The following is a 60,948-nucleotide window of genomic DNA, read 5'->3' as shown; positions in this document are numbered from 1 at the left end:
TTTTCAGTTAGAAAAAGGTGTAAGTATACAGAAAGATTGTGAAGAAAATACAGAATTCCCAAATACTCACTGCCCCATTTTAAACAATTACATTAATGTGCTACTTTATTTTACAATTGATGAGGAAATATTATTATAATTGTACTACTACCCAGGATTCATAGTCTACATTAGTTTTCATTGTTTGTGTTATATAGTCTGATGGTTGTTTTTGTTATTGTCATTAATTGTCAAGCTCCAGGGCTCCTGGCGTTGGGGGTTGGTTGGGGGGCAAGGGAAATTTAGACCATATCTAAAGAAGTGCCTGAGGCTAAGTGACATAGTCAAGTTTATTCCACTTGATGGACAGCAGTAATTTTGGTAGTGACTGTAGAAAATTCTCTCTTCAGTCTTGTCACAAAGTCCAAATAAGATCCATTTCATTCTCATGCAGTTGAGATAAGGGATCCCTGTCCAAGATTTATTGCAGAACAGCAAGAAACTCTTTTCTACCTCAACTTGATATGAACACTTTGACTGCAAGCATTCTCAGCCACCCTTTCAATAATCTTATCAAAAGGAGGGTAATAATAAGGTTGTTTTTCATTATCTGGGAATTTAATATGCAAAGATTTTGCATTTTCAATATTTGGATTTGTTTGAACAGCTCTGATTGGATTCAACATTTCTTCAAGTTTGTCAGAAGATTAAGAGTAGCTGTACAATATTATACTCCAGATCTCAGCTGTCTTTAAGGTAGAAAGTCATCATATTTATCCATCTACAGGATAATGTATTTTTCCGGCTTTCATTATGTTCTGATATTAAATGGATTAATAGTTCTGTTGAATTTTTTGTTTACACTTTATCCAAAACTACATAGACAGCAAAACACAATTGCACCATCCTTATGAGGTCACAAATATTAATATCAAATTCTAGTGATTCATTCCAAATATGATCATTTTCCTGATATTTCTGAGCTTAAGATGGTTTTACAAAGGAGTTTTGTACTATGAAAGAGACCAACCCACAGCTGCTTCTGTGTTGTTTATTTCCCTTAATTTAGACAATTTGGAAAGATTAATTATTTTCTCAGACATGAGAAATAATATCTGTTTTCTTGGGTGGTAAAGGAAAAAGAAGATTAAATGTATTTGACTTATGGCAGCATTTATACCAATCATTTCTTGTTTGTACATTTCTTGATCTTGCAATATTCCACAAGTGTGAAATCATGCAGTGTCCTGTTTCTTACACAGTCTCAGATATACTGGAAATGAATTAGTGGATGATCACTGAACACATATTCTATTCTCTCACTGACTTACAGCACACAGTCATAGGAGCCAACCTCACCTTCTTTCCCACGAATAGTCAATCGTTTTTGAATTGCCAATTCACTTATTTTGATAGGATTCATACCGAGGGAAACTTGAGAGCTAAACACATCCTGACAGTTTTAAAAATGAGCAGTCATATGTGCCTTCCTCCATAAATTTATCTGCTAAATTTTCAAGAATGGATGGCCCATGTCTAGTTTGCTTTAACCAGACCATCCAAGACAATCCCACAAGTAACTGAACCTTTTCCTCACTGAATCTGTACATTTTTCTTTGAAATGCATTCACTTTAGTGTCCTACATGGCATCAAATTCACGCGGACCTTCTCCTATAAGAGCTCCAATTTTAGGTCTAATTTTTCCTCTGGGTCACAACTTCTTGTCACTAGTTTGAGAACTGGAAGAAAAAGCCCAGGATAAGAGTCCTATTGTTTCATCTTCTAGTGCCTCATATAGAGCAGTTTGACCCACACATGCAAATACGTGAGTTGATTTCCCCAAGGAGGTTGAATATTCGATAATTGTGAACTTGTTTCCATACATCTGCTTAATATGAGAAATGGTAGCTTTCTGGCGACCTCTAACTGACTTATATCCCAGTGGGCAAAAAGGAATCCACAGGTAAGGAACATCAGATGTGATCTATGAATCCACTGTCTAGCTGTTGTACACATGCTACTGCAATAATGACTTATCTAAAATAAAAATCTTTACATGATTCTCCTTAAAATTTTCACTGTCACCCTGATAACATTTTGGTTTGGGGATTATATTCAAACCCAACAGCCTGTGAACACCAGGTTATTGGTCCATGCTCTATTTTACCTTCTACAACACTGTCGCTTTGCAGCCAACCAACTACAGTTCCCAAACATGAGATGCTGTTTTTCACATCCTATTTATTTTCCTGGAATCTAACCCACCCACACACTCATTCTTTGAATGACTAGTTCTTCCGCCATTTTCAATACCTCTAAAGCTTCCTTTCTTTTGAAAACGTCCTGATTTGTCCAATGATGGTATTCTATGTCAATGTCAAAAATGGTATTCTCATCATTCTTGTAATTACCCTTCTACTAGAGAAGAGTGTCCACCATTTTGGTTTGCTTGTTAGAGTCTCAGTAGGAGTAGGGAAATCATTCTGGGCTAGATGTCCAACAATTGACACATAATTTTAATACAAGGGAAAGCAAACACCTATGGGACTGGCATTTTAATGTGAATAATAAGCATAAAGAAGGGGAGGATGTCAGAGCTCCACAGTGGATATGGGAATCCATAGACACGATACCCAGAAGATTCCTGTGAATTTACAGGTATCTGATATGTGGATTGACTAGAGAAGTTCCAATGGGGTTTAAACAGAAAAATTATATGATTTTACAGTTTAGGAAGCCAATAAGATGAGATGTATTTGAATTTGAATAGTAATAGTGGAACTTGCTAAGCTCACAAGGAAATTAATGTGGCAGTAGCAGTGGGGCCAACATGACAGGACATATTTGAATGGACGTGATAGCATTGAAGTTGGCCCTAGGAGGTGTGGCAGAGGGAGGAAGTGATAATGATTGTCACTGATTGTAGGATAGGCTGATGAAATAGAAAATGGGTCATGTACCAAGATAGAGAATAAAAGAAAATAAGATGATTGGGAGAGAAGTATGAAGACCTGATAAGGAGAAAGGCAGATAGGTAATATTTACTGAGCATCAAGTATATAATAGATATTATGCCAAATACCTTCACACTCCATTTTATTAAATATCCGTAATAACTCTGTGAAATGTTTGACATTGTCCTCATTTTAAGTAAAAGATCCGTTGAGATTAGGTGGTGTGCTTAAGATCCCACATCTTGTAAATAGCTGTAATAGATTTTAAACTACCTGCTGTCTAACTTAAATTTCTGAGTGTTTTTTTCACAGTATCAGTAGTGCCTTCATTAGAGATATTAAAATCTCAATAAATTAATTTATGTATTTTTATCTCAGGTTTTTAGGATTAGAGATAAATGCATAGAGTCCTTAGTTTCAATGCATTTTTTCAATGTACATCTCTACAGCATAGGAGGGTTGAGTTGCTAAATATCATTTGGTTATAGTGTCAGCTGTATAACACACAGGTCTCCTTTCTCTCAGGAAAATATTCACTCCATCGAACAACAAATGTTAAGTACAGGTAGGAAAGTTGTCACCATAGGTCTTAAGAAAATTGATTTGAAATTAATAATATTCAGCACTTGTCCTTTATTTATCCCATAACATAATGTAGCTAAAGCAATGCTTGAGAACTGTTGAATGGGTTTCTTTCTCAAATAAGATAAATAGTGAATGATTTATCTATTCTATTGTCCAGCTCAAAGATATTATTATGTACTCGGCCAAAGCTCATTTTCAGGCAGAGCTACCAATATGTTACATATTGTACTCTCAGAAAATGCAATTTAATTTATCTTGATGCTTTTAGAATTACAAATTATATTCTTGTTTTCATTAATGAACTGGAAATATAAATAATTCTTATTCTTACAGGAGGTTGGCTTTTAACAATTTAGAAAAGCCATGAAGACAGACCAGGCCATTGGATAGCTCTTCATTAAAAAGCTACTCAATCTCATGTTCTTAGTTGCCTAGATTTATGTGAGTATATGTTGCTTAATTTATTTCCATAATAAAAAGGAATTATAATTTCACAATTAGTATTTTATAAAAAATTCTCTGATTCCTTCCTATTCTTCATGATCACCACTCAATACTTTATTTTTCCCTGAATTTAGCTACACACCTGGTGGAATCTTAATTAATCCTATAAAGGGTCCATGTTACACATGAATATACAAATATTGGTGTTAAAGACAGGTGCATTAGCTAGGGTTCTCTAGAGAAACAGAATCAGCAGGAAATATCCATAGATATAAAATTTATAACAGTGTCTTATGTAACCGTGGAAATGTAGAATCCAAAATCCGTAGGGCAGGCTATAAAGCTGACGACTCTGACAAAGGATCTGGAGGAACTCCACAGGAGAGGCTGGCTGGCTGAAGCAGGAAAAGAGCCTGTCTCTTCTGAATCCTCCTTAAAAGTGATTAGATTAAGCATCACTGATTGCAGAAGATACTCCACTTGGCTGTTTACAAATGAATCAGCTATGGATGCAGCTCATGTGATCATGACTTAATTCTATGAAATGTCTTCATAGCAACAGACAGGCCAACACTTGCCCAACCAGACGAATGGGTACCACCACCTGACCAAGTTGACACATGGAACTGACCATGACAGTGCATCCCTTGTCAACTTGGCAGCTATACACATCACCTTAAACTATACTTAATTTCTAAATAGGAAACAATAAAGACGCATTTTTTTACTCACCTAACAATATTCAACATCCCATGTACAACTGGTAAATCTCCCCAGAATAGGGTGCAAGTCCTTGGGTAATATACATTCTTAAACTAACTTGATATCTTAGAGCTTATATACTACAACATGAACAAAACAGCATTACAGTTCTTGTTTCTGTAACTGATCACATGGTGGTAGTTCATATTTATCACTACCTTCTTCCACTACCCATTCCATGCTCCCTTTACTCTCAGCAAGCACTTCAGCTGGCCATGGTTCTTTGCCTGGTGGGGTGACCCAAACCTTCATTCCTGAAGTTTCAGAGCCACTGGTAGTCCTACTTGGATTGGGTTGTTGTAGTTTTCCATTGATTTCAATCACAGGGCATGGTAGTACTAAAAGACGCCCTAAGAGATCTTCTATATTCCAGGAAAACTCTTCTTTATTTCCATTGTGTACTTCTAGTCCTATGTCCCCCTGATAGCCAGTGTCAATCACCCCAGACAATAATGTAATCCTCTTCTTGGCTTGTTGGTCCAGGGGCATGAGTAGCCCAAAGTGACCAGGTGGCAGCCTTAGATTCCAGTTCAATGGAATCGTTGTTGTTTCTCCTGGTGGAATCATTCCCCCTCTGGAACTAAAACCTGTAGACCAGCAGAGCTCAGGGTCACAGGGACAGAAAGTAAAAATTTTCCTAGTGGATCACTAGGGGTAATAGTGAGTGGTGCCACTCCCATTTCCACCCCTTGGTTCCTGGACCCAGGGATCCTGGCTATGGGAGAAACAGCACCATACAGGGGATGCTGATTCAGAGCATACACAGCTTCCTGGAGAACATTACCCCAGCCCTTCAAGGTATTGCCACCTAGTTGGCACCGTAATTTAGCTTTCAAAAGGCTATTCCACTGTTCTATCAATCCAGCTGCTTCTGTATGATGGGGAGCATGGTAAGACCAGAGAATTCCATGAGCATGTGCCCATTCCTGCACTTCATTTTCTGTAAAGTGTGTTCCTTGATCAGAAGCAATGCTGTGTGGAATACCATGATGATGGATAAGGCATTCTGAAAGCCCACAGATGGTAGTTTTGGCAGAAGCATTATGTGCAAGGAAAGCAAACCCCATATCCAGAGTACATGTTTCTTCCAGTTGAAGCAAATTGCTGTCCCTTCCATGAAAAATGGTCCAGTGTAATCAACCTGCCACCATGTAGCCAGCTGGTCACCTCAAGAAATGGTGCCATATCAGAATCTGAGTGTGGGTCTCTGCTGCTTGCAGATTGGGCACTCATCAATGGCTATAACCAGGTCAGCCTTGGTGAGGAGAACTCCATGTTCCTGAGCCCATGCATGATCTTCACAAGCCCCCACTCTGACTGGTGGACCAGAGTGATGTTTTCGGTCCCCTGAAATTAAAGTCATGTCTGAACCAGTGTCTAATAATCCCTGAGGTATCTGATCATTTTCTTTTCCCCAATGCACAGTTCCCCTAGTAAAAGGCTGTTGGTCTCCTTGGGGAAGGCTTGGAGGAAGATTAACAGTATAAATTTGTGGCAGTGTAACAGGGTTCTCCCCCAAAGGAACCTGGCCTCCCCTTCATTCAAGGGGCTCTTGGTCTGTAAACTGTCTCATGTCTGGAAATTGATTAAAGGGCCGTGACTCTCTGTTTTGTAATTCATGTTCGACTTCTGTTCACTTGACCTAGAACTCTTGTTTATACAGCTCAAACGAATTTAGTAGACTGCCCTTCTATTGTATTTCTAGGAACCCCATGATCTATTAGCCAATGCCACAAGTCTCTGCGAGTCAGATTATTTTGATTCCTGCTTTGTGTCTGCTGTCTATTATGATAGCCACTTCCACCTTGTCTTTGGCTGTTAAGTGCTGCCACCTGGCTTCTGCCAACTCAGTATCCAGTCATCCTCATTGTGTTTAAGGATTCCAGCTCAGTGACAGCTGTTTCCACAGTAATATCTGATCTACAGAGAAGTGCAACCACAGAGCTCTTCAGGGATATGGCGCTAGTCTCACAAATTTATTTCTCACAGTTTTGGTAAAAGGTGAATCCTCCAGACATTCCTGGGGTGTAAGAGCAGGCTTTGCATGATAAATCCACTCTAACATTCCAATCTCTCTAAGCCTCTGGATCCCCTCATCTACATTATACCAGGGCAGTTCTAGCACTTCAACCTCAGGTAATGTTGGCCACCTTTTGATCCATATTTCAGCCAACCATCCAAACAAACTCTTAATGACATTTCTAACCCCTTGAGCTATAACATTGAATGCAGAATCTCTGCTTTTTGGGCCCATAAATAAATTCAGCCTGATCCAGCATATATTTTTCCCACCATTATCTCACACCTTTAAAACCCATTGCCACACATATTCCCCTGATTTTTGTCTACATAAATTTGGAAACACACAGTTCTTTTGGAGTATAACATACCTCCTCATGGGTGATACTTTGTACCTCACCTTTGGGGCTTATTGTTATTTTAGTCTAGTTATAGGTCTGGAAGAAATGAGGGGTGGAGGTGTGGGGTCATGAAAATAATTAGAAGTTATCTTCCACACCATTTGCTTCGGGGCATTCATTTGCAGTTTCATCTGGTGAAACATGATTAATCATTCTATGGCTAATCCCTTCAGGTGGAGGTTGGGTGGCCAACTTCTCAGGGTAGACTGGAAGTGGGGTGGCTATGTCCTCAGGGCAGACTATTACAGGGTTATCTAGAGAAGACTCAGCATGACCTAGGGTTTCAACTTCTCCACCGACATTATGAATCCATATGTCGCCATCCCATTTTTCAGGGTCCATTCCTTTCCAATCACTGCCCTCACTTTAATGGCAGACACCATACAAGATTGAGATTTCAGTTTACACTGTAAAGTTATTACTCTAACAATAAGATTCTGAGTCTGATTTTAAGAGATCTCAAGTCTACAGCTACAGGAAATAAGATTTTCCTTCAGGATACTCACAGAAATGTCTACGTCTGTCAGATGGTGCATAAGCTTCTCATTTGAATCCTCAAGCCCATCCCTCGTTAATGTATACAGTGTGTCTAACAACAATCAGTCAACATCTCTATGTCTCCTATTCCCACAAAACTCCATAAAGGAATCAGAGCCTGGCTTCGTACAAGTGAAACATTAGAAGAATCAAATGGTGATATTTTGACTATCTCTTTTGCCAACTCACTCCATGGATTGACAGCATCATTCTGTTTATGGAAATTAGGGTCCTTAGTACCTTTGAGTCTAATCAGAGTAGAAAACCAATTGTAAAAACCAGTTTTTAATATTCAGTTTCTTAAGAACCACCCCACTTCTAGTACCAAGTTGTATTAATTAGGGTTCTCTAGAGAAACAGAATCAGCAGGAAATATCCATAGATATAAAATTTATGAAAGTTTCTCATGTAACTGTGGGAACATAGAGTTTAAAATCTGCAGGGCAGGCCGTGAAGCTGATGATTCCAATGGAGGGTCTGGACGAACTCCACAGGAGAGGCTCACCAGCAGAAGCAGGAAGAGCCTGTCTCTTCTGAATCCTCCTTAAAAGCCTTCCAGTGATTAGATTGAGCATCACTTATTGCAGAAGACACTCCCCTTGACTGATTACAAATGCAATCAGCTGTGAATGTAGCTGGTATGATCATGATTTAATTCTATGAAAGGTCCTCATTGCAACAGGCAGGCCGGCACTTGCCCAACCAGACATATGGGTACCACCACCTGGCCAAGTTGACACATGAAGTTGACCATGACAACAGGTTATACTACTTTAAGTTTTGATCACTTTATATTCAATGATTTTATACTTATACCGCCTGGCAAGCAGGCAAATATTTCCCTCACAGATTGTTCTTGCAAGATACCACTTTCAGCATCTAAGGTAAAAATCTTTAGTAAATTATATTGTGGAATGAGCTCGGAATGTCTGGTAACACATTGAGTGGTGAAAAAGGTCATTTCCTTAAAGTAGGACCACTAGAAGAATCATTTTCACCATCTACTAGGGATTCTCCACTGAAACCTATAATCTTCCTTTTTCTATTTTTTTTTTTGCTGATTTTGAAGCTCACACATGAAAAGGCAGATATTAAAAATAAAAAGTAGTGGGACAGGCAATGGTGGCCCAGTGGCAGAATTCTTGCCTGCCATGCTGGAGACCTGGGTTCAATTCCCAGAGCCTGCCCATCAGGGAAAAAAAATTAAATAAGTAAATAAAAAGTAATGAATCGTCTGAAACTTTTCATCTTCAAAGTTTGTTGATGACATTAATCAAAACATAGCATCAGTGTACCTTTTCTCTATAGGGTGTCACACCTCTAGTCCCCTTGGTCTCAGTTTTAGCTATCTTAAAACTAAAATAGTGTTTTAAGAAAAAGTTTTACATACACTTATCAGTATTTCATAAAAAGAGACATTTCTAGGCAAGATCCAATATTCAAAAGCCAAATAACAGGTTGGTCAATATATGTACACAAGAGAGATATATTTACAAAAAGAAATAAAATAAGTTAAGTGAATAGAGGAATATAAAATGGAAAACAGTATGCAGTGTATATGTCAATTTATATATGAAAAAACAGTTTGCTCTTATATAGAGAGAAATCTTACAAATCAATAAGTAAAATAGCAATAATACAGTAGAAAACTGGAAAAAGATGTGAAAAGGCAATTCATGGGAAAAAGTACACATAGATCTTTGTTTTTTAAAATGGATATGAGGAAAAAATTTGACTCCAAATGATTGACAAATTTGTGAGAACATTTACACTTTCTCTCACTGTTGGAAACAGAAGTCATGCTTGCCAATATTTTAAAATTTAAAAATTGAATAAATAACATATTACCATTTAGATATTATTATATTTATGGGAAAACGAACTCTACAAAGTTATCCATTGATGCAAGATTCTTTATTTTGAAAGGAATTAATGGATCAAACCATTATTGAAAAGGTCTTGAGAGGCATATTATCACAATCTAATAAAAGATAATCCTATGCAATCCACAGAAAAGAACGGACAGACTACTATCTACTGATGCATTAATATAAAAGTTAAGCAGCCAGGATCCCTCCCATTGCAGACACAGAATGTAAACTCTTTCCCAGTGGTAAGACAGACCCCACTATTTGGAGACCCAGGGGACAGAGAAGATATTTTATTTCAAGGCCCAGGTCACTGAGGGACAAGATGAGAAAATGTGGACAGATACTGTTTTTCCAGCCCTGAAGCTGAGGGTGTCCTCTGCCACAAATAAAGTGGGGGACACAGACCCAAACTGAGCCAGAGTGTGGTGAACCATGTGAGGGCAAAGGAACCCTGCAAATTCAGCCCGCGCAGCCACAGGCAGCCTGGAATCAGAGGCAAACGGCTTCTGAGTGTGATAAAGTTACCAAACAGTGCCACCTGCTGGGCAGACTGGAAAGTGCAACGGCACAAAGGACTCTACACATTATCCAGACATCATTTCAGTGTCCCTGGAGGTGGGCTAGGCCCCCGGCATGAGAACCTGCCCCTGTTTGGGCTTGGAAATATGGATGACCCAACTATGAGAGCAGCGCCTTAGAGAAAAGCTGGGTCTGGCCGGCCAGTGAAAAATGGCACCATTGGGAGAGAGCAGACTTTGCATATCACACGCAAAGACCTTGCTGTGACACCCAGTGATCCCTCCTACCCTAAGGCAGGCTGCCATGGGCACCTGATTTTGGGGGTGTGTAGGAGGCACTGATCAGGCAACAGACCAGGAGAGAAATGAACAGGTAGAGAACAAAGACAACCAACAAGAAGGCACTAGGTAAAAGAGTGAAAACGGCCTTCAGAATAAACTTATCAAAAAAAATCAGATGCCTAAACAACAACAAAAAACCACGACTCATACTAGGAAACACAGAGATATGGCCCAGCCGAAGGAACAGACTAACCCCTCAGCTGAGAGACATGCTCAAACAAGTCTCAATCAAAGCAACAAATTGAAGGAAAATGTGGCATGGCAAAAGAGAGGAAAGAAATAAGGAAGACACACAGGGTATCCTTACAGAAGGACGTGAAAGCTTGAAAAAATAACTGGCAGAATTTGTGGGAATGAAAGGCACAGTAGAAGAAATTTAAAAATCAGTGGAGACAGAACTCTCGGAGAGTTCTTACATACAATTGACTGAGGAAGAGAAAACTCAGGCCTGGTTCACAGATGGTTCTGCATGATATGCAGGGACTACCTAGAAGTGGACAGCTGCAGCACTACAGCCACTTTCTGGGATGTCCTTAAAGGACAAAAGGACAGTGATGAGGAGAAATCCTGCCAGTTGGCAGAACTTCTAGCAGTTCACCTGGTTGCTCATTTTGCTTGGAAGGAGAGCTGGCCAGAGGGGCGTTTGCATGTTGAGTCATGGACTGTTGATAATGGTTTGGCTGGTTGGTCAGGGAGTTAGAAGGAGCCCAATTGGAACACTGGTGACAAAGATTCTGTGTAAGAAGCATGTGTATAGAGCTTTGGGACTGGGCAAAAAACATGATGTTTGTGTCCCATGTGAATGTTCCCCAGAGGTGAATTCCGCAGAGCAAGATTTTAACAGTCAAATGGATAAGATGACCCATTCTGTGGATAAAAGTCTTCCTCTTTTCCCAGCCACTCCCATCATTGTCCCATGGGCTCATGAGCAAAGTGGGGTTGGTGTAGAGAAGGGGATTACGCATGGGTTCAGCATCATCGACTTTCACCCACCAAGGCCCACCGGGCAATGGTCACTGCTGAGCACCAAATCTGCCAGCAGCAGAGACCCACATTCATTCCCCATTATGGCATCATTCCCTGAGGTGATCAGCCTGCCACCTGGTGGCAAGATTATTACATTGGACCACTTCCATTATGGAAAGGGCAGTGATTTGTTCTAACTAAAATAGACAAATACTCCAAATACAGTTTTCCCTTCCCTGTGTGCAATGCTTCTGCCAAAACTACATTCCATGCACTTACAGAATGCCTTCTTCACCATCATGGTATTCCACCCAGCATTGCTTCAGATCAATGACCCCACCAGCAAATGAAGTGTGGGAATGGGCTTGTACTCATTGAGATTCTCTGGTATTAGCATGTTCCCCATCATCTAAAGGCAGTTGGGTTGATAAAACTGGGAAACGGCCTTTTGAAGACCCAATTACAGCACCAACTAGGTGGCAGTACCTTGCAGGGTTGGGTCAGTGTTCTCCAGAAGGCTGGGTATGCTCTGAATCAAGTAGGAGGGAAAATCATATATGATAAGGAACACACCCTCAGTTTCTCTCAATCCCCTCGAAAAATAATTCTCCTCGGGACTAATGTAAGTCACTCCAAAGGGGGTGCTGCCCGATTGTGCCAGGATTGGCTAAGGGAAAGAGGCAAATCTACTCTGTTATCTTCAGACTTACTGTTCAATGCTTGCATCAAACTCTATGACCACCTAACAGGAATGCCAGGAATGGTCTGAGATAAAAATAGAGGCATCATGTTTGAGTCTAACAGCAACTCTCTGGGGCCCTGACTTTCAGCATGCAGTGGAGCGTGGATCACCTGGAATGAATAGAACTCTTTGTGGCCACAACAGCAGCCAGCAGTGCATCATCTGGACCAGTAGGCAGTCTAACATTTGCTGTCTCTCTAGGCCCCAATCAGGGAGTATTCTTCCTTAGTGGACATTAAACCTACCCTAGCCTACCCCTATACTGGTCAGGGACATGCACTTTAGTGCATGTGGCCCCAGTGCTCAAGCTGAAAAGTGGAAATAAGCGTTTCAACTTCCAACTTCCCAACCTGTTATTCCAAACTGGAATAAAACAGCAGTCCAGTTCCCAATCCTCTTCCTAGCTACCATCAGGATTGGGTAAGCTATAAATACTGGCACTGCAGGGATGGCCTGTGCAGAGTGGGTACACCATAATCTCTCACCTGAACTATCCATTAGAATCAAACAAACAAATTTCACTTTAACCCTTCTCCAATCCCAAGTAAATTCACTAGCAGGTGTTGTCCTCCAAAACAGATAAATCCTAGAAGCCCTTACAAGCAGCCCATGGGGGAATGTGTGCATTACTAAGAGAGGATTGTTGTACTTATGTTAATCAGAGCACAAAAATAGCACAGTGTATTAACTCCCTTAAAGACAGGCCACTTGACTGTCCACTGAGTCCCAAGACCTCCATTTGATTGATTTGAATTTCTGCCATCCAGGATAGGTACCATTCTTTGCCATCCTTTCCTGTTTAATGGAGCTAGCTTAGTTCTCCTTCCATTTAATGGAGATAGCTTTTTGGATTTGCATCTCTCTCTTTCTCACAATGCTGCACCTTGACAGGAACAGCATAAGTCACGGTACACAACATATGCTCTTGTAAGACACTGACAGACAACCAAGGGATCACATTATAACAAGAATGCAAAAAGGTGGGTGTGCTGGTTTGAAAGGAAGCATGCCCCCTAAGAAAAGCCATGTTTTAATATAAATCCCATTTCATAAAGGTAGAATAATCTCTATTCAATACTGTATGTTTGAAACAGTAATGAGATCATCTCCCTGATTGATGAAATTTAGTTAAGAATGGTTGTTAAACTGGATTAGGGGATGACATGTCTCCACCCATTTGAGTGGGTCTTGATTAGTTTCTGAAGTCCTATAAAAGAGGAAACATTTTGGAGAATGAGAGACGCAGAGAGGGCAGAGAATGCTGCCGCACCACGAAGCAGAGAGTCCAACAGCCAGTGACCTTTGGAGATGAAGAAGGAAGATGCCTCCCGGGGAGCTTCATGAAATAGGAAGCCAGGAGAGAAAGCTAGCAGAAGACGCCGTATTTGCCATGTGCCCTTCCAGCTGAGAGAGAAGCCCTGACTGTGTTTGCCATGTGCCATCTCACTTGAGAGAGAAACCCTGAACTTCATCGGCCTTCTTGAACCAGGGTGTCTTTCCCTGGGTGCCTTTGATTGGACATTTCTATAGACTTGTTTTAATTGGGACATTTTCTCAGATTTAGAACTGTAAACTAGCAACTCATTAAATTCCCCTTTTTAAAAGCCATTCAGTTTCTGGTATATTGCATTCCAGCCGCTAGCAAACTAGAATAGTGGGGCAAGATGGTGGCACAGTGAGGTATGGAGTTAAGTTCATCCTCCAAAGCAGAGAGTAAATAGACAGGAACAGTACAGAACAACTGCCGGGGAGCATCAGCGACCGGACACACAGTGAACACCAGTCTGGATTAGATGGAACAGCTGAGACCCCACACAGAACTGTGAGTTCCCCCAGCCATGGAGACCAGCACTCCCCACCACCAGTGGCATGACCCTCGTTCCCCAAGGAGAAAAGAAACAGATTTATTAACAGCAAGGGCTTTAGCTCAACCAAGCTCCAATTGTAAATTTAACACATTTTGACTATAGAACACAAGCCCCAGCACAGTAAAACCCAGAATAAGCACTAAAAGAGCTGGTAGTTTTTGCCCCAACAGAGAGGAGGCAGGGCTGACAGAAACAAACAAACAAACAAAAAACCACAGAGGATTTTTAGTTGGACAGCACAAAATACTGGAAAGAGTTGGACCCCAAGAAAAGGGGGCACCTAGAGCCTGGAGATACATAGAGCCATGTACCAACTCAATCTCTTGATTAACAAACCTAAGGAGCAGGGGTCCCATTCTGAAAAAAAGGTTTTTTTGATTTTTTTTACCCCTTAAACAGCTCCATAGATAGGAATGGAAGCACTCTCAGGCTCCAGCACTGCCCCAAGGAAAGGAGGAAATTAAGCTTGTCTGAGAGACAAAGTAACTAGTTAGGTGAACAGTGTTAATTCCCGAAAGGGTGTGTCTTCCCCAAGAAAAAGGGAGTGGGACCAAACTTAAGCAGAATCCCTGCTTCAAGGAATTCAGGCACCAGGGATTGGAAAACAGAAGCAATTAAAGTCATCCTACTACCTTACCTGCTTCAACCACACCCCTGGCAGGGAAAGTCTGCTGAAATTAAAGGCACCACATCACTTTAAGCTGGTGGGAAGCCACAGGCAGACAAGCACCACATACTTGGCAGGATAAGAAAAGTACAGAGTGTAGAGGTTTTGTAGGAAAGTCTGACAACCTGCTGGGTCGCACCCTCAGGGAAATTTGATGCTGGCTACTCTTTCCTCCTTAGACATGAACCTTTTGGTCTGGCAAAATCTGACTGGGGTCTATAATATTTAAAATGGACCTCCTCAAAAAAAAAAAAAAAAAAGGTTCCATATAGGCAGGGCAAGAAACAGAAAAACAAGAACTGAAAAATTCTGATCAGTTAGAAGAAGCTATGCTAGAGATCTAGAATAAGTTGAACTAAATGTCAAAGAACAGATAGATAACAAAGCCATTCAGCAAGAAAATCTCAGGTAAACGAGTGTAAATAACCTCCAGAAAGAATTATTTAAGGAAATCAAATACCTAGATGCCAGCAAAAAATTATGAGTCATACCAGGAAAATCAAAGATATGGCCCAGTCAATGGAACAAATCAACACTTCAAATGAGATATGGGAGTTGAAAAACTAATTCAGGATGTTTAAACAAACATGGAAAATCTCATCAAAAAATCAAATTAACAAGGTGAGGAAGGATATAAAGAAGGCGTTGGGTGAACAAAAAAAAATAATTTGAAAATTTGAAAAAATAAATCATGGAATGTATGGGAATGAAAGTCACAAAAGAAGAGATTTAAAAATTGGAAACCTACGATGGTAGATTTGAAGAGGCAGAAGAAAGGGTTAGTTAGCTAAAGGACTGGCCATTTGAAAACTGACACACAAAAGGAATTATAGGGAAATTTTCCTACAGGAAATATATGGAAAAGAATGGAAAAATATGAGCAGAGTGACTTGAATGACAACATGAAGTTCACAAATATACATGTTGTGGGTGTCCCAGAAGGAGAGAAGGAGGAGAAAGACTAATGGAGGAAATAATCACTGAAAATTTCCCATTTCTTATGAAAGACATAAAATTACGGATCCAAGAAGTGCAGTATACCCCAAACAGGACAGATCCAAATAGACATACTCCAAGACACTAATAAGATTGTTAAAGGTCAAAAAGAAAGAATTTTGAAAACAGCAAGAGAAAAGCAATCCATCATATACAAGGGAAATTCGGTAAGACTGTGTGTGGATTTCTCACCAGAAACCATGAAGAAGAGAAGGCAGTAGGATGATATACTGAAGAATCTAAAAGAGAAAACATGCCAACCAGGAATTCTATACCCAGCAAAATCATTCTTCAAAAATGAGGAAGAGAATAAAATATCTTCAAACAATCACTGAGAGAATTTGTGACTGAGAGACCAGCTCTGCAAGAAATAGTAAATGGAACAGTACAGACTGATAGGAGAAGGAAAGAGAGAAAGGTCTGGAGAAGAGTATAGAAATGAAGACCATCAGTACAGGTAAAAAGAGAAAATGAAATTAGATAGGACCTATAAAATTCAAAAGAGAAAATAGTAGAATAAAGTACTGCCTTTACAGTAATAACATTAAATGTTAATGATTAAACTCCCCAATCAAAAGACATAGACTGGCAGAATGGATTTACAAACAGGACCCATCTATATGCTGTCTAAAGGGCAAAAATAGTTGAAAGTGAAAGGTTGGGAAAAAATATTTCATGCAAACAACACTAAGAAAAGAACCAAGTAGCTATACTAATAACTGACAAATTAGATTTCAAATGTTAAATATTAAAAGAGTCAAAGAAAAACACTATGTATTAACTAGAGGAACAATTTAACAAGAAGATACAGCAATCATAAATATTTATGCACTGAGACAGAGTACTCCAAAATGCATGGGGCAAACACTGACAACACTGAAGGGGGAGGCAGGCACCAATACAATAATAGTTGGAGACCTCAGTTCCCCGGTCTCATCAATGGACAGAACACCTAGACAGAGGATAAACAAGGAAACAGAGATTTTTAATAATATGATAAATGAACTATACTTAACAGACATTTACAGAACATATACCCCACAACAGCAGGATACACATTTTTCTCAAGTGCTCATGGATAATTCTCAAGGGTAGACCACATGCTAGGTCACAAAGCAAATCTCCATAAATGTAAAATGATTGAAATCATACAAAACACTTCCTTGGACCATAAGGGAATGAAGTTGGTAATCAAGAATAGTCAGAGAACCAGAAAATGCACAATTATATGGATGCTTAACAACACACTCTTAAACAACAAGTGGACCAGGGAAGGAATTGCAAGATAAATCAGTAAATATCTCAAGGCAGATGGAAATGAAAACACAACATATCAAAATTTATGGGAAGCAGCAAAGGCAGTACTTAGAAGGAAACTTATTACCTTAAATGCCTATATTTTAAAAAGAAGAAAAAGCAAAACTAGAGGAATTAACTGTTCACTGGAAGAACTAGAGAAAGAATAGCAAACTAAACACAAAGCAAACAAAAGGAAAGAAATAACAATGCTTAGAGCAGAAATAAATGAAATTGAGAACATGAAGACAATTGAGAAAATCAACAAAACAAGAAGTTGGTTCTTTGAGAAAATCAATAAAATCGATGGACCCATAGCTAGGCTGACAAAAAAATAAATAAAAAGAGAGAGGATGCAAATAAATAAAATCAGAATGGAGAAGAGACATAACCACTGACCCTGCTGAAATAAAGGAGCTAATGTGTACATACTATGAGCAACTATATACTAATAAACTAGACAACTTAGATGAAATGGACAACTCCCTAGGAAGGTATGAACAACCAACATTGACTCAATAAGAAATAGACAATTTCAACAAACCAATCACAAGTAAAGAGATTGAATCAGTCATCAAAGAAGCTCTCCAAAAAGAAATGTCCAAGACCAGATGACTTCACATGTGAATTCTACCTAGCATTCAAGAAAGAATTAGTACCAATTCTGCTTGAACTCTTCAAAAAAAATGAAGAAGAGGGAAAGCTACCTAAGTCATTCTATGAGGTCAACATCTTCCTAACAATAAAGCCAGACAAAGATACTACAAGAAAATAAAGTTATGGACCAATCTCCTTAATGAATACAAAAATCCTCAACAAAATGCATGCAAATTAAGTCCAGCAGAACATTAAAAGAATTATTCACCATGATCAAGTGAAATTTATTCCAGGTTGGCAAGGCAGATTCAACATAACAATCAATTAATGTAATGCACCATATCAACAAATCAAAGGGGGAAAAACACATGATCATTTCAATTGATGCAGAAAAGGCATTTGACAAAATTCAATGTCCTTTCTTGATGGAAGCAGTTTGAAGAATAGGAATAGAAGGGAACTTTCTCAACATAAAAAAAGAATATATGAACAACCCATAGCTGACATCATACCTAATGGGGAAAGCTTTCCCTCTCAGATCAGAAAAAAGACAAAGATGCCCACTGTCACCACTGTTATTCAACCTTGTGCTGTGAGTTCTAGATGAAACAATTTGAAAAGAAAAATAAATAAAAGACATCCAAACTGGAAAAGAAGAAATAAAACTCTCACTGTTTGTAGGCGACATGACACCAAGTGTCAAAAATCCAGAAAAATCTACAACAGTGCTACTACAGCTAATAAATGAGTAAAGCAAAGTGGCAGGGTACAAGATCAATGTACAAAAAACAGTAGTGTTTCTATACACAAGTGGTGAGCAATATGAAGAGGAAATCACAAAAAAAATTCAATTTACAATAGCAACAAAAAGAACAAAATATTTAGAAATAAATCTAACTAAGGATACAAAAGAATTATACACAGAAAACTACATGAAACTGCTAAATAAATCATGGAAGACCTAAATAAATGGAAGAGCATGCCATGTTCATGGATTGGAAGACTATTATTAAGATGTCAGTTCTACCCAAATTGATTTATAGATTCAATGCAATGCTAATTAAAAGCCCAACAACTTACTTTGCAGAAATAGAAAAACCAATAACCAAATTTATTTGGATGTACAGGGAGCTAACTATATCTTGAGAAAGAATATAGCTAAAAATATCTTGAGAAAGAAAAATGAAGAGGGAGGTCTCACACTACCTGACTTTAAAGCATAATGTGAAGTTATAGTGGTCAAAACAGCATGGCATAAACATAGGTGTACTGGCCAAAGGAATCAAATAGAGTGTTCAGATATAGACCCTCTCATCTACAGACAATTGATCTTTGATAAGGCAGTCAAGCCAATCCAAACGGGACAGAACAGCCTTTTCAAGAAATGGCATTTGGAGAACTGGATATCCATAGGCAAAGGAATGGAAGAGGATCCATATCTCACACCCTATACAAAAATTAACTCAAAATGGATCAAAGACCTAGACATTAGTACTAAGACTATAACACTTTTAGAAGAAAATGTAGGGAAATATCTTATAAAACTTGTAATAGAAGGTGGTTTCCTAGACCTTATACCCAAAGCATGAGCATTGAAAAAAGAAATAGATAAATGTGATTTACTCAAAATTAAACACTTTTGTACATCAAAGATCTTTGTTAGGAAAGTAAAAATGCAGCCTACACATTGGAAGAAAATATTTGGAAACCACATTTCAGATAAGGGTTTAGTATCCAGAACATAAAAAGAGATTCTTCAACTCAACAACAAAAAGACAAGGAACCCTAAAAAATGGGCAATAGACATGAAGACACACCTCTCAGAAGAGAAATACAAATGGCTAAAAGACATATGAAAAGATGCTCCACTTCACAGGCTATTAGGAAAATGCACATCAAAATCACAATGAGACATCATCTGATACCCACTGTAATGGCCATTATAAACAAAAAAAAGCAGAAAATGACAAGTGCTAGAAAGGATGTGAAGAAAGAGGCACACTTATCTGCTGTTGGTGGGAATGTAAAATGGTGCAGCTGCTCTGGAAAGCTGTTTGGTGGTCCCTCAGGAAGTGAAGTAGAGAACTGCCATATGATCCTGCAATCCCATTACTTGGTGTATATTCAGAGGAACTGAAGGTAAAGACACAAAAGGACATTTTCACATTGATATTTATAGCAGCATTATTTATGATTGCCAAGATATGGAAACAGCCCAAATGTCCATCAACGTATGGGTGGCTAAGCAAGCTGTGGATACACATATGATGGAATATTATGCAGGTGTAAGACAGAATGAAGTCATGAAGCATAAAACATGGATGACTCTTGAGGACATTATGCTGAGTGAAATTAGCCAGAAACAAAAAGACTGTTACTGTATGATCTCATTACACAGTATGAGCTGTCATTAATGAGTGAACTTTCAGAGTTGAAATTAAGAGCACAGGTCATCAGGAGATAGAAGTAAGGTAGGAGTAAGGAATGAAAAGGGGAACTATGGTGTATACGTACAAGAGACTTCTAAGGAATAAGAAGGAATAAAGTTGTAAGGCATGCAACTAGGTGAGTGAACCTCAAGGACTGTATGTCAAATGAAATATCAGAAACAAAAAGACAAATGTTATCATGCTTCACTTATATGGACTAATTATAATGTACAAACTCAGAGGATTGAAGTCGAAAGCATAGGTTATCAGGTTGGGGCCTATTGTAAATGGTCCTAGATTGTAAACTCTTGAGCAGTCATGTATTCAAGAGTTGTAACTGCTATTTCTAAATTCTGAAATACTGAACTGTTTGTATATAACTTGGTCATTTCCAGACACTTTGGGTATTTATGTGACATCTGAGACTCAGAGTTGGAGCTCTGAAGCTATGACAGTCAGTACTACCTCATACAGGAACTGTTTAAAAAGTTGGAAGAGATCAGACTTTGACTAGGGATATGAATGAAGCTGATCTGGATAGGACTTAGGAAGATAAGAATATAGGATAAATGATATCATCCATATTTTAAAACTTCATCTTCTGTGTGACACCAATGGAGAGATGTTTATTTGGTGCAAAATTTATATTTTGGGTAGCACATTATCTAATTTAACTTGTATGGTCATTTTAGTCAAACACCATAAGTACATGAAATCTTGACTAGGGCTTGAGATTTTGTTGGTTTGTCCAGGTTAGTGTGATGCCCTGATATATCCCAGGAAAATTTGGGCAGTGAATAAAGAAGTGTTTGCAAAGTCCCCTTGGGCATCTGGGGAGAAAGGAGGAGATATTCAACCTCCCCATTTGGAGAATTCCTGATATTCTCATAAGGAGCAGGGACAACCAATTCAATAAGCTAAGCCCTCAACTTGGGTTTGCCCCTGTGAAACTTATTCCTACAAACAATTGCCTAAGCCTAACGATAATTATGCTTAAGAGTCACCCACAGAGAACCTCTTTTGTTGCTCAGATGTGGCCTCTCTCTCTCTAAGTCAACTCTGCAAGTGAACTCACTGCCCTCCCCCTATATGGAATATGACTTCCAGGGATGTAAATCTTTCTAGCAACATGGGTCAGAACCCCTGAGATGAACCAGTGCCTGGCATTATGAGATTGAGAAAGGCTTCATAACCAAAAGTGGGAAGAGTGAAATGAGACAAAATAAAGTTTCAGTAATGGAGAGATTTCAAACATAGTCATGAGGTTATCCTGGAGGTTATTCTTGTACATTATATGAATATCCTTTTTAGTCTATGGTGTATTGGAGTGGCTAGAGGGAAACTGTTGAGCTGTGTTCCAGTAGCCTTGATGATTGATGACAATTGTATAATGATATAACTTTTACAAAGTAGCTATGAGATTGTGAAAACCTTGGTCTGATGCTCCTTTTATCCAGGGTATGGACAGATGATTAAAAAAAACATGGATAAAAAATACATAAATAAATAATAGGGGTGTTCCAGTTTGAAAGGATTCAGGTACCCTAGAAAAACCATGTTTTAATCCTGGTCAATCTTGTGGGAGGAACCATTTCTCTTAATCCCTATTCAGTACTATAGGTTGGAAACTTGATTATGTTATCTCCACAGAGATGTTACTCAATCAATTGTGGGTGTTACACTTGATTAGATGGAGATGTGTCTCCACCCATTCCACATGGGCCTTGATCAGTTTACTGGAACCCTATGAAAGAGGAGACATTTTGGAGAGGGCTCCTTCTGAGAATGAGGAAAGAGCTGCAGAGCTATGATAGAATGACAGGAGAATAACAGAGCAGAGTCATGATGAAGCAGAGAGCCTACGCCACCAGAGACCTTTGGAGATGAAGCAGGAAAATGCCTCCCAGGAAGCTTCATGAAATAAGAAGCCTAGAGAGAAATCTGGCAGATGTCACCATATTCACCATGTGCCTTCCCAGCTGAGAGAGAAACTCTGAACATCATCAGCCTTCTGGAATCAAGACGTCTTTCCCTGGATGCCTTGGATTGGATATTTCTATAGCCTTGCTTTAATTTGGACATTTTCACAGTCCTAGAGCTGTAAACTGGCAATGTATTAAATTCCCCTTTCATAAAAGCCATTCTGTTTCTGATATATTGCATTCTAGCAGCTGGCAAACTAGAACAAGGGGGGATAAGGAGTAAAATAAACTGGATAGATTGAAATACTAGTGGTCATTGAGAGGAGGGGTAAGAGGTATGTGATGTGTTTTTTCTTTTTTCTTTTTATTTATTTATTTTTTTGGAGTGATACAAATGTTCTAAAAATGATCATGGTGATGATTACATAACTATGTGATGATATTGTGAGCCACTGATTGTACACCATATATGGACTGTATGTGTGTGAAGAATTGTCAATAAAAATATTTGAAAAATAAAAATTTTTTTAAAAAGAATGATGTAAAAACCCATACCTTCCCAGAATTGTTTGCGATGATAGTCACAGAATTCCAGTTCCATTATAAGAAAGGGCAATGCCCCATCTGTCAGCAGTTACGAAGACTGACTTCTTACTTCCATCACGCCTTAAGATTAAGGGATAAAATTATCTTAGAGAAGAATGAGGTAAGTTAGATAGGGGGAAAAGGTGAGGAAAATGACACTAAAACCCATAAACAAAAACTTCCCTGCGCTGCACACACCTATCTAGCCCCCACATACCCAGCCTCACTCAGGTCAGCACCTGAAAAGAATCAATGAAAAGGGCAACTCATCAATCCCTTATTAGCATAGCCAGAGGGGGAAGGACCCCTCCAAGTCCTTAAGGATTCCAACCCCAGACTGCTGCTTCTTCTCCTTTGGGGAATGTCTGCCCTCATCTTCTTTCGAGCATGTACTTTTGCTATGCGTGAAAGTTTTGAGCTGTGCACTGTTCTAGTTTGCTAGCTGCTGGAATGCAATATACTAGAAATGGAATGACTGTTAAAAAGAGGAGTTTAATAAGTTTCTAGTTTACAGTTCCAAGGCCAAGAAAATGTCTCAATTAAAACAAGTCTATAGAAATGTCCAATCTAAGACATCCAGGGACAGATACCGTCATTCAAGAAGGTTGATGAAGTTCAGGGTTTCTCTATCATATGAGAAGGCACATGGTGAACAGGGTCAGGGTTTCTCTCTCATCTAGAAAGGCATGTGGTGAACACAGTGTCATCTGTTAGCTTTCTCTCCTGGCTTCCTTTCATGAAGCTCCCTGGGAGGCATTTTCCTTCTTCATTTCCAAAGATTGCTGGCTGGTGGACTCTCTGCTTCTCGTGGCTATGTTGCCTTGCTCTCTCAGAATCTCCAGCTTTCTCCAAAATATTTCCTCTTTTATAGGATTCCAGTAAACTGATCAAGACCCACCCAAATGGGTTGAGTCACACCTTTATGTAAACAAGTTTAATACCCACTCCTGATTGAGTCACATCTCCAGGGAGATGATTTGATCAAAGTTTCAAACATACAGTATTGAATAGGGATTAGAAGAAATGGCGGCCTTTACAAAATGGGACTACAGTACATACATCCTTTCAAACCAACACATGCGCAAAACTGTTTAGCCCTCAAGTTTTTTCCTGCAGCTGAGCTTCCTGTGGCTGAGTCAAGAACCATCATGGCATCAGCCCCTGGTCAGGGTCCAGAGTTCTCTGAGAATTCCCAGGACTCTCCAGCATCCAGCAGAGAATTCCTGGAGCTCTACCACATCCAACCTAGAACTAACGGGCTCTCTGGCATCAAGCTTATTAAATTCTTTGGCTGTACACACTGAGTAGTCCTTGAATTCTTTCCTGTGACTGAGTCAAGAACCCTCACTGTGCCAACCCTAAGTTGAGATCTTGATTTCTCTGAGAATTCCCAGGGCTATCTGGCTTCACAAGTTAGATGAATTTTTGCTATCATGTTTCTAGCTATTGTTCATCCTTCCTGGAAGCCACGAGGAAGTAGAATGCATTTTAGCCAGGTTTGTGTGTATGTGTGGGTGTTAATCAAAAATCTTTGGGGGCAGTAATATAATGTTTTAAAAAATTTTTACATTGGATTTTTAAATATATTGAACAATGTATTACTAAGAAATAAAGTTCCTGATATGAAAATGTCAATTATTGCAATAGGACTATTAACATTAATAGGTTGCAGGGCGGGCCACGGTGGCTCAGCAGGCAAGAATGCTCACCTGCTATGCCAGAGGACCCAGGTTTGATTCCCGGTGCCTGCCCATGTAAAAAAAAATATATATATATATATATATTAGTAGGTTGCTATATGATGGCTTGTTTCACTAGCAACTTTGTTCTCAATACAGTATTGAGGCTAGCCTATCCTTTCACATCAAATAAATTGTTTGCAAATATGTAAGCATAGAGAAATTATGACTCAATGGTGAAAAAAAGTGTTGCAATTCATTGTAATTAAATACAGGGATTATCTATGTTGACATATGATTATGGTTTTAGAAAATTTTATTTAACTTATTTCAATTATCTTAATAAATGAACACATAGGTATTGTCTAAAAGAATCATTTGACATTCAATACCAAATATTTGATGACCAAAGTAAAATGTCACAGGTAAAAGAAGACATGTCCTCAAATAAATCACCCTTTGTTCATTATGTTATAATGATTAGATTAAATGTAGATTAAATGCACCCCTCCAGTTCAGACTCAATATTTTATATCAATTCTTTCCACAGCAGTTGAAAAACAAGTTAGAATCAGAAAGTTCTGGTGCTGACTGATCCAAAGTTCAGTTCTTTTAAAAAACATGATGCATTTCTTTCAGTTGGATTCACTATTATTGTTAATTGATATAATCATTAATCAAACCCTTTAGAGAGTATTTAGCACCAAGCATTAACAAACACTAAGTGTCAGAAACAATTTTTTCCTCATTGAGAATCTTACAAAATAACACATGTAAATACAACTATTTTCAAGGAGAGGGATTATACTAATTGCCTGAATATTAATATTAATAATATTTTCTTCATTTATTAACCTGTAAAATCATCTAGTAGCTTTGAAATTCTTATGGACCACACATTTCATCTCTTGATGTCACTGGTAAAAGATTTAATAATTAGGTAAAAATGAATCCAAAGTCATTTCTATTGATTTGGTTAACCAACTTCCAGTCTTGTAGCCTTTTTTGATGTATCCTTTAATTTAGCTATTTACTAAGAAGCAACCACAGGAAAACATGAAAAGGAGAAATTTTAATACAATATTTTACCTTATAAATTTAAAAAATATACCAGAAAATATCAGTCAAAAATATGAAGAAAAATGGACTCACATGAAAAAAGAAAATAAAATAAAAGTAAGGAAACAAGCACAAGACCAGAATATTAAGAGATTACAGAAAATGAGAACCTGTTTTAATGAAAACTTCCTTTTTTGAGCCTGAAAAACTGTAATAAAGAAAAAGTACCTGGATCTCTGAATCACTGTGATGACAGAACAATAATTTGGCCAGCACGTCCTGGGAGAAGATACCCAAGGGGCATCCTGGTTTTCACACCAGATGGGTGAGAGGAATATCAAACCTCTTCCCACTTATTAGCAAACGGTGGTGTATTTGGAAACAAGAATTAAGTGGGGAAGTGGATGGACATTGTGTATGGGGTGGTATCAAGCCACCTGGAGTGAGAAATGGGTTAGAAAGAACAAAGAAACTAGGAGTTACTGTTTTTTTAAAATATATATAAATGCAGACATTTGAAGACTTCTGGTTTATCCATGACTGTTAAAAAAGAAATGGAATGGCAGTGAGCAACTAAGTAATTTGCTTTCTAATTAGATGTAGGGTATGAATAAGACTTTCTGAATTTACTGGTGTGGGCCATTCTTTTTCTTCATCTATTATAGGTCTAGACCTATTCTAAGAGCTGGAGAAGATACACAAGTAATCCGAGGGAGGATTTATGCTTTCCCTCAAGAAAATTACAATGTGTTTGGAAAATAATGTTAGCAGAGGTAAAACAACTTGTGAACATATAAAGGCCTAAAACTAAGACAATGGGCAAAAGTATGACAAGAATTAGAGAAGACAGAGTTAAGAGAGCAAGAATCAGCTAGGAAAGAAATTAAATTTTAATTGAATTGTGAAAAGTGAGTTGAATTTGGAAACATTAAAGAAAGTGTGTGTGTTGGGGGGAGTTGGAATGAGAGAGATTGTGTATCCTAAGGAGGGAGGGACAATAGAGGAAAGGCCTATCAGAGCAGAAAATTTATATCCTGTATTACCAAGAGAGAATACCTTTAAGAACCTGGGTAAATTCAGACCCCGAGTTTGGGCTTTAAACAGTAGGAAATATAGTATTCATCTGTGTTGTTCAATAAAACCTGATAGAAAAAGTTTGTATGTCAGTGTAATTGAGAATGATGTCTTAGAAGAGAGGAGAGAATGGAATTGGTGTGACCAGCTCAACCATCATAGCATTAAGTGTTCATGGAAAACAGATAAGCAGATTTTACAAAGGAAAGTGTAAGTGAAGGGAATGAGGAAGAAGTGTCATGAGTATTGCAGTAGAACATGGCTAGGAAAATGTAGGAAATTCAGCCAATAGGTGAGTGAGAACTGGACAGCAAGAAAGAGAGACCTTGGAGGGGTGGTGGGAAGTCACCCCATTGCTTTGGTGGGAGCTACAGGAGAGAGGTTAGCAAGACTAGTGAGAATAAGCCAAGTACGGAAATATACAAGAAACAATGGTTGACGTGGGAGAGAGATGGGCATAGAATCACAAGAGAGCAGCAGGATTGGAAGAGAGTAAGGTAGAAAGGACAATGGACATAATTCAGTGTGGAAAGCAACAGGATGAGGAAAAGCAAAATACTTGCATAAAAGCTCAGAGTTATGAAAAACAGGTTCACTTGTCTGAACATATTCCATCTACGTTTAATACTCCCCTAAACTCTATATATTAATTAATGTTGGCATCCCCACTTTGTATATTAGAACTGAGAGTTATAGAAATTATGCATCCAGCATCTGACTGAGAGTAAGCAATGGAAAATGGACTAATTTGTATAAATAAATTTCATATTTTACAACCTAGAATAAACACTTCCATCTCTGATTGTCATTAATATTTTCTTTCTGCTTATTGATTTTGAGAATTTAACTAGTGCTTTACAAATTCCATGAAAGTATTTTCTTTTTAAATTAATATATCTAAATTTTGATCCATTTTTTTTTGCATCAAGACATTGTGGTTTATACCGGTCAGTCCCTGGAACTCTAAGACTCAAAGCTCTGAATGTCAAAGCTCTGAAACTCAGCATTACCTCATACGGCAACTGTTTAAAAAGGTAAAAAAGAGATCAGACTTCAACTAGAGATATGAATTAGGCTGATTTGGTGAGGACTATGGTAAATCAGGTTAAAGTGTAAAGGATGATATTGACTGTATGTTACAACCTGCTTTCTATGTGAGACCAAAGGAAGAGATGTTTATTTTATGCAAAATGTATATTTTCTGTAGCACATTATCTAATTTATCTTGTATGGTCAGTTTATCCAAACACCATAATTACATACTGTCATGGTCAGGTTCATGTGTCAACTTGGCCAGGTGGTGGTGACCATTTGTCTGGTCAGGTAAGTGCTGGTCTGTTTGCTGCTACGATGACATTTCAGGGACTTAAATCATTATTATGTCAGCTTCATCCAGAGCTGATTGGATTTGTAATCAACTAAGGGGAGTGTCTTCTGCAATGAGGTGATGCTCAATCTAATCACTGAAGGCTTTTAAGGAGGATTCAGAAGAGACTGTCTCTCTTCCTGCTTCAGCCAGCAAGCCTCTCCTGTGGAATTCGTTGTGGACCTTCAATTCAAACGTGTGACTTGCCCTACAGACTGTGGACTCTGCATTCCCACGGTTATGTGAGATACTTTTATAAATTTAATATTGATGGATATTTCCTGCTGATTCTGTTTCTCTAGAGAACCCTAGCTAATAGAGTTTGGTACCAGGAGTGGTTCTTAAGAAGCAGAATCTTGAAAATGGGTTTTTACAATGGGTTTTTAACTCTGACTGGACTCAAAGGCACTAAGGACTCTGTTTCCCATGATTAGAATGAGACTGCTAGTCCATGGGGTGAGTTGGCAAAAAAGATAGTCAAAATGTCACTATTGGATTCTTCTAATGCCTCGCTTGAATGAGGCCAGGCTCTAGGGGATAATATTTTTTACTCCTTTACAGAGTTTTGTGCAAATAGGAGGTATAGAGATGTTGGCTGGCTGTTGTTAGATATGCTGTACACATTAATGAGTGAAAGGGATGGGCTTAAGGCTTCAAATGAGAAGCTTTTGTGCTGTCTGACAGAGGTAAACATTTCTATGAGTGCCCTGAAGGAAAATCTTATTTCCGGTAGCTGGAGACTTGAGATCTCCAAAAATCAGATTCAGAATGTTAGTTAGGGGAGCAACTTTATGACATAAACTGAAATCTCAATATTGCATGTTGTCTGCCATTAAAGTGAAGGCATTGATTGGAAAGAAATGGGACCCTGAAAAATGGGATGGTGACATATGGACTGATAATGATGTTGTTGGAGATATTGAAACCTTAGATCATACTGAGCCATCTGTAGATAACTCTGTAATAGTCTGCCATAAGGAGATAGCCACCCCACCTCCAGCCACAAATTCATACTATTAATCTTCCTCTAAGCTTTCCCCAAGGAGATGGATGGCCTTTTGCTAGAGTAACTGTGCATTAGGGAAAAGGAAGTGATCAGATATTTCAGGGATTATTAGACACTGGTTCAAAAATGACGTCAATTCCAGAGAACCCAAAACTGTCACTCTGGACCACCAAAGTGGAGGCTTATGGAGGTCAGGTGATAGATGGAGTTTTAGCTCAGTTCCACCTCACAGGGATCCAGCAGGCCCCGGGACCTGTTCTGTGGTTATTCCCCCAGTTCCAGAATGCGTAATTGGAATAGACATACTAAGCAACTGACAGACTCCCCACACTGGCTTTCTAACTTGTGAAGTGAAAGCAATAGCTCTCACTTCTTCAAGCAGAAGCCACTAGAATTGCCCTGCCTAGTGAAATAGTAAACTAGAAGCAAGGTCAGATTCCTGAGGGATTGCAAAGATTACTGCCACTGTTAAGGACTTGAAGGATGCAGGGGTGGTGATTCCCACCACATCCCCATTCAACTCTCTTATATGGCCTGTGCAGAAAACAGATGGGTTTTGGAGAATGACATGAATTATTTTAAGCTCAGCCAGGTGTAACTCCAATTGCAGTTGCTGTTCCAGATCTGGTATCATTGCTTGAGCAAATCAGTACATCCCCCAGTACCTGGTATGCAGCTATTGATCTGGCAAATTTTTTTTCTCAATAGCTGTTAGTAAGGACCACCAGAAACAGTTTGCTTTCAGCTGACAAGGTCAGCACTATACTTTCACTGTCCTACCTCAGGAGTACATCAATTCTCCAGCCCTATGTCACAATGTTTCTGCAGGGATCTTGATCATTTCTCCCTTCCACAAGACATCACACTGGTCCATTATATTGATGATATCATGTTGATTGGACCTAGTGAGCAAGAACTAGTGACTACTCCAGGCTTATTGGTCAGGCATTTGTATGTCAGATGATGGGAAATTAATCCAACAAAAATACAGGGGCCTTCTACCTCAGTGAAATTTCTAGGTGTCCAGTGGTGTGGGGCATGTTGAGATATCCATTCTAAGATGAAGGATAAGTTGCTACATCTAGCCCTGCCTACAATCAAAAAAGAGGCACAACACCCAGATCTCTTTGGATTTTGGCAACAACATTTTTCTCATTTGGGTTTGCTACTCTGGCCCATTTATCGAGTGACCAGAAAAGCACCTGATTTTGAGTGGGGACCTGAGCAAGAAGAGGTTCTGTAACAGGTCCAGGCTGGTGTACAAGCTGCTCTGCCACTTGGACCATATGATCCAGCAGATCCAATGGTGCTGGAAGTGTCAGTGGCAAATAGAGATGCTGTCTGGAGCCTTTGGCAGGCCCCTATAGGAGAATCACAATGCAGACTCTGAGGATTTTGGAGCAAAGCCTTACCATCTGCTGCAGATAACTGCTCTCCTTTTGAGAAACAGCTTTTGGCCTGCTACTGGACCTTAGTAGAGACTGAATGCTTAACCATGGGCCACCAAGTTACCATGAGACCTGAGTTGCTTATCATGAGCTGGGTCTTGTCTGACCCACTAAGCCATAAAGTTAGGCACGCACAACAGTACTCCACCATAAAATGGAAACGGCCAAATGAGATGGAACCAGAACAGGTCCTGAAGACACAAGGAAGTTGCACAAGGAAGTTGCCCAAATGCCCATGGCCTCCACTCCTGCCATATTACCTTCTCTTTCCCAGACAGAGCTATGGCCTCTTGGGGAGTTCTTACAATGAATTGACTGAGGAAGAGAAAACTGGGCCTGGTTTAGAGATGGTTCAGCACAATATGCAAGTACCACCCAAAAGTGGACAGCTGCAGCACCCCAACCCCTTTCTTTGATGTCCCTGAAGAACAGTGGTGAGGGGAAATCCTCCCAGTGGGCAAAAGTTCAAGCAGTGCACCTGGTTGTTCATTTTGCTTGGAAGGGGAACTGGCTACAGGTACATTTGTTTACTGACTCATGTGCTGTTGCTAACGGTTTGGCTGGATGGTCAGGGACTTGGAAAGACCATAATTTGAAAATTGGTGACAAAGAGATCTGGGGAAGAGGTATATGATAGGCCTTTCTGAGTGGGCTAAAAACATGAAGATATTTGTGTCCCATGTGAATACATACCAGAGGGTGCTTCAGCAGAGGAAAGATTTCAAATCAAGTGGATAAGATGACCCACTCTTTGGATACCAGTCAGCCTCTTTCCCCAACAATTCCTGTCATTGCCCAATGGGTTCATGAACAAAGTGGTCATAGTGGTAGGAATGGAGGTTATGCATGGGCTCAGCAACATGGGCTTCCACTCACCAAGGCTGACCTGGCTACAGTTACAGCTGAGTGCCTAATCTGCCAACAGCAGAGACCCATACTCAGCCCCCGATATGGCACCATTCCCCAAGGTGACCAGCCAGCTATGTGATGGCAGGTTGATTACATTGGACCACTCCCTTCATGGAAGGGGCAGTAATTTGCTCTAACTGGAATAAACACATACACTAATAAGAATTTTCTTTTCCTGAATGCAATGCCTCTGCCAGAACTACCTTCCATGGACTTACAGAATGCCTTATTCATCATCATGGTATTCCACACAGCATTGCTTCTGATCAACAAACACACTTTACAGCAAATTAGTGCAGGAAAGGGAACATGTTCATGGAATTCTCCGGTCTTACCATGTTCCCCATCTTCCAGTAGCAGCTGGATTGATAGAATGGTGGAATGGCCTTTTGAAAACTCAATTATGGTGCCAACTAGGTGGCAATACCTGACAGGGCTTGGATGATGTTCTCCATCCACTGTATGGGGCTGTTTCTCCCATAGCCAGGATCCATGGGTCCAGGAAACAGGGGATGGAAATTGGAATGGCACCACTCACTATTACCCCTAGTGATCCAGTAGGAAAATTTTTGCTTCCTGTCCCTGTGACCTTGAGCTCTGCTGGCCTACAGGTTTTAGTTTCAGAAGGGGGAGTGCTTCCACCAAGAGAAACAACAATGATTCCGTTGAACTGGAATCTAAGACCACCATCTGGTCACTTTGGGCTACTCATGCCCCTGGATCAACAAGCCAAGAAGGGGATTACATTACTGGCTGAGATGATTGACCCTGACTATCAGGGGGAAATAGGACTGCAACTACACAATGGAGGTAAAGAAGAGTTTTCCTGGAATGCAGGAGTCCCTAGGGCATCTTTTAGTACTACCATGCCCTTTGATTAAAGTCAATGGAAAATGCAATAACCCAATCCAGGCAGGACTACCAATGACTCTGAAACTTCAGGAATGAAGGTTGGGGTCACCCCACCAGGCAAAGAACCATGGCCAGCTGAAGTGCTTGCTGAGGGTAAGGGAACACGGAATGGGTAGTGGAAGAAGGTAGTGATAAATGCGAACTATGACCACATGATCAGTTACAGAAATGAGGACTGTAATGTCATTTTGTTCATGTTATACTATTTAAGTATAAATGTTATACTATTATTTTATGAATAATGAAAATGTTCTTTTGTTCATATCAAGTTTAAGAATGAATATTACCCAGGGACTTGCACCCTATGCTGGGGAGATTGAATGTATTTCCAGTTGTATGTGGGACAGTTTAGTATTGTAAGCTGAGGAAAAAATGTGTCTTTTATTGTTTTCTATTTAAAGATTAAGTATGACTTAAAATGATGTGTATAACTGCCAAATTGCAAGGAGTGGACTGTCATGGTCAGGTTCATGTGTAAACTTGGCTAGGTGGTGGTGACCCTAAGTGCTGGCCTGTCTGTTGCTATGAGGACATGTCATGGACTTAAATCATGTTATGTCAGCTTCAGCCACAGGTGATTGGATTTGTAATCAGCTAAGGGGAGTATTTTCTGCAATGAGCGATGCTTAATCTAATCATGGGAAGGCTTTTCAGGAGGATTCAGAAGAGATGGTCTCTCTTCCTGCTTCAGGTGGCAAGCCTCTCGTGTGGAATTCATTGCAGACCTTCATTGGAGTTGCCAGCTTGCAGCCTGCCTTACAGACCTTGAACTCTACATTCCACCAGTTGTGTGAGGCATTTTTGTAAACTTAGTATCTATGGATATTTTCTGCTGATTCTGTTTCTCTAGAGAACCATAGCTGATACACATGCCTAAATAAGAAATGAGATCGTGTTGGTTTGTACAGATTAGTGTGATGCCCTGATACATCCCAGAGTAAATTTGGCAGAGAACAAAAAGTATTTGCACCTTTACAAAAATACTTCAGTAAAGTGCATTTAATGTTAGAGCTGGTTTTCACCTGTCCTTTGGGGGCATTAAATGTATGTCTGTATAAATTTGATAATTGTTAGAGGGAAAGGGACAGAAAAGATAAAAGCTGGTTACAAATATCAACTAGGAGAGAATCCCTGAACAGTGCCTAGATTTCAATGTGATAAGAAACAGCCTGCATGTATTTGGGGAACACATAAGTATTTCTCCAGAAAATGCCAGCTTTCTGTAAAGGGGAATTTCTCATGAAACTGGATTTCCTGCTAAAATTATTTTAGTATTAAGAAGAAGAAAAACCGCAGAAGGATTGAAATTTCAATAAAATTGCAAGGCAGAGTGCCATTCTGAGAAGAGCTGACTATGAGAATTTTTTCTCTAAGACCTGCCCAGCATGGATTCTTAAGATTTAAAATGTAGAAATATTTTTCTAAGTAAATAGTTTAGCTTACTTTTTTACTTCTTTGACTAAACCTGAGAGCTCACCGGTGAATATTTAGGCATATCTTTCAGTCTATACTCACCTGTTTGACAACTGCCCAGGATCTGTCAGCACAAGAATGGTCTCCATCCAAGTTTCATACCTGATTGGGTTAGGGATACAACTCACATGGGAGAAAAATTCCGCAACATGCTTTTGGATAAACAGAACGTGGCAGCAATCCTTCGACATATGACCTTATAAAGTAATATAGATTCTGAGGCTTAGAATACATTTTGGGGGCAACTCTAATGAGTCATATGCAACTGTAGTACTGAAATCCTGCAGACAAACAGAAAAAAGGAGAAAATGCTTAAAGAGAAAAACAGATGAAGTGTCATATAGTACTAGATATATAAAGAATAACTTCATTGACTGAAATTGGGCATTTTTGGCAAGAATACCACAGAGAAAAGTGTGTCTTTCTTACTGCATCACATCAATGGCTTCTAAATGTCAGTGTGTTTTTACTGAAAATGTTGATCTCAATCACCATTTATGAAAAAGTCACCCTTTACCCCAGTAATATGAGATTGCATTTCTATCATACACTAATTTTCTATATGTGTTTGGATCTAAAGATGGGCTTTTCATTGTATTTAGGTCTATTTGCTTATTCTTGAGCTGGTATCAGTTCTTGATTGTTTTCCTATTTTTCTTATTGTATTGTAAGTTATTAAAATTTATTTGCATCTTCTCTCATTTGTCATATTTTACTTTATTCTTCATTTCTGAGATTTTTTTTATCCATTTCTTTCCTGAATTTCTAAAAACTCACTTTTTATTGCTCTATTTTTCTTAATCCATATGTTTTTAGTTTATGGATTTCTGATTTTTGGTTTTTCATATCTTCAAGTTCCTGTTTCAGTATATTTAATTCTGTTTATGGACTCACAGATTTCTTTTTCTTCATGGTTTTTTTCCCAGAGGAGGGATATTTTCCTCATTTGATTTATACAAAATTTTATTTCCTGATCTTCTGCAATTATTCATTGCAGATTTTATTATCTTCCTGTTCATTTGTATTATATTGTGGTGTTTCTGGTACTATTTTCTGTCAGACTAGCCCATTTCAGATACTTGCTTCTTTGCTAGCTTGCTTATTTGTGTTGGTGGCAGAGGAGTGGTTGTGAATCCTCTAATTTTGTGGTCCTCTTTTGTCTTGAGGGACACTGAATCACCTTCCATTTGTTCTTTTCTTCTCTACCACCATTAGGCACATCTTCCTTCCCTTTCGACTTTTCCTCTCAGAAGCTATGCATTAAGGAAACTGTCTCTTTAACTTGCGCCAGTCCTTTAAAGTAGGGCTCCCCACTCTAAGTGGAGTCTGTCCCTTCTAAATCACACCCTGGCCATTTAATGACAGCTGGCTTTGAAGATGCACTCAGACTTTGAAAGCCCTTCCTTGAGGTTTGATCTGACATGCTCTGATCTGCCTTGCTACTTTCTAGTCTTTTAGAATAAGGTGGGATATAGTCTTCCTGATGGTCACTCCATCCCGTGCTCAGGCCACTTTGCTACTTTCCCTCTTCTGTCTTCCCTGCCTGTTTTTCTCCATCTACCTTTGCTTGCTGGGCTGGAGTGGAAGCACATGGCTCTGGGGCACTGGAATTTGTTGATTTTTGTCTTTTTACTTGCAGGTCTATTGCCTTTTCTGCATTATCGATCTTCAAGTATTTGAGGGTTTAGTTTTGTGTGGACATTTTATAGATGTGTAGTCACTTCACATCTTCACAGAGGAGCCCTCAGGAGGTTGAGCTCTACCCTGCTTCCATTGTCTACAGCACCCAGAAACTCTCTGTGTGTTTTGGAGCCAACAGACACTTATCCATGACCTTGAGTCACCACAAATATTTGTTCTGCTCCACCTATAGAGCACACGTCCATCTCTGAGCATAATTGTTGTGACAAATGCCACATTTTTGGATGCCTCCTCCCTGTCAGGAAATGTGCTAGGCACTTCATATTCATGACCCCTCAAACTAATCCTGCAAAATGAGTTTTAAAATCTTGCTTTTACCAATAAGTCAACTGAGGAAAGAGAGGACGAGAAAAACTACCCAAGTACACTCAGCTGGGGAATGATAGAGTTGAGCTTTAACTGCATCTTTCTGATTCTGGTGCCTGCAACATCCAAAGTAAAGTTATCCAGTTTCCTTTTTCAGCAGTTGGTGGGTAGATTAGGTCTGTGGATGAGTCCCTGGGGAGACCTTTATATGAAAGTTTCATGTCAGCTCTGGAAAGGGTCACATCCTGATCTGTGCTCTCTACTCCCTAGAATAGAGGAGCCTTGACAAATTTGTCCCTTAAGCATTTTTCATCATCAAGTGTGGGTCGAAGGAGGGGAAAATTATAATGTAATTTTTATAAACTTGTGATCAATGAAAAAAACACACGTGTGAAAAATCAGTTCATGCATTCTATTTGTCAGTTCAGGTTTATGAGTTTTGAAATTGTTAAATTACTGTATTATTTTATTTATATTTATTTCTGGATTTTAATTATAATCAGAAAGAGATATTGCTCTAAATTTCATGAAAGCAGGCTACATAAGATAACAGCAAAGACACTGTATAAGTTTAATACCTCTTCATTCATTTCCTGGTGTTTAATATAATATTGTACATACTGATGAATTTTTTTAATCAAGAATTATTAATTGAGCAATAATCACAGCATTTTGAATTTAAAAGTCAGGAATTCACTGACAAATTTCATTACACATGCATAAGTCAAAAACACCAGACTCAAGGAAATTATGTAATTATGACTATATTCATTTTTTGAAATTACTATCTCAATAATTCAAGACTGTTAAGTTTTAATTCATTAAACTTTTCCAGAATCAAGTAACTAATTCAATATATGCATCAATTGTTGTTAGTAGTAGCTTTCTTATACTTTCTGATCCCATTAAAATTTTCCATATGTCCAAAGATAATGAATCTGGAAAAGATACAAAATCATTACATGTAAATTTAAATTTTCACTGAATTATTAAAATGTGTATTTTAAACAAATTCTTTGTATTTCTCATGCAAACACCACAAGTTAATCACATGTTAATTGCAACATAAGGTTTTTAAATTTAAAACTAATTTACCAGACCTTCTATAAAAATCAGTAAGAAATACACATAGCTCATTAAAAAAAAAAAAAGAGGAAACTGTGCACAGACACTTAAAGAATTGCAAATCCATTCAATGGTAAAGCAACACTTTCTACATGGCAAACTAAACAAATTATACAAATTGCTATGTGATAGTGTTTTGGGAATAGCAATGACCTTACACAATTTTATGGCAAAAATGTAAAGTCCTGCAAACACTCTGGGGACCATGTTGTAATATCTGTAATATTTCATTTCATTTCTGGGAATTTTTAAATAAAATCTTAAATTATGCCCAGAAGTATGCATGAAGTGCCATTGTTTCATTATTAGCAACAACATATAACAATAAATGACAGGCATAATTATGATAAATACATTAATAGAAACATTACATGCTAAGGATTGAATTTTCTACCCCCAAAAGACATGTTCAACCCCCCATCCAGGGTATGCGAACTTATTTGTAAATAGGATCTTTGAAATTGTTGTTAGTTAAGGTGAGACCGAACTGAATTAAGGTGTGCCCTGATTCAATATGACTGGTGTCCCTAGAAGGAGAGGAAATTTGGACAGAGATAGAGACTCAGAGACACAGAGAGAAGTGGCAGAGATTGAGTTCTGTGGAAGAATCGATGGATAGCGAGGCACCCACCAGAAGCCAGGGCAGAGGTATGAAATCGAGTTTCCCCTTTCAAAGGGAGCAGACACTGCCAACACCTTGATTTAGGATGTTCAGCCTCCAGAACTGTGAAATTCCTGTTGTTTAAGTCAACACATGTGGCAGTCTGTTACAGCAGCCCTGGCATAAAGTTCTACCTAAAAAGCACAGCACATAGCAGTATAATTTCATTTGTGCAAAGCACACAGGTTTTAAAAGTTCATTTATGTCTATTACTTTATATGCTTTAAAAATTCTAAAATGCTACAACAAAGAATGTTGTTGTTGTTGTTTAAATAGATGGAGGGGCAAGACACGGACGGAGAAGAGGAAGGCCTTTATTTTTCTTCCAGCAGGATGTGTGTATATATAGACTTTCGACCTTTAGAAATGTGCATATATTAAATCTATTTAAAAATAAATCATTTAAGCAATTCAAACATACTATTAATAAAGAGAATATATGTAATTAGAGATTTTGTTAAGCAATTTTTCGAAAAGAGGAAACATTTCGGGTCAGATCTGCTCATATACAAGAGGTAGCAGTTTGCATCCAGAACATTAGGTCTCAGGTCTATTTCTCTTTCTTCCTCTAGACGCTTTTTGGTGGTGACGCTTAATTTCTGTAAGAAGCTACTTTCGTAAGCATGATTTGCTCCTCGTCATGGAGGTAATGCATGTTATCCTAAGAGTCTAGAAAATTCTTTTTCCTCTTCTTTGTATCTAGGCCAGTGAGCTGGTAACTCCCAAACTTTCATCTGAGTGGCCTTACCAAGAACCAAAATGGGGATAGGCAATGGGGAGGACACTGTTACGCACATCTAAATCACCTTCCCCAGTCATTTGCTAGTATGAAGGCCAATGTTAGATTCTCACTCTCCTCACTACTTCAGCTGTTTCACCTGGTTCTGACTTTAGGTGGCCATGAAAAGAGTGTAACCTCTTAATGCCCCTGAATTACCAACAATCATTCCATGAGGAATCAGCACACGCAGATGGCATTGATCACCACCTATCAGAGACTGTAAAATCCAATGCCTATAGAGACCAAGCAGGTAACAAAGTTGCTGAGACCTGAGAAATATAAGAATTTTAGTAGTGATGGTAGCTCTAAGAAACTCTTTTAACGGGAGTCAGCTGTTACTCAACTCCAGCAGACTGGGGCATGCAGGAATGGGGGCTCAATGTAGCCTCTATCACCATGTTATCTGGAGATTCTGAGAAATCTAGATTCTTTTCTACTGTGAAATCTCCCCAAATGAGGTTTCGGCAAATAATTTTACCGAAAACCACTTTGTAAGCCAAACAAAAGTGTCTTGATCCATCATTTGGACAATGGGTTTTAAACTCGAATAAGCTCCAAAATTATCTACACCCTAGACTTCTCCCTTGAATTCTAGATCTATACACAGCACATGGACATCTCACAGGTTTCTTAAATTCAGCATTTGCAAACCTAATTTTTCACCACCTCCCTTACTCTCATCTGCCATCCAAGCTTCTCTCCCAGGGTTTTCTAGCTCAGTGACTAGTCTTATCACACACCCAACTGCTCAGAACACAAATGCAGACTTTATTCTTGAACTATTTCCTTTATCACTCTACATAAATAATTCATCACCAAATCTTCCCATTATTTCTTTTAAAATGCCTCCAAAATCCACCTACTTCTCTTGAACTGTTTTCAGCCTCTATTAATGCTCTATTTGATTGACCACCTAATTATACTCAAAATGTTTACTGAATACCAATTTGCATTTTAAATCACATTTCCAGAAATTTTCTTCTTTCTGAAACCAATTCTGAATTATTTAGACATGAGCTGTCCCTGCTTAATACATGCATCCACTCCCACATTTGTTTTTCCATAATGTAAATGGCACTCTACATAGCACTGTTCTCTTAGTGTCTCGTGATGAAATTCTTCGGTATTTATTTTTTTGCATGTACAGGGCATAGTCCAATGTATTACCCATCATAAGTACATAATAAATGGTTAAACTCAACTTTAATAGGTATTTAATTTACAAGGTAACTTCTGTTTTTGGAATTTTAGGTATTTATCTTTTAAGACTTTTTTTTTTTTTGTAATGCTGTATGGCAGGCTCACATTTCATTCTTTCTCCATGTGAGTATCCATTATTGCAGCACCATTTGTTGGATTTTGTCTGTTTTTTCTTACTTTTGTTTACTGGTTTGTTTGTTTGGGGGAAGTGCATGGGATGGGAATCAAACCCGGGTCTCCCATAATTTTAAGTCTTATTTTAACTTTGGACGAATGTGCCTCTCTGTATATGTTCCTGTGGCATTTTATTTGCCCTTCAAAATGCTAATCACATCTGTATTGACTTTCAGAGTATGTGTCTTCTTGACCCAAACTATGGCTCATGTGATGGTGAGCCTGTCTGATCTATGCGTATGTTGTGAATAACTTATTTTTGAATGAATGCATGAAATGATAATTTGTTGAAGATTTTCTGATTGGACTAAATTTCAGTCTTCCTACCACATATCCAAGGATGTCAGCAATAACAACCTGAGATGCTGATGCCAGATTTCAAACATAATTACTGACTTCAAATTTCAGTTTATAAGGTGAGAGAGCATGGACCTTAAATTAATACAGTTTGAAGGAAAATCTAAGCTTGATTATTTACCGGCTAGTGCATTATTTACACTCTGTGAGTCTCTCTTTCTTTATCAGTAAAATAAGGATAATATTACTTTCCTCTCAGGTTTCTTGTGATATTTAAATATAGTAATCATAATAAAAGTAGCTGGCATAATTTCTCACACATGTGTAGCTATTTAATAAGTGTGACTTCCCTTCCTCATGTTAATCACTTAATTTAATATTACACACATTATATATTTTCATTTCAGTATAATATACAACCATAGTTGAAAATAAATTTTTAAGGAGCTCTGAGTTATATTAATGTGGATAATCCAGTTTTGACACTGCATTCAATCCTCAGTTCAATATCACCCATGGGAAACATAAAATTTCAACAAGCTTTCATTTCTGCTATGAATTTATAAACTATTTTAGTTTGTTAGCTGCCAGAATGCAATATGCCAGAAACAGAACAGCTTTTAAAAGGGGGAATTATTAAGTTGCAAATTTACAGTTCTAAGGCCATGAAAATGTCCAAATTAAGTCACCAACAAGAGGTTACTTTCACTCAGGAAAGGCTGATGCAGTCCAGAGCCCCTCTGTCAGCTGGGAAGGCACCTGGCTGGCATCTGCTGGGGTCTCTGTCTGGACACTGCTGTAGCTGGGAGGGCACACACCGATATCGGCTAGCTTTCTCTCCTCATTTCATAAGGCTTCCCCAGGGGCGTTTTCCTTCTGCATCTCCAAAGATCTCTGGCTGTAGCAACCCCACCTGGAGTCTCCATGGAAACCATCTATTCATAAGTTACCCCCCATAATTGGGTGGGTCACATCTCCGTGAAAACAATCAAATAGATCCTACCCAGCAATATTGAATGAGCATTAAAGGACATGGCTTTTCTGAGGTACATAATAGCCTCAAACCAGCACATAAGCTAATATCATTTGAGGACTTTTATATGAGTCCTCTACTGCTAGAATATGTGCATTCAAGGGTTGAAACTTTCTGCCACTAATAATTAAGATATGATTGAGAATTTTACATAGTTAAAAATGGAAAACCCCATTCCACTCACCATCAACAAAAAAAAGATAAAGATCTAACTCTAATTTAAAACCTGATGTTAGTTTACTCTTGGTTTAAATCCAATAAAATGAATCTGGCTCTGTATGAAAGTGAATAAAAACTTCTCAGAAGGCTAAAAAGTAGCTAAATGATACTTTGATTTTATATGGATGTACATTAATTTCTACCAAATATTATAAAAGTTCTCAGTGGAAATATCAGTATATTTTTACTAGTTTGGTTTCAATACCTGTTTTCCTTACTCTCTGCGTAATTGAAAATCCCAAGGCCTTTGGCCCCGTGATTGAAATCCAAGGGTCAGGACTATGGAAAAGGGCTGGCCGCGAGAATAACCAGGAAATGACGTAACAGTTTAAAACACTGAAACAATTACAGTCTCTTTTGACCAAGGGTTTTCAACATTTGAATCTCATTCCCCGCCCCCCTTTTTTTTGATCTGTAGAATCCAAGCCACATAGTAAATCCAAAGCTACATTTCATTAAAACTGAAGCTTGTGATAAACTTGTTTCTGACACTTCCGAGCTTCAAATAATTTCCAACTCTCCACTCAGCTGCTCACCATTCATATTCTAAGAGGAAAGCCCTAGTTGATATTACCCCTGCCTAGAATGCTATTATGGTGTCTGTTAAGTTGACGGAGATATCTAATGGATCACCAAAATTCGTGCTCCTCTTTTCATGTTCTTGAACCATCAGACAAAAGTGGTTCTCACACAAGAACTTCATTTCTCAGACTCCTTGCATCCAGGAGACAACAATGCATCTATTTGCAACCAGTAGGGTATGAGATTAAGTGAGACAAGCTCCCAGCCCTTCTCCAAACTTTTATGGTATACTTCTGCAGGTGGGAAAGAGGCAAAAAAGGGGGCAGGGGCTGGATGAAGCACAGTTAGAGAGAGCCTTGGTCTGCTGCTCTTTGGGTGAAGAAAAGCAGTCTAAGGACAGAGACCTACACTGGACACCATTGGAGCAAGAAGAAACTCCAATTGCATGAAGTCCTGAAAATATGTGAATTTATTTATTTCTTTAAGTAAATAAATTGATTTTTTGGAAAAGCAACAAGTTTTCCAAATAATATATTTAATTTATTCATGCTTATTTTGCTTCAATTATGTCTTTCAGATTCAAATATCTTGCTTTGAAAAACACTAATAGTGTAACTATGTTTTACATTTATCTCAATAAGTGCATATCTGAAAAATGGGGATGATGTGGTAATTTTGAAACTTGTATTTTAGAATTTTCTGTTTTTCACTCTGCTGGGAAACCCAACAATTAAAGAGCCAGAGCAGAAGATGTCTTCCATGACTAATAGAATTGGAGGATGGAAAAAGCTCAGAGAAGGCAATTGCTGGTTTTCCCATTAATCATGGCAGATTTTCTTTTGAGACTCTCTCAATTTTTATTAAGTTTAAGAGTGATGTAGACGGTTTAAAATGCTGATTACCAAAATGAGAAATAAATATGGGTGTTGGGACAAAATAAAAATAAATTATTGCAGATGGTCTGCTGACTTCAATGGCCAATAAGGAATCCATCAAAAGAAAGATGTTCTCCTTGAGTGGAAGGACCAAAATGTGTGCCCATGCAATGTTCCTACCATTTATCAACAGATTGGTGCTACAAGATTGGAACAGATACCTACAGGAAGCCATAACTTGTTTTAAAGAGTGTGTGTTATATTGATATACATATTTTATCTTTATTTCTTCCTCTATCTACTCAGCAAAATATTAAGTGTCCTTTATAAAGCTCTTACCTGTAGATTCATCAACTTCAAAAAGATAATTTAGATAAAACAAGACTGTATTTTGAAAGTCAGTAAAATCACTGATGAAGGGAGCTACATCCCCAGTAACAAGCAATCGTGGTGGCAAGCCCTTCTGGAATTTATGTACTCTGGTCAAGGTTGTAGGAAAAAGGGATGCAGCAAAATACTCCATAGCCACAATCCAATTTCTTGCAAAATCTGCTTCTGGTTTTGTATAATATTCGTATCTAAAGGACAAGTGGAAAAAAAGCATGCAATCATAATTAATACTCTTAGAATTCTAGACCCATTTCTTTGCAGAAAATATCAGCTTCTGCCAACAAACTACATTCATGGTTTCATTATTTGGAGTACAGATTTTAGGTGATGACTTTAATCCCCCTCATTGGAGATATGAATACAGGTCACTAAGGCTGCCCTTTTGGAAAGAGCATCCCACCAATTGCTTACACATTACTTTGAGCTTTTTTCTTTCTATTAAGCGCATTGTAGTTGATTATCACATAACACCCTGACATAAAACCATGACAAAGTCATACTCTTTGGGAATATAAATATGAAAATCAGAAATTCTAAGGGGCATCCAAAATATTGAGCATCCTAGAGAAACGGATGTTTAGTTTTCCTGTCTGAATTTCTAAATAATTGGGGAGATTCTTATTGAAAGAAGTCTTCTAAGAAGCGAAACTTTTCCACCTATTCAAGGAACAAAAGTTACTACAGTGAAATGGCAAAAGTTATAGTAAATAGTTTTATACCAGTATAATTCACTGTCCCTGCCTCCGTCAGTTATTTAAGCATGCTAAAAAACATGCAATTTTACAAACACGCTTGTTCCTCCAAAGCATTTTATACATCCGTCTTTGCTCACCAGATAAGTCCTAGGCCTTTCTCTAGTCTCATCATAGATGTCACTTCTTTAAGTTTTTCAATCCACTTGAGGGAGAGTGGCTCAGTTTTCCTCTATACTCAGCACCACAGTTACAGGTTTGCTTCTCTCATTGGGTTATATTCTAATTTCTAGCAGATAGACCATATTCTACTTTCCATAGCACATATGCATAAATGCTCGCATTATGTTTGCAGATGTTATGTAAACTATAACATAACCCAGAGGAAAACCACTTGCAATCTGTTCGGCTCCCATGCACCTGGGCTCCTCCACGAGCCCAGCAACGATAGGATGGGGAGCGTGTGTCCAGGGTGATGGTAGAGTGTGGTCTGCATGAACTGCTCTTCGGTACATCCCAGCTGACAATCAGTAAAAGCAAAGGAAAAGTGGATTCATAAAGATTTTGAAGTAGGGCCCAAATGCCCTAGTAACAGTGTATTAATCAACTTGCAAAGATAGCCAGCAATATTAGAGGATGAGAAAGATGCACCCTGTCTTATTAAGTGCTTCAGTTAGGGAGCTATTGGTCAGTTCATCTAATAAGCTCGATAGAAGGAAGCATATTTATACTTATGTATATGTATGCGTCTGTGCATCTATGCGTGTGTGCATATGTGTGTGTGAATATATATAGGTATGTATGCATACAAATAGAGATCAAATGTGTCTAAATTAAACATAGATATAATATGCCTTAACCAATGTTGGATGCAAGACTAGAGCTTTATCTGAGTGTGCAAGGTCTGCACAGTGTCCATGAAATTGTAAGGGAGCTTCCCAGGTGTCATGTAGGTGACAGCCGTGGCCCCCTCTGTGCCATGTACATTTCCCCACCTTCTGCTGTGAAGCGCTGCAGTGCCCCTTGCCCCTCCAGTGGGCAGGAGGCATCATTTCCTGTGACCTGATCTGACCAATAGGGTGTTAGTTGACTTGACAGGGCAGAAGTTTGAAACGCATTTTCATAACTTGGCTTCTCTCTGCTTGAGTTCTGCCATCTCTGCGAAAACACCCAGGTGTGCCTGGACGAGAATGAGAGGTGAGTGGACCAGAGGCCACCTTCTCAGTCATCTCAGCCAGGGTCACTTCTGTGAGCAGGTTTGAGAGCAAGAGCAGAACTGCCTGGCCAGTCCTCTAGAGGCGAGAGTCATGCCTGCTTCCTGCTGTAGGACACTGAGCCAGGCCGGTGCTGGTGAGTCTCCAGGCATGTGAGAAAAGCCACCCGGAACACAGGGCCACATGTCTGATAAACGGCAGAGCCGGGACTTAAACCCTGCTTTCCGGCCCTGAAGCCCATGGTCCTCAGTATTGGCACATGGTGAAATTGCTCAGGAATAATTTGCATTGTTCACAGCAGGTTTTATGAGTGAAAAAAGACGCTCAGTGGATGTTGACTTTAGGATCTCGTTCACAGCCATGTGCACGTACAGGTGTCCGGTAGACGAGGGGAGAGCATGGACTGTCGACTCTCGGTGGGCTTGACCACTAACCCTGCCTTTCACCAGTGGGTTGCTAAAGGCTCAGGCTCCAATCCATCATCTGTAAAAGGGAATTATAGGGGTGCACGGGTAGCTCAGTGGTGGGAATACCCGCCTTCCGTACAGGAGATCTGGAGTCAATTCCCGGGCCATGCACCCCCCAAAAGAGGAGCTATTTTGAAGTGAGATTTATGACATGAAAGTGCAATTTCTTTTCATGTGCTTTTAATATTTAAGAATATATTATTCTTATTTTTATACTTAGTAAATGGTAGTGGTTTTCATAATTCTTTTAAGTATGTGATTCATCGACACCTAAATGGAAGGTCAGGAAATAAATTTGTTTGTGAAAAACAATGTTTTTTAATAATTAATGAGGATGTATACTGTTCTAATTATGAAAAAATTGATGTTTTTAAATTTAGTATGCCTGTGATCAAACAGTCATATGCAGATGTAAACATATTGATCAAAATGTGTTATTAATGTGAGTTTTGATCAATTGTAAAAATACTTGATCTACAAAATTATGATTTTTTTCTAAAGTAATTTATTTGCATAAATATGAATAAAGACTCTGAGCTTGAAAGTCTATGTCCACAAGAGAAAAGAAATACACCTGCAAAGAAAATAATTCTGCAATCTTAATGAATTATTGCTAAAGTATTTGTGTGTTTCCTACATACAGAATGGCATTCTTGAGTAACTTGCTTTTGGGTATGAACCTGAAATACCTGTTAATGAAAAAAAAAGTAATCTGTAATGATGATTAGAAAACAGCCCACATCCTGAGGCTGACGTCCCCTTCTAAAACCCCCTTTAGTGTCTACGTATTTGCTGTCCTCAGAATAGAAAGAGCAGTTGAGTTGAAACAGTTCTGGTGCCGAAACCACTAATCATCTCACAAACACTACCAAGGAATAAACTCCTCAAGTTGCCAAATTCAGTATTCAGTACAGAAGCCATACTAGTAGGTGGAGGAGGAAATGCTCTGTGACTCTGTTAACCTTACTGGATGATGGCGTCAGTGAGGAGTATAAAGTACTCAGCCTTTCCTGGATTTATATATCTACTTATACAATACCAATGAGCCCTCTTTTCTTTGTTTCTACTTTTTATCCTATCCAGATTCCTACCTCATTTCTTCCTCTGACTGGTTGATTTCTCTCCCAGATAGTATCATTCATACCTAAAGCCAATCGCTCTAACGTCGTCACCTCTAAGTGTCACACTATGTAGAGTGACTTTATCCTATTCTTGGCAAAGTTGTGCGCTAACCCTGAGGCTTATTGATTTTTTACCCCTTGTATATACACCATATTATGCATCTGTGATCAAAATGATGAAAATGATATCAATATTTATGTTTTATTTTTTCTGTATTTATAGAAATTTTTGCATGTTTTTATTTGTTTGTTTGGTTGGTTTATGCAGAGCACATTTTTTTTCTCAGATGCTTGCCAAAACACTTTTTTTAAGCTTGATCATACGAAAATATTCACAGTTCATCATTATAATCCCCAATCACAAGATTCAGTTAATACGAAGACTAACAATCACTGTAGACAAAGAAGAAAAAGGTATACATAAGACTGAAAATCATTTACCATATATGTAGGCATTGCCTTGGGTTCATTCTTACCTATCTTCAAATTTTCCTATAGTATGTTCCAGGGTTGAGGTATGTGCAGTCCATAAGTACTTCAACAAGCCATCAAAATGACTAGAAGGTGACTGCAAATACTAACAGCAAGAGAAGAATCTTATTAATATTTGAACAACTAACAGAGTTCTTCTTCCTGCAATACAGACTTGCTCACATATATAATTTAACAATATTCTACATGTAAGGAAAACTTTATGTTTGAGAATTAATACGTGTAAGATCTCAGAGTCTAACCCTTTGTAAAGGGCATAGCAAATATCAATTATTAGTAGTAATAATGCATGCATCTTGAAGAAATAACTACAAGTGTCTACAACAAGTGAGTGTTTTATACTAACAATATAAAGAACTGGTGGCAAAATCTAATCTTTCATCATTTATTTTAGATCTTTTCTTCTTGTAGGCCATGTGTTTTATTTGGGTCATTGAACCTTGGTCTGGATTGCCACCTAATTGATTAAATTACCCACATGTTTCATTTATTAATTCAGTTGAAATAGCTTGATGGGCTTGTGTAAAGCCAACTCCATAATTACATTTCTATCAGAGAATATCCCTTGGCTGACCTGAAATTCCAATTAACCAGAAGATCCTGCTCTCCATTCACTGGGATATCCTTATACCCACACTTTTCTCTCAGTTTACTTGGGGTGAGAGGAAGGGATGTATTTTGCATTAGTTCTGTTTTGGGTCACAGATATGAAATGGCCTGCTACAATGTAATATTATTATTATAACTTCAAAATGGATTTGTACTTTAAAACAAAAAGCATTATACTATACCATAAAAGAAATTCTCTTGCCAACTCCTAAGAGTATAAATTATAAACTTAAAGACAGGACCTGATAAAAGGCATTCCACTTATCCATCGCCTCTGAGAAGGAAGAACGACAGCTAGAAACATCATAACAAAACTTCATCTGATCTTTGGGTGGTAGCAAAAGGGTAACTTGATCCGATGATATCTCAATTAAGCCAGCATCAATTGCAGCAAGGAAGGGTAATACACACAGAAAATAATTTAAATCTGTAGAAGCAAAATATTTACTAGTACCAAGCAAAAACAAATATTAAAGAGGACAATTTTAAGTAAGCTATTAATCATTAAGGAAAATCATCTAGAAATGTGCAACAATAAGGCACTAGCAAAATTATTGAACAAAAATCTCCCTGGGGGTCATGTGCATGACTTTCACACGCTTCTGTTATATATTTAATAACCTCGTGGTCATGAGTAAACAAGGATTAAATAGGTGCCTGTGACATTTAAGAACAAAAAGTAATTTTAATGGCTTGGTAATATTCAATTTTTCAAGCATTAAATAATGAAGGGAGAAAGTCATCAACTTTAGCACAGCATTGAATAAAACCTTTCATTGAGGTTTTATTGTGAAATGTGTTTTTTTTTCATTAATAGTCTAACATGATTAGAGCATTGGTTAATGGGTATTTTATATGTATAAGTTTATACATATAAAAAATTTATATGTATTTATAACCATGGTATGATGAAACACTTTTCCACTGTCTTTAGAACAAAAATTTTGAATAAGTGATGGCAATAGATCATTGGAGAATTTGATCAGCAATCATTTAAGTCTTTCTGTTCTATTTCCATCTAAAGATAACTGTTTCCAGCAGATGCAGACATTTTGGTGTAGCTGGTTATTGGGTTTATAATGACACCCACTACTTAATATACAACGTTTTCCAGTATGGGCATGATGTGTGATGCAGCCCTAACCCCAGTGAAGTAGGCCAACATTCTTAACTACCTCACACTAAGTAAATCTGGGAATGGAGAAGTCTGGATTCTTCACCTTTGTTTATGACTGTTTATGGGTTTTTGAAAAGGAACACTTGGTGTACCGTTAGGAAAATAAATGTAAGGATGCATGCAATGTTTGCCACTTTGAGAACATGAAATTTAATATGCTCTTATTTCTAATTAATGGAAAATATTTCTAGAAATAATTATATGCATTAATATGATTACAAATTAAAGAACTAAAAAATAATCTCTGATAATGTTAACCTTCAGTATATGATTGAAGCTTTATGGTAGTGATTCAGAAAATGAATTGTGGCAGGTTAATCTCTGGTTTATGCATTTCAGTATAAACATATTTGATCCTAAAAAAATGTATTACTTTCTTTGTTCTCTCATTTCTTATCATTCCTCATTATAGAATCTGTCTGTCACTAGATCTCCCATCACCAGTAATGGCCAGAGTTGATTGGTCAAAGGCCATTGCTTCTTTCTTTAGTCCATCTGTAAAAAACTAGAAATGTTGAAAGGGAACCATTAGTGACTTTGAGTTCCCTACAGTCAGTTGACTGAGGGAGAGAAAAGCCAGGCCTGGTTTACAGATAGTTCTGCATGATATGCAAGGACCACCCAGAAATGGACAGCTGCAGCACTACAACCCTTTTCTGGGATGTCCTTAAAGGACAGTAGTGAGGGGAAATCCTTCCAGCGGGCAGAACATCAAGCTGTGCACCTGATTGTTCATTTTGCTTAGAAGAAGAACTGGCCTGAGGTGCATTTATATACTGAGTCACAGGCTGTTGATAATGGTTTGGCAGGATGATCAGGGACCTGGAAGGAGCATGAATGAAAAATTGGTCTGGGAAAGAGGTATATGGATAGACTTTTCTGAGTGGGGGAAAACATGAAGATGTCTGCTCACCAGCAGGTGATTTAAGCAGTGGAAGGTTTTAATAATCAAGTTGATAAGAGGACTCATGTTGTGGATAAAGTCATTCTCTTTCCCCAGCTACTCCTGCCATTGCCTAATGGACTCATGAACAAAGTGGTCATGGTGGTAAAGATGGAGGTTATTATGCATGGGCTCAGCAACATGGACTTCCACTCACCAAGACTGACCTGACTATAGCCACTGCTGAGTGCCCAGTCTACCAGTAGCAGAGACCCATACACAGTCACTGATATGGCACCATTCTCCTAGGTGATCAGCCTGCTACCTGGTGGCAGGTTGATTACATTGGACCACTCCCATCATGGAAGGGGCAGCAATTTGTTCTGACTAGAATAGACACATACTCTGGATATGGGTTTGCCATCCCTGAATACAAGGCTTCCACAAAAACTACCATCCGTGGACTTACGGAATGCCTTAACCACCTTCATGGTATTACACAGAGCATTGTTTCTGATCAAAGAATGCACTTCATAGCAAATGAAGAGAGGGAATGGGCACATGCTCATGGAATTTTCTGATCTTACCATGTTCCCCATCATCCAGAAGGATTGATAGCATGATGGAATGGTCTTTTGAAGACCCAATTACAGTGCCAACTAGGTGGCAATACTTTGGCAGGACTGGGGCAACATTCTCCAGGAGGCTGTGTATGCTCTGAATCAGCGAAATGGGAGTGGCACCACTCAGTGTCACCCCCAGTGATCCATTAGGAATTTTTTTGCTTCCTGTCCCTGAAATCTTAAGCTCTGTTGGTCTACAGGTCTTAGTTTCAAAAGAAGGAGTGCTTCTATCAGGTGACACAACAGTGATTCCATTGAACTGGAAATTAAGAGTGCCACCTGGCCAGTTTGTGCTTCTCACGCTGCTGATCAACAGGCACAAAAGGGGACTACTGTTCTGTCTACGGTAATTGATCCTGAATATCAAGGGGAAATAGGATTGCAACTACACAGTGGAGGTAAAGAAGGATTTTTCTGGAATACAGGACAGCCCCTAAGGTGTCTCTTAGTACTACCATGCCCTGTGATTAAAAGTCAATGGAAAACTGCAACAATCCAATCGAGGCAGGACTACCCATGGCCCAGAAATACAGTAATGAAGATTTGGGTCACCCCAACCTGGCAAAAAACCATGACCAGCTGAAGTGCTTGCTGAGGGTAAAGGAACATGGAATGAATAGTAGAAGAAGGTCGTGATAAATATTAACTCTGACCACGTGACCAATTACAGAAATGAGGACTGTGAGGATGTGAATAACATTTCCTCCCTGTTTTGTGATGTTTATGTTTTCATTTGTACATAAGCAAATATCTTGTTTTCTTCTTACCATATAAGTTGTATTGTTTATAGTATTTCATTCATAGGATATGAAATTTAAGAGTGAATGTTACCTAAGGACTTGTACCCTATTCTGGAGTGATGTAGTGCATTTCCGGTTTATGCAGGACAGTTGAGTACTATTAGGTGAAACTGTCTGTTATTGTGTTCAATTTAGAAATTAAGCATGTTTCAAGTTGATGTGTATAGCTGCCAAGTAAACAAGGGGTGGACTGTTATGGTTACATTCTGGTGTCAACTTGACCAAGTGATGGTGCCCAATCGTCCGGTCAGGGAAGTACTGGCCTGAACATTGCTGCAAAGATACTTCATGGCTGGTTGATAAACCAGAAGGCTAGTGTTTTAAATTATCAGTCAGTTGATTGCATCTGGGGCTGATTACATCTGAGATCAACTAAGGTGTTCCTCTCACAATGAGATGATCCAATCAGTGGAAACTTTTAGAGAAGGAGAAGAATTTTTCACTTCTTCTTCAACCAGCAAACCTCTCCTGTGGAGTTTGTCCAGCCTTCATTGGAGCTGCCAGCTTCACAGCCTGCCCTATGGATTTTGGACTCTTCTATTTCTGCAGTTTCAGGAGACACCTTTATGTTTACAGATATCTCCTGTTGGTTCTGTTTCTCTAGAGAATTCTGACTAATAAAACGCCTGTCCCTAAGAATTTAGGTTGAATACATTCTTTTTGGAATGTAAATAGTTTTCTGTTTTGTTAATTAAAAGAACCTACCAGCCCACCAGCTGTCCACAGAGATGAACAAATGGTCTCCAGATTCATGACCATATTTTGTCTTTTGTGTAGGTTTAGCTAATCTGCCTAGAAGAGAAAGGATGCAGAGTTGGGTTTATTATGCATGTTTTAAACTTCCTTATAATTGTCACTTAACTGGCTGCATTGTTTGCATGAATAAACAAAGCATTCATCTTTGAATAGCATGTATTTGTCTTTCAATCATATTTTAGCCTTTATTTCCCTTCTGTTAATCAATTTCTTTTCCTTTCCCTTACAGCCCCAATATTTTCTACTTTTTAATTGTTTGAGTATTCTTCACTATTTTATCTCTTCTACTTCATTTTCTAATTAGGGGTGCAATCTGCATAAAGATTAGAAGTGGTCTAGAATCAAACTAAATTCTTTTACCATTATTGACTAGCTTGACCTGGCTAAATAATATTGTCTTTTATGCCTTAGTTTCCTGACCTATAAAATGGGCACATATTATTAATACCTCATAAAGTTGTTGTGTCAAGTGAGAAAAGGCAGGAAAAATTTTAGTCCAGTAAGGTTTTATGTTTTTGTTTTTGTTTTTTTGCATGGGCAGGCACTGGGAATCGAACCCAGGTCTCCAGGACGGTAGATGAGAACTCTGCCACTGCACCACCATCACCCACCCTAGTCCAGTAAGTTTATACACCATAAATTTTAACCAGATTTCTTGCTTTTGCTGGCCATATAACAACTGCTATTTCTTCTATCTCACTCCCTGTATTTCATGTTAATTTCACATCACTTTTTCACTTTTCTCACTTGTAATTTGTGAACCAGTATGTTTCTGAACTGTTATGTTCAACAGCTGCCTCTAGTAAATTTTTATTTGTTAGCTTATTTTTACCTAGCTGGTCTACAGCTGTTATTCACTACTCCTGATCACCCCCTTTCCCTGGTTTCCATCTCAGGAAATCTAAGACTCCTTCCTATTTACTTCTTCAACTGCTCCCTTGCATCACATCTTTATTGAGCTATATGTCAGATTTTTTTTCTTATCCCTCTATTATGCACTCAGCTTCTCTCATTTATATTTCTCTGTAACTACCCCTCATCCTTACCTCTTACTGGCTCTGCTCATCTCTATTCCAACCATATCTTCAGTTCCTTTCTTTATCATCTCATTATCCTTGCCCTTTCAGCTTTTCTTATCAGGCTTCCCCACACGAATGAGAGTGAAGAAGTTGTTAATGCTGTTAACCAGCATGAATATTGGAAGTGTGGATTCTCCTAATCAAGTATTCTTCCTCAGACTGAGAATTTACAGTGAAAGTTGAATTTTAGAACTTCTGTCCCCTATTTCCTCTCTTTAGTTTTCTGTGGGGGTTCCTCTAAGTTATTCCAGAACTCCATATCCCTTGGATCTCACTTGTTTCTCAGTCAACTCTTTATGACACCTTCAGATTTTGCCCTAATGTTAGTTACAATTACTCTTCCAACCTCAATACTCACTTGGGTTTATTTCCTATTTAATTCCATCTCATGTAAAATTGAGCATGTCTGGAATTGTACTTCCATCTTATTGTACATGCAAGGTTAAATGATCCTTTTCCTTATCTGTAGAATAGATTTTTTTTTTTGCATGGGCAGGCACCGGGAAATGAACCCGGGTCTCCGGCATGGCAGGCAAGAACTCTGCCTGCTGAGCCACCGTGGCCCGCCCTGCAGAATAGAAGTTTCGCATTCTTCCCTTTCAGTATCTGCAGCTTTTCCTCTTCCTATGTGCCAATTAGAATGTCCTGTCATTTTTCCCCTGGAAAAGTATTATTATAGCCTTCACCATGACCCATCCAGACTTCATTTCCTCATCCACATTCTTCACCTCAGATCAGGATTATCGCTGTAGGGTCTGAGCTTGACCCAACAATACCAACCTCTCATTCTAATCGGCTTAATGCACCATCCTCCAAAACCTGATGAAACTCTCTTCGTAAAATCAGACATATTCAAGAATCTAAAGTAGTTTTACATTTCCGAAATCTCAACCCTCAAATCCAGATTAACTTTAACCAATATTTCAATAATATTAGTTTCTGAAATTCAGTATTTATTTTGTTTTGATTAGGTCTTTTCCTGTTTCCTTGGTTCACAACAAGTCTTCATCTATCCATCCCAGCCTCCTTCTCTTTCCTCTAATTCAAAACATGCACACACGCATGGCTCCCTCTCTGCATATGCGTCATGTAGCTTTAGCTTCGTTTTCCATCATTAAATTAAAACAGAATCTCTGGTGGTGAATCCAGGTATTAGTATTTTTTTAGCTTAGTAGCCCAATATACAGTAAAACCTGAGGACTAATGTTTTGGTTCATTCTAATATTCTTTAAATTGGTTTCTTTTTCTTTCCCCAATGAAACTCAAACCACATTTCAAAACTCAGATCAAACCCATTTTTTTCTGGCAGATTTAGCTGACTTCACTCTGTCCCTTCTCTTATTTTGTATTTTTATCTGTTATCCAAGAGTTTTTCTTTTCTATTCTCTTTAATTTCTGTTATCTATCCTTTCCAACTATATTGTAAAGTCTTTTGGCGGGCAGGAAAACTGTCTGAAAGTATTTATCTGTTCTACATTGCTCTTGGAAAATGTTGGCTACACAGAAGGTGAAAGTAAAGCAAGCCCATCATGAGGGAAACTGAATCAGATTTGGCATCTGGCAAGAATAAAAATAATTTATTATGAAGGGAAAAGGGGGGAAAAGATTCTGTTTTCAAAATTATAGAATGGTATACAAGTCCAATTTCTCAATTTCCTCAGGGTTATTTTGGGAGATCATTATAATGGAGAAGAGAGGCATTCTTACCTGTAAGATATTGCCAGCCATGCTGCAGAGGCAATCCCCATAAAATATTTTGTTCATTTTCTGGTGCAAATTTTGCAAAATACTTGGCTGTCTGATTCAATAGGATTTTATACAGCCCCATTCTCTCAGGGTATATCCAGGGGTCAATGATATACCTTCCATTTTCTTCTCTGTAGTCACTGAGCTGGCCAGGACTCTCATGCCACAGAGGGGGGTACAGATCTGAAAGACTGGACGTTCCAGCTACATGAGCAAGAAGACAACCAATGATTACACAAGTCCAGGAAGAAGGTAACAGCATGGTGCCAAAGCTGGAGTCTGAGATTACAGTGGGGCTTTTACTGGAAAATGGAGGAGGAAGCCATGGTATTCCTTAGATCTCAGCCTATCAGCAGTTGGTATTCTTTTTCAGGTGATAATAAAGATGGGAATGCCGCACCAACAAAAGATGACTCCATTGTTAAATAATGTTGCCGATATCCAGTGCTACCCACATGACAGTGGAAAAAGCTATTACACAATTTTAAAGTTGAATGAGCAAATATTTAGACACTTTAAAAAAAATAGCTAACATATGTACATTGTAGCTCTTAGCCATTGAATTAAGTACTTTCTTGCCCATGTCTTCACTTTATTCATTGAGAAATGTAAAGACATGTACATTTACTCATCTTCAGAGTACAAGTTGGCATAGCAGTGCCGAGTCTGCTTCCTTACAAAGACCTGCTTGGAAAATGGGTCCATGGCTGGTTTCTATGAACTTACTTCACAGAGGGCTCCCCATTAACAGTTCACTAAAAAGAGTGATTCCTGTGACTAGAATGTGCAAACAACACAGTATAGGCTGAACACTAGCTTTCCTTTTGGGAGTCTGGAATTTTGGTATGTACTAGGTAGAGAAGGTTCTTACATAACCAGTCCCAAAAATCCTTGCGTGCTGAGTCCCTGAACAGAAACATCACACAGAGGTTGTTGCATTTTTGTTGTTCAAAGAAGAGTGTATTCTGCTTGTGTCTTTTCCCTTATGGTCTGGCTCTGTACCCTTGCGATACTGGATGATAAATCTTAGCCATGGGTACAATTATATACTAAGCCTCATGATCCTCTGAACATAGGTTCCCATTAGAAAACCTTCAGTTTATCTTCATAATTAATTTATGTCTCACCAAAGGACTCAGAAAATTGAACTTCAAAATAGATATTTATCTATGTTTATTGAATATGTGACTATTGGCTCCTAAAAGATGTTACATGTAATCATGTATCTCTATATTCTACAAAGAAAAACAATATTTAATAGGTTCTAACTTCAGGTGGGGAGGTTTCAATTAATACTAGGAAGAAATTATCGGTGATTACAAACCTTCATTAGGCTATCTTACAAGGGCTGGGTTTCCTGTTAATGGAAAAGTTGGTGTTGAGACTTTACAGCTACTATTTAGTGGATAATGTAAAGAGAATTAGTATATTCACTAACATTTAGAACAACTGAATTTTGCAACCACTTCTGTGTTAGAAAAAAATGTGCTAGAATCTAAACATTAAATTAGGATTGTCTATAATATTTTGAATAAACTATTTGTTACAGAAAGCTTCCAGAAGTTTCCCAACCTACAGGATGATGACAAAACAATTCACCAATGATATCAGGATGCTTACCTCTCGTTAAAAAAATGCTTTAATACATTTTAATAGGAAAATATAAAGTAAGTTGATTGATATTCCAGGATTCACAATGATGTGTAAAGGTGAACTGAGAAATGTGTGAATGGTCTGCTTCTGTAGATAAGCTTGCTTGCTTACAGCTGCAAACCAAGATGTGGCTCTAAAAAGTTAACGCCCCTTTCCTGCTTCTGTGGATATGCTTGTGGTTTTTGCCTTTATAAGCCCCCCTGGACAACCTCTCAGGGCTGCTCTCTAAATCTTCCTTCTTGGGGGTTTCTGAGGCAGTTGTCAGCCGGCTAATAAAGATTCCAAATTGGCTGCAGTTTTTTCGAACTGTGTGGTCACTCTTTTGGTGTGCCCCACAACAGATTTTTCATTATTTTCTTTCTATTTTTCCATGGACTTCTTCCTGTCCATTTTGGAGACTTTTTGTTTATATAGTTAATTATTTTACTTTTTGCCTAATTGCTCCATTCCAGTGCAATGTTGAATAACAGTAGTGACAGGGGGCATTCCTGTTTTGTTCCTGACCAGAGGGGGAATATTTAGTCTTTCACCATTGAGAATGATGTTGGCTGTAGGTTTCTCACATAAGCTATTTATTATGTTGAAAACGTTTCCTTCCATTCCTGGTTTTCTAAGATTTTTCTTTTTCAATCAGGAAATGATGCTGAATTTTGTCAAATGCTTTTTCTGTGTCAATTGAGATGACCATGTGGTGATTTTCCTTCGTTGTATTAGTATGGGTATTACATTAATTGCTTTTTTGTGTACTTGTTTAACCACACTCAACTCCACACTGATTTGGGGAAGGGTCAGGGAGAGGCCAGAAAAAATGCCAGGAGCTTCTCTTACCATTTTTTTTTAACTTTTTGAATTGGATAGTATAACATATATACAAAGCAAAGAAATAAAAAAGCAGTAGTTTTCAAAGTACTCTTCAACAAGCAGCTACAAGACAGATCCCAGAGTTTGTCATGGGTGACCATACCATCCTCTCAGATTTTTCCTTTTAGCTGTTCCAGCATATAGGAGGCTAGAAGGCTTAAATATATTTTATCACCACAATAGACTTTTTTTTTTGAAAAATAACATATATACAAAAAAAGCTATAAATTTCAAAGCACAGCACCCCTATTAGTTGTAGAACATATTTCAGAGTTTGACATGGGTTATAATTTCACAATTTAGGTTTTTACTTCTAGCTGCTCTATGATAATGGAGACTAAAAGAGATATCAATTTAATAATTCAGCAATCATATTCATTTGTTAAAACCTATCTTCACTGTATAACTCCACCATCACCTTTTATCTTTCCATCCCTCTTATTTAGGGTTGTTTGGGCTATGGCCATTCTAACTTTTTCATGTTGGAAGGGACTGTCACTAATATGGGGTAGGGAGATGGAACTGTCTGATGTTCTGGAGAGGCTGGGCTAGGTTTCAGGACTTATCTGGACCAGGGACCCATCTGGAGGTTGAAGTTTTCTGGAAAGCTTAACTGTAGTGCCTGGAACCTTTGTGGAATCTGATATATATATATATATATATATATATAATATTAGCTGTATATTAATATATTAAAATTATATGTTAAGGTATATTAATATTTTCCAGAGTTTTGAGGAAGCCGTCTCATTCAGCTTTTCTGGTTGTTCAAAGTTTGTGTGGGAGAACTAGTACCTGGAGCATATTATGGCAACTTCTGGGTTAACCAGAACCACGAGGCAGAGTATACCATTTTAAGATCCAAAATGCTTGTGCTGTTGATCCTGAAAATAGCAGCAATTCTCACCAATTTCCTTTTATGCTAATATATATGGAAAATTGAATAATTAATAATCAGTTGGCTTTGAGGTAAATAAATCTACAGGAATAAAGCAGCTGTATTCTCATTTGGGATATTTTGTCTTTACCACGACAGGATTGAGCAGTACCATGACCTGATGTGAAGTGCATATACTTGGTTATACTAATAATTGAAATTCAAATAATAGTGATTTAAATAGAAAGTTGTTTCTCTCTCAAGTAAAATCCAGATGTAGGATTCTCACAGCCAGCTGTGCAGTCTGCTAAGATTCATGCAACCTCCAGCTATTTATTCAGCTGTCCTTAAGATGGTACACTTGTCCTTGTGGGTTACCATGGAGTTTAATCCATTATATCCATAGTCCAAGCAATGAATGGCATGGTGGACAGAAAGAGGAAGTGCTTGTTACACCTTTAAAATATATGTCCCAGTGGTCAGCACTTAATTATGTGTTTGCTCGTGCAAAGGAGAATGAAAATATTGCTTCAATTATGGTATCCACATTCCCAGCTAAAATTTTAAGAATATTTTACTGATGAGGATGGAAGAATGGATATTGGGAATTAACCTGCAAGTTTTCTCCTAATAGATTGGCTTCTTCCGCAGGATTGAAGTACCTCAACATACTTTGGGCTTCTTTCCTAAAGCAGGAAATTATTTTATATATATATTTTATTGTTTTCAGTCACCCAGCTAATGGTATTTTGTTATGACAGCCATAGAAATCTAAAATAGATAACAAAATGACTTATTTCCCCTGATAATATTTCTTGTCCTGAAGTTTATTTTGTCTGATATTAATATAACCACTCTGGCTTCCTAATGATTCATGTGTGCCATGCCTTTTTCCATTCTCTTAACCTGTTGACATCTATTCGCATCTGATTTAATGGGCAATTTTTGTACATAGTATATAATTTGGTCTATTTTTTAAATATAGTCTTACAATATCTGAAATTTTAATTATAGTGTATGGATCCTTTAGGTTTGATGTAATCATCAATTGTGTTTATGTTTGTCTTGCTATTTGTTTGGCCGCAAACACCCATCAAATTCAGAAAGTAAGTGATTAAGTGATTTCTCAGAGAAATGAGCTGTTCCCATATATGTGAAATTAAACTTGATCCCTAGAAGGATGGGGTATGACAGAAATCACGCGTCTTGCTGCGTGCCCTGAGATCGTCACTGGTTTGAGGCAGGTGACGAGATGACCTTCCTCCCAGCATCAGTGACTGACAAGTGACTGTGCAAACTCGGGGCTTATGTAACACCAGGATTCTGACTATTTATTGTGCTCTTAGGACTTCTGTGTCTCAATATACGACAATTTCTTGTTTCTTTATACTCAATGGGAAGCAAGAATACTTCTTTGCTTTCGTCTACCTGACCATCTCTCATGCTACACTTTGTTGGAAAGAACTTCTGTGAGCTTCCTCAAGAACTGGACGTGGCTTTCCCCAGTGGGCCTGGGAGTGTAGCTCCCTGATGCTCTCTGAGTCCCCAGATCTATCTGAATGTTCTGTAGATACCAAAAATGAAAGTGAGCAGGAAAAAAACATGGCATCTGACTTCCTATTGCTTCTCTTTTCCCTTTTTTTCTCCACAAGTTGGGAAAAGAAAGGGATTCAGTATTTTCAATTTTTCTATAGCATGCACTTTTATATTCGAGGTAGTATGCAAAAGAGCTTCCTTTTTCATATTACTTAAGAATTCAATGAAATGATCAGAATATTTCTCCATATATAAAAACTGCGAGAGTCCTTCTTCTGCTTATGGAGAAAGCCATGTAAGAATATCACTTTCACTGTGGTAAGAAAAAGTCAGAAAATCTATGCAATCTTAACTTTTGCTGGCCTGTTAGAGAGCTAGGGTCAAATGTGAATAAGTGAACTGAATTTTGTGAATCGTAAACCCTTCCAAGGAGAGACAAGACATAGGACCAGTTTTGCTTTTAGCAGATCTCAGTGTAGAATGTGGCAGCCATAAAGTGGGCTAGGGGAAATCAAACAAAATTGTAACAGATTTCTAAAAGGTGAGTGTAGTCTAGTGTAATAGTTTAAAATCCCTGGTATCCCCAGACACAATGGAAGTACAAATTCACACAGGAGCCTTTTTCCATTGTTTCCCATCATAAAAACATGACTCATGAAAATGACTGGTTACAAGGCCAGATATCTCCAGATGTCACCTCCACAGTAAAGATTGAGATACAGAATCTGGACTGCTCTCTCAGATGAAGCCAAAGATGCTACATGAGGGCATTGACCCTCTTATCCTCCATTTCCAATAAAGATTGGCTGCTGCTGAAGGAGAAACAGAAGGAAATATCAAAAAGAGGGATAGAAACTTGCTCAGATGCAAGACCCTCTATTGACACAAACTAAAGTTCTATGGCAGCTGAGGGAGGGGACAGGATATTCACACTCATGTAAGACCCCCTCCCATTACTAATCAGAGCTCACCTTCCATGAAGGAAAGGGACAGGAGAGCTGGGAAAGCCACCCCAGCATTCAGGTGGACAGAGTACTGCTTCAAACTAAGAGTGGTAAGGGAAGAACAGGGGATCTCTGCCCTGTCGCCATCAGAGCCATGCAACTTAATGAAAAAGCAACATATCTCTGGAAGAAAAGAGTGTAGTAAAGCTTGCTGCAAGCTAAGAATAGAGCAAGAAATCTACCCAAAATATACCAATATTCCAACCTCACACTAAGCAAAAATAGGAGTAGTTCGTTGTTAGAGGAATATGAGTTCTGTGGTGCACTGAACTTAACTATACCAATAACAAAACTGAAGTTGGTATGGCTAGATGGATTAACACTCCTACATTAACAGCCTAACACAAAAAGAGGCATACCAATTAAAGGTATAAATACTATTAATCTGCCATTGCTATTCTTTTATATATGATTTCACATTTCATTATCATTAGACACAAAAAAGCATGAAAAATTGAGCTCTTGTCAAGAGATGAAGTAATCAACAGAAACAGAGTGAGAAATGGCTTAGGCATTAGAACTCTTAGTCATAGGCTACAAATATTTGTGAATAATATGTTAAAATATCTAGTGTATAAGGTAGAAAACATGCATAAACAGACAAATATGCATAATCAAAATTATCAGAGAGAGGGAATCTATTTTAAAAGTTCAAATGTAAATGCCA

The 60,948-nt window shown here is 38.4% G+C and overlaps 1 protein-coding gene and 1 pseudogene across 3 annotated transcripts; both read right to left on the bottom strand.

Moving 5' to 3' along the window:
• Window positions 1-223: 223 nt before the first annotated feature.
• Window positions 224-11,479, bottom strand: LOC143683417 (phosphatidylinositol 4,5-bisphosphate 3-kinase catalytic subunit beta isoform pseudogene; annotated as a pseudogene).
• A 24,682-nt stretch (window positions 11,480-36,161) lies between these two features.
• Window positions 36,162-54,795, bottom strand: C5H6orf58 (chromosome 5 C6orf58 homolog). Of its 3 annotated transcripts, XM_077162851.1 has the most exons (7): window positions 54,312-54,794; window positions 51,475-51,561; window positions 47,529-47,713; window positions 46,662-46,762; window positions 42,641-42,879; window positions 37,171-37,334; window positions 36,162-36,352 (listed from the first exon to the last, which is right to left on the bottom strand). In XM_077162851.1, the coding sequence occupies exons 1-6, from the start codon at window positions 54,610-54,612 to the stop codon at window positions 37,282-37,284; spliced, it is 966 nt and encodes a 321-aa protein (XP_077018966.1). In that variant the 5' UTR covers window positions 54,613-54,794; the 3' UTR covers window positions 36,162-36,352; window positions 37,171-37,281. The 3 variants fall into 3 exon arrangements, with proteins under 3 accessions (XP_077018966.1, XP_077018965.1, XP_077018967.1); XM_077162850.1 differs by lacking the exon at window positions 37,171-37,334 and having other exon boundaries at window positions 54,312-54,793; XM_077162852.1 differs by lacking the exons at window positions 37,171-37,334; window positions 51,475-51,561 and having other exon boundaries at window positions 54,312-54,795.
• Window positions 54,796-60,948: the final 6,153 nt, after the last annotated feature.

The sequence above is a fragment of the Tamandua tetradactyla genome, chromosome 5 (genome assembly GCF_023851605.1).
Source record: "Tamandua tetradactyla isolate mTamTet1 chromosome 5, mTamTet1.pri, whole genome shotgun sequence".
NCBI classification, from domain to species: domain Eukaryota; kingdom Metazoa; phylum Chordata; class Mammalia; order Pilosa; family Myrmecophagidae; genus Tamandua; species Tamandua tetradactyla.
This window is presented reverse-complemented; position numbering and strand designations above follow the sequence as displayed.

Bases quoted from the DNA above. Each gene is read 5' to 3' on its own strand.
- C5H6orf58 (XM_077162850.1), bottom strand. From the start codon at position 54,612: ATGCTGTTACCTTCTTCCTGGACTTGTGTAATCATTGGTTGTCTTCTT. The intron at 47,714-51,474 runs GTAGGTTCTTTT...TTGCTTCTACAG, and splicing joins TGTGGACAGCTGGTGGGCTG to ATTTAAATTATTTTCTGTGT. The intron at 42,880-46,661 runs GTAAGAATGAAC...CTTGTCCTTTAG, and splicing joins ATAGGAAAATTTGAAGATAG to ATACGAATATTATACAAAAC.